General features: G+C 48.7%; 1 protein-coding gene across 1 annotated transcript; it reads right to left on the bottom strand.

Moving 5' to 3' along the window:
• Positions 1 to 20266: 20266 nt before the first annotated feature.
• Positions 20267 to 49924, bottom strand: LOC112239796 (TBC1 domain family member 30; the record flags this gene model as incomplete). The annotated part of the gene is given in 12 exon segments (XM_042314856.1): positions 20267 to 21339; positions 22509 to 23930; positions 25615 to 25818; positions 31656 to 31795; positions 33840 to 33937; positions 41046 to 41151; positions 42598 to 42766; positions 43031 to 43199; positions 43478 to 43663; positions 44437 to 44562; positions 49682 to 49747; positions 49863 to 49924. Coding segments are annotated over 12 exon segments (3059 nt in total), but the record flags the coding sequence as incomplete, so codon positions are not given.
• Positions 49925 to 57219: the final 7295 nt, after the last annotated feature.

The raw sequence follows: 57219 nt of genomic DNA, 5'->3' as shown, positions 1-57219 counted from the left end.
TCAGTTCCAGGTTTTTCTTCTCTCCCAAGGAAGCATTTTGTGTTTTTTGAAAATAGTTTGTTTTGTTCACAATGAAGTGTTAATTGAATCCAAGAGGTTTCTGTTGACTCTCTCTCCGTGCAACAGCAAGATTATCTCTGTCTAACGCTGGAAACAGTTTTAATAGAACATAATGAATTCCTGGCTTCAACAACTAGTCTAGAAACCCCCAGGCCCTCTCCCTGCCTCTAAAATATACTATAGAAACCCCCAGGCCCTCTCCCTGCCTCTAAAATATACTATAGAAACCCCCAGCCCCTCTCCCTGCCTCTAAAATATACTATAGTCTGTAGAAACCCCCAGCCCCTCTCCCTGCCTCTAATATATACTATAGTCTGTAGAAACCCCCAGCCCCTCTCCCTGCCTCTAATATATACTATAGTCTGTAGAAACCCCCAGCCCCTCTCCCTGCCTCTAATATATACTATAGAAACCCCCAGCCCCTCTCCCTGCCTCTAAAATATACTATAGAAACCCCCAGCCCTTCTCCCTGCCTCTAATATATACTATAGAAACCCCCAGCCCCTCTCCCTGCCTCTAATATATACTATAGTCTGTAGAAACCCCCAGCCCCTCCCCTGCCTCTAAAATATACGCTAGAAACCCCGAGCCCCTCTCCCTGCCTCTAATATATACTATAGAAACCCCCAGCCCCTCCCCCTGCCTCTAATATATACTATAGAAACCCCCAGCCCCTCCCCCCTGCCTCTAATATATACTATAGAAACCCCCAGCCCCTCCCCCCCCAGCCTCTAATATATACTATAGAAACCCCCAGCCCCTCCCCTGCCTCTAATATATACTATAGAAACCCCCAGCCCCTCCCCTGCCTCTAATATATCCTATAGTCTGTAGAAACCCCCAGCTCCTCTCCCTGCCTCTAATATATACTATAGTCTAGAAACCCTCAGCCCCTCTCCCTGCCTCTAATATATACTATAGTCTAGAAACCCTCAGCCCCTCTCCCTGCCTCTAATATATACTATAGTCTAGAAACCCCCAGCCCCTCCCCCTGCCTCTAATATATACTATAGAAACCCCCAGCCCCTCCCCTGCCTCTAATATATACTATAGAAACCCCCAGCCCCTCCCCCTGCCTCTAATATATACTATAGAAACCCCCAGCCCCTCCCCCCTGCCTCTAATATATACTATAGTCTAGAAACCCCCAGCCCCTCCCCTGCCTCTAATATATACTATAGTCTAGAAACCCCCAGCCCCTCTCCCTGCCTCTAATATATACTATAGTCTAGAAACCCCCAGCCCCTCCCCTGCCTCTAATATATACTATAGTCTAGAAACCCTCAGCCCCTCTCCCTGCCTCTAATATATACTATAGAAACCCTCAGCCCCTCTCCCTGCCTCTAATATATACTATAGTCTAGAAACCCCCAGCCCCTCTCCCTGCCTCTAATATATACTATAGTCTAGAAACCCTCAGCCCCTCTCCCTGCCTCTAAAATATACTATAGTCTAGAAACCCCAGCCCCTCTCCCTGCCTCTAATATATACTATAGTCTAGAAACCCCCAGCCCCTCCCCCTGCCTCTAATATATACTATAGTCTAGAAACCCCCAGCCCCTCTCCCTGCCTCTAATATATACTATAGTCTAGAAACCCCCAGCCCCTCTCCCTGCCTCTAATATATACTATAGTCTAGAAACCCCCAGCCCCTCTCCCTGCCTCTAAAATATACTACTATAGTCTGTAGAACCCCCAGGCCCTCTCCCTGCCTCTAAAATATACTATAGTCTGTAGAACCCCCCTCAGGCCCTCTCCCTGCCTCTAAAATATACTATAGTCTGGAAACCCCCAGCCCCTCTCCCTGCATCTAATATATACTATAGTCTAGAAACCCCAGCCCCTCTCCCTGCCTCTAAAATATATACTATAGTCTGAAACCCCTAGCCCCTCTCCCTGCCTCTAATATATACTATAGTCTAGAAACCCCAGCCCCTCTCCCTGCCTCTAATATATACTATAGTCTGTAGAAACCCCAGCCCTCTCCCTGCCTCTAATATATGCTATAGAAACCCCAGCCCCTCTCCCTGCTTCTAATATATACTATAGTCTAGAAACCCCCAGCCCCTCTCCCTGCCTCTAATATATACTATAGTCTAGAAACCCCAGCCCCTCTCCCTTCCTCTAATATATACTATAGTCTGTAGAAACCCCACTGCCTCTAATATATACTATAGCCCCTCTCCCTCTCCCTTCCTCTAATATATACTATAGTCTGTAGAAACCCCAGCCCCTCTCCCTGCCTCTAATATATAGTCTGTAGAAACCCTCAGCCCCTCTCCCTGCCTCTAATATATACTATAGTCTGTAGAAACCCCAGCCCCTCTCCCTGCCTCTAATATATACTATAGTCTGTAGAAACCCCAGCCCCTCTCCCTGCCTCTAATATATACTATAGTCTGTAGAAACCCCCAGCCCCTCTCCCTGCCTCTAATATATACTATAGAAAACCCTCAGCCCCTCTCCCTGCCTCTAATATATACTATAGTCTAGAAACCCCCAGCCCCTCTCCCTGCCTCTAATATATACTATAGTCTGTAGAAACCCCAGCCCCTCTCCCTGCATCTAATATATACTATAGACTGTAGAAACCCCAGGCCCTCTCCCTGCCTCTAATATATACTATAGTCTGTAGAAACCCTCAGCCCCTCTCCCTGCCTCTAATAGATGCTATAGTCTGTAGAAACCCTCAGCCCCTCTCCCTGCCTCTAATATATACTATAGTCTGTAGAAACCCCCAGGCCCTCTCCCTGCCTCTAATATATACTATAGACTGTGGAAACCCTCAGCCCCTCTCCCTGCCTCTAATAGATGCTATAGTCTGTAGAAACCCTCAGCCCCTCTCCCTGCCTCTAATATATACTATAGTCTGTAGAAACCCCCAGGCCCTTTCCCTGCCTCTAATATATACTATAGACTGTAGAAACCCTCAGCCCCTCTCCCTGCCTCAAATAGATGCTATAGTCTGTAGAAACCCCCAGCTCCTCTCCCTGGCTCTAATAAATACTATAGTCTGTAGAAACCCTCAGCTCCTCTCCCTGTCCCTTACTAGACACTACATTCTGTAGAAACCCCCAGCCCCTCTCCCTGCCTCTTACTAGACACTACAGTCTGTAGAAACCCTCAGCTCCTCTCCCTGTCCCTTACTAGACACTACAGTCTGTAGAAACCCTCAGCCCCTCTCCCTGCCTCTTACTAGACACTACAGTCTGTAGAAACCCCCAGCCCCTCTCCCTGCCTCTTACTAGACACTACAGTCTGTAGAAACCCCCAGCCCCTCTCCCTGCCTCTTACTAGACACTACAGTCTGTAGAAACCCCCAGCCCCTCTCCCTGTCTCTAATAGACGCTATTTAAAAGCATATAATACAGGGAAAAATAATCAGACATGATTATATCAAATGGAGAAATATACTCATTAATCTAATGGTTGCATGTTGTATTTATTACAATGTAATAATGTTCTCCCATAGTGTCCATACTATTCTGTTGATGTAGCCTGGTTTAACAGGCCCCTGCTGTCCCACTGGGGAAACATGATTACAGTCTAGTGAAATTCACTGTTGATTTAGCCTTTAACCTTTGACTAAAAGATGTAGCCTGGTTTAACAGGCCTATGGAGCCCTGCTGTCCCACTGGGGAAACATGATTACAGTCTAGTGAAAATGACTGTTGTTTTACCTTTACCTTTGACTAAAAGATGTAGCCTGGTTTAACAGGCCTATGGAGCCCTGCTGTCCCACTGGGGAAACATGATTACAGTCTAGTGAAAATGACTGTTGTTTTACCTTTACCTTTGACTAAAAGATGTAGCCTGGTTTAACAGGCCTATGGAGCCCTGCTGTCCCACTGGGGAAACATGATTACAGTCTAGTGAAATTCACTGTTGTTTTAGCCTTAACCTTTGACTAAAAGATGCAGCCTGGTCCTTTTCTCTCCTCTTGTACCTGGCTACTGGGGGAATATGGGAAGTTCATCATGAAAAACAGATTGTTTCTGAGTACCTATAGTGAATTGTATGTAGGCCAAATCTAATTGTAGCAGACTGGTTCTCGAGACCCAGCCAAACAAATGTATAATAGCATTTTACACACACATTTAGGCTACAGGCAATGAAAAATAATCTGGTAGGCCTAACCTTGCAAACAAAAGAACAAACAAGTCATTTTTATAGGCCACACCTGTTTAACTCCCATTTTTCCTGCATTGACTCATAAAAAGCACAATGCTTCAGTGCTTCCCAGACTCTGATCTTCCTCACAAATTGGCCACTTTTGACCTCCCACAGAGGGGGCCTGGACTCAGGCAGTTTCTGATCTTCCTCACAAATTGGCCACTCTCCGCCTCCCACAGAGGGGGCCTGAACTCGGGCAGTTTCTGATCTTCCTCACAAATTGGCCACTCTCAGGCTCCCACAGAGAGGGCCTGAACTCGGGCAGTTTCTGATCTTCCTCACAAATTGGCCACTCTCAGGCTCCCACAGAGGGGGCCTGAACTCGGGCAGTTTCTGATTTTCCTCACAAATTGGCCACTGTCTGTCTCTTACGAAGGGGGCCTGGACTCAGGCAGTTTCTGATCTTCCTCACAAATTGGCCACTGTCTGTCTCTTACGAAGGGGGCCTGGATTGTGGCGAGAACCTCAAACAGGGGCTGCATGTATTTTGGTCTAATTGTTGCTTCAGGCTGAATTTTGAAGGTTGAGGGTTCGCCGACCACCACAGACGAGGTCCCACTTCCTGCTTGTTTCATTACACTATGATCAATGATCAGCTAGGGGAAAATCTGATTTCCAACATTGATGCCATATTTATAATTAAATTAAATATATGCAAAGAATTTCCCCACCAACAGGTTTCTGTGCCAATGCACCACACAACCAATAAACAAGCACGATGTCTACGCAAACTTTAATATCATGGTTTGTATTTGTACCTTGTAGGCCCATCGAAGGCTTGGCAATCTCCAACAACAGGTAAAAGGCTGTGATGACAGTCTGTAGGTAAAAGGCTGTGATGACAGTCTGGAGATAAAAGGCTGTGATGACAGTCTGCAGATAAAAGGCTGTGATGACAGTCTGCAGATAAAAGGCTGTGAATGACAGTCTGTAGGTAAAAGGCTGTGATGACATGATGACAGTCTGCAGGTAAAAGGCTGTGATGACAGTCTGTAGATAAAAGGCTGTGATGACAGTCAGCAGGTAAAAGGCTGTGATGACGTGATGACAGTCTGCAGGTAAAAGGCTGTGATGACAGTCTGCAGGTAAAAGGCTGTGATGACAGTCTGCAGGTAAAAGGCTGTGGTGACAGTCTGCAGGTAAAAGGCTGTGGTGACAGTCTGCAGGTAAAAGGCTGTGGTGACAGTCTGCAGGTAAAAGGCTGTGATGACAGTCTGCAGGTAAAAGGCTGTGATGACAGTCTACAGGTAAAAGGCTGTGATGACAGTCTGCAGGTAAAAGGCTGTGATGACAGTCTGCAGGTAAAAGGCTGTGATGACAGTCAGCAGGTAAAAGGCTGTGATGACATGATGACAGTCTGCAGGTAAAAGGCTGTGATGACATGATGACAGTCTGTAGGTAAAAGGCTGTGATGACAGTCTGTAGATAAAAGGCTGTGATGACATGATGACAGTCTGTAGGTAAAAGGCTGTGATGACAGTCTGTAGATAAAAGGCTGTGATGACAGTCAGCAGGTAAAAGGCTGTGATGACATGATGACAGTCAGCAGGTAAAAGGCTGTGATGACAGTCTGTAGGTAAAAGGCTGTGATGACAGTCTGCAGGTAAAAGGCTGTGATGACAGTCTGCAGGTAAAAGGCTGTGATGACATGATGACAGTCTGTAGGTAAAAGGCTGTGATGACAGTCTGCAGGTAAAAGGCTGTGATGACAGTCTGTAGGTAAAAGGCTGTGATGACAGTCTGTAGGTAAAAGGCTGTGATGACAGTCTGTAGGTAAAAGGCTGTGATGACAGTCTGTAGGTAAAAGGCTGTGATGACAGTCTGTAGATAAAAGGCTGTGATGACATGATGACAGTCTGTAGGTAAAAGGCTGTGATGACAGTCTGCAGGTAAAAGGCTGTGATGACAGTCTGTAGGTAAAATGCTGTGATGACAGTCTGTAGATAAAAGGCTGTGATGACAGTCAGCAGGTAAAAGGCTGTGATGACGTGATGACAGTCTGCAGGTAAAAGGCTGTGATGACGTGATGACAGTCTGCAGGTAAAAGGCTGTGATGACAGTCTGCAGGTAAAAGGCTGTGATGAAATCAAATCAAATCAAATTTTATTTGTCACATACACATGGTTAGCAGATGTTAATGCGAGTGTAGCGAAATGCTTGTCAGTCTGCAGGTAAAAGGCTGTGGTGACAGTCTGCAGGTAAAAGGCTGTGATGACAGTCTGCAGGTAAAAGGCTGTGATGACAGTCTACAGGTAAAAGGCTGTGATGACAGTCTGCAGGTAAAAGGCTGTGATGACAGTCTGCAGGTAAAAGGCTGTGATGACAGTCTGTAGGTAAAAGGCTGTGATGACAGTCTGTAGATAAAAGGCTGTGATGACATGATGACAGTCTGTAGGTAAAAGGCTGTGATGACAGTCTGCAGGTAAAAGGCTGTGATGACAGTCTGCAGGTAAAAGGCTGTGATGTGTTAATTGGGTCCATGTGGTCTGTTAGGGTTGTTTCTCCTGGACCAGACAGAGAGGCTGTCGTTAGTGTCTGTAGGGTCTGTTGTTTCTCCTGGACCAGACAGAGAGGCTGTAGTGTTCATTGGGTCCATGTGGTCTGTTAGGGTTGTTTCTCCTGGACCAGACAGAGAGGCTGTCGTTAGTGTCTGTAGGGTCTGTTGTTTCTCCTGGTCCAGACAGAGAGGCTGTAGTGTTAATTGGGTCCATGTGGTCTGTTGGGGTTGTTTCTCCTGGTCCAGACAGAGAGGCTGTAGTGTTCATTGGGTCCATGTGGTCTGTTAGGGTTGTTTCTCCTGGTCCAGACAGAGGCTGTAGTGTTAATTGGGTCCATGTGGTCTGTTAGGGTTGTTTCTCCTGGACCAGACAGAGAGGCTGTCGTTAGTGTCTGTAGGGTCTGTTGTTTCTCCTGGTCCAGACAGAGAGGCTGTAGTGTTAATTGGGTCCATGTGGTCTGTTAGGGTTGTTTCTCCTGGTCCAGACAGAGAGGCTGTAGTGTTAATTGGGTCCATGTGGTCTGTTAGGGTTGTTTCTCCTGGTCCAGACAGAGAGGCTGTAGTGTTAATTGGGTCCATGTGGTCTGTTAGGGTTGTTTCTCCTGGTCCAGACAGAGAGGCTGTAGTGTTAATTGGGTCCATGTGGTCTGTTAGGGTTGTTTCTCCTGGTCCAGACAGAGAGGCTGTAGTGTTAATTGGGTCCATGTGGTCTGTTAGGGTTGTTTCTCCTGGTCCAGACAGAGAGGCTGTAGTGTTAATTGGGTCCATGTGGTCTGTTAGGGTTAGGGTTAACCTGGTCTGTTATAAGAGCTGTGATGTCATCACTCTCCGTCCCGTCAGCAGCCAGCCCCTGCTACAAATAGCATCCTATTCCCTATGGGCGATGGTCAAAAGTAGTGCACTACATAGAGAATAGTTTGCCTTTTGGGACCAGCCCCAATACACATCCAGCCCCTGTATAACAATTCTTCCATTGTCCACCAGCCTCCCCTGATAGACTGGCGGTGGTGGTGGTACGCAAACTGAGGAACACTGATGTAAAACACCACAAGACGCTCTGAGGGGACACCAGTCCCTTCCTCCTCACTTTCACCCCACCTCAAAATGGCACCCTATTCCCTTAGTAGTGCACAACTTTTAATCAGGGCCCATAGGGATCTATATATGGTAGTGTAGAACACAGTAATGTATGGAGACAGTAGAGTAGAACACAGTAATGTACAGAGACAGTAGTGTAGAACACAGTAATGTACGGAGACAGTAGTGTAGAACACAGTAATGTATGGAGACAGTAGTGTAGAACACAGTAATGTACGGAGACAGTAGTGTAGAACACAGTAATGCATGGAGACAGTAGTGTAGAACACAGTAATGCATGGAGACAGTAGTGTAGAACACAGTAATGCATGGAGACAGTAGAGTAGAACACAGCAATGTATGGAGACAGTAGTGTAGAACACAGTGATGTACAGAGACAGTAGTGTTGAACACAGCAATGTACAGAGACAGTAGTGTAGAACACAGCAATGTATGGAGACAGTAGTGTAGAACACAGTAATGTATGGAGACAGTAGTGTAGAACACAGCAATGTATGGAGACAGTAGTGTAGAACACAGTAATATATGGAGACAGTAGTGTAGAACACAGTAATGTACGGAGACAGTAGTGTAGAACACAGTGATGTACAGAGACAGTAGTGTAGAACACAGCAATGTACGGAGACAGTAATATATGGAGACAGTAGTGTAGAACACAGTAATGTACGGAGACAGTAATGTAGAACACAGTAATGCATGGAGACAGTAGTGTAGAACACAGCAATGTACGGAGACAGTAGTGTAGAACACAGTAATGCATGGAGACAGTAGTGTAGAACACAGCAATGTATGGAGACAGTAGTGTAGAACACAGCAATGTATGGAGACAGTAGTGTAGAACACAGTAATGTATGGAGACAGTAGTGTAGAACACAGTAATGTATGGAGACAGTAGTGTAGAACACAGTAATGTACGGAGACAGTAGTGTAGAACACAGCAATATGCGGAGACAGTAGTGTAGAACACAGTGATGTACAGAGACAGTAGTGTAGAACACAGTAATGTATGGAGACAGTAGTGTAGAACACAGTAATGCATGGAGACCGTAGTGTAGAACACAGCAATGTACAGAGACAGTAGAGTAGAACACAGTAATGTATGTCTGGTCTGGGTGTAGTCTCTCTTCCCTGTAGATATCTGCATCCCTCAGTGCCACTATGTCTCTCTATGTGAGAGTGTCTAGGAGTCTTGTTAAATGTTTGAGAAACAGCTGGAGACAGCTCTCCCATGAGACTCCTGATGCCTCTCTGTTACCATCTCCTCTCCAGAGTCAGGTCTTTACGTGATATTTACTGGATGGGACTGGCTAGGGGCCACTCAGGGTTGTGGGAATATGTAAGGGTGTGTGTGTTTGTGTGACTAGCTAGAAGCTGTCTCTGGGAGTCTGACTGGCTAGGAGCTCTGTAGAGCTGTGTGTGACTGGCTAGGAGCTCTGTAGGGCTGTGTGTGACTGGCTAGGAGCTCTGTAGGGCTGTGCGTGACTGGCTAGGAGCTCTGTAGGGCTGTGTGGGACTGGCTAGGAGCTCTGTAGGGCTGTGTGGGACTGGCTAGGAGCTCTGTAGGGCTGTGTGTGACTGGCTAGGAGCTCTGTAGGGCTGTGTGTGACTGGCTAGGAGCTCTGTAGGGCTGTGTCTGACTGGCTAGGAGCTCTGTAGGGCTGTGTGTGACTGGCTAGGAGCTCTGTAGGGCTGTGTGACTGGCTAGGGGCTCTGTAGGGCTGTGTGGGACTGGCTAGGAGCTCTGTAGGGCTGTGCGTGACTGGCTAGGAGCTATCTAGAGCTGTGCGGGACTGGCTAGGAGCTATCTAGAGCTGTGCGGGACTGGCTAGGAGGTAGTTCTACCCATCAGTCAGACAGGGTGGTAGTAGTTCTACCCATCAGTCAGACAGGGTGGTAGTAGTTCTACCCATCAGTCAGACAGGGTGGTAGTAGTTCTACCCAGTCAGACAGGGTGGTAGTAGTTCTACCCATCAGTCAGACAGGGTGGTAGTAGTTCTACCCATCAGTCAGACAGGGTGGTAGTAGTTCTACCCATCAGTCAGACAGGGTGGTAGTAGTTCTACCCATCAGACAGACAGGGTGGTAGTACTTCTACCCATCAGTCAGACAGGGTGGAGGTAGTTCTACCATCAGTCAGACAGGGTGGTAGTAGTTATACCCATCAGTCAGATAGGGTGGTAGTAGTTCTACCCATCAGTCAGACAGGGTGGTAGTAGTTCTACCCATCAGTCAGACAGGGTGGTAGTAGTTCTACCCATGTTTACATGCTGCTGTGAGGTTTGTTGCTAACATTACTTTGCTAACTGCCAACTTTACGGTTTTTACTTTATAATTACTGTTTTATATTTTTATTTTTTCCACTCGCTCAACTTTTTTTTTCATTCAACTTTTTCACTCCGGACACTTTATCTGGACGTGGTTCGTCAGGACCTCCAACAGCCGAAGCTAAGTAGTAACATTAACATGATGCCTTCTAATTGCAGTCGCTGTACTCATAATATACAGGAGAACGATCGCCTTACGACGAGGATAGCTGTGCTGCAAGCCCAGCTTCAGACGCAATCGTTAGGCAAGGGTAATTTCAGTGTAGGAAAGGATGAAACAGCGTCTGTGCCACCAGTAAGTACAGATAGTTGTAGAAATCTTCTCGCAGCCGGACAACTTTCTCATGGTTTCTGGAGGGAAATGCTGTAGGAACGCTCAATCGGTGTTGCTCATTCAGCAGACAGAAACTTTCAACCGGTTCTCCTCATTAAGCAACGGGTCGGTGTCAGAGGCCGAGCCTTCTCTGGTCTCTACTCCTCCCATTATGGGGTCTGAGACCTCGAAGCTTCCCACCACTAGCTCTGACAAATTGAAAACCCTAGTCATTGGCGGCTCCATTACTCTCAATATTAGACTTAAAACAAATCATCCAGCGATCATACACTTTACCAGGGGGCAGGGCTACCGACGTTAAGGCTAATCAGAAGATGGTGCTGGCTAAAGCTAAAACTGGCGAGTGTAGAGAGTATTGAGATGTTATCCTCATCGGCACCAACAATGTTAGGATGAAACAGTCAGAGGTCACCAAGCGCAACATAGCTTCAGCGTGTAAATCAGCTAGAAAGATGTGTCGGCATCGAGTAATTGTCTCTGGCCCCCTCCCAGTTATAGGGAGTGATGAGCTCTACAGCAGTCTCACAACTCAATCGCTGATGGAAAACTGTTTTCTACCCCTCCCAAAAGATAGCATTTGTAGATAATTGGCCCTCTTTCTGGGACTCACCCACAAACAGGACCAAGCCTGACTTGCTTGAGGAGTGCTGGGCTCCATCCTAGCTGAAGGGGTGCTCTCATCTTATCTACCAACATAGACAGGGCTCTAACTCCTCTAGCTCCACAATGAGATAGGGTGCAGGCCAGGCAGCAGGCTGTTAGCCAGCCTGCCAGCTTAGTGGAGTCTGCCACTAGCACAGTCAGTGTACAGTAGTCAGCTCAGCAATCCTCATTGAGACCATGTCCGTGCCTCGACCTGGGTTGGGCAAAACTAAACATGGCGGTGTTCGCCTCAGCAATCTCACTAGGATAAAGACCTCCTCCATTCCTGTCATTACTGAAAGAGATCATGATACCTCACATCTCAAAATAGGGCTACTTAATGTTAGATCCCTCACTTCCAAGGCAGTTATAGTCAATGAACTAATCACTGATCATAATCTTGATGTGATTGGCCTGACTGAAACATGGCTTAAGCCTGATGAATTTGCTGTGTTAAATGAGGCCTCACCTCCTGGTTACACTAGTGACCATACCCCCACGCATCCCACAAAGGCGGAGGTGTTGCTAACATTTATGATAGCAAATTTCAATTTACAAAAAAAAAAGACTGTTTTCGTCTTTTGAGCTTCTAATCATGAAATCTATGCAGCCTACTCAATCACTTTTTATAGCTACTGTTTACAGGCCTCCTGGGCCATATACAGCGTTCCTCATTGAGTTCCCTGAATTCCTATCGGACCTTGTAGTCATAGCAGATAATATTCACATTTTTGGTGAGTTTAATATTCACATAGAAAAGTCCACAGACCCACTCCAAAAGGCTTTGGGAGCCATCGTCGACTCAGTGGGTTTTGTCCAACATGTCTCTGGACCTACTCACTGTCCTGTGGAATAAATGTTGTGGATCTTAATGTTTTTCCTCATAATCCTGGACTATCGGACCACCATTTTATTACGTTTGCAATTGCAACAAGTAATCTGCTCAGACCCCAACCAAGGAACATCAAAAGCTATGCTACAAAAATTCTCAAACAACCCAAAGATTCCTTGATGCCCTTCAAGACTCCCTCCACCTACAAGGATGTCAGAGGACAAAAATCAGTTAACCACCTAACTGAGGAATTCAATTTAACCTTGCGCAATACCCTAGATGCAGTCGCACCCCTAAAAACAAAAAACATTTGTCAGAAGAAACTAGCTCCCTGGTACACAGAAAATACCCGAGCTCTGAAGCAAGCTTCCAGAAAATTGGAATGTATTAAATTATGGTCTCTAAACCTTCAAACTGCATACTGGACCCTATTCCAACTAAACTACTGAAAGAGCTGCTTCCTGTGCTTGGCCCTCCTATGTTGAACATAATAAACGGCTCTCTATCCACCGGATGTGTACCAAACTCACTAAAAGTGGCAGTAATAAAGCCTCTCTTGAAAAAGCCAAACCTTGACCCAGAAAACATAAAAAACTAATCAGCCTATATCGAATCTCCCATTCCTCTTAAAAATGTTAGGAAAAGCTGTTGCGCAACTCATTGCCTTCCTGAAGACAAACAATGTATACGAGGGGGTTTTAGACCCCATCATAGCACTGTTTTAGGACCACTATTGTTTTCACTATATATTTTACCTCTTGGTGATGTCATTCAGAAACATAATGTTAACTTTCACTGATATTCGGATGACACACAGCTGTACATTTCGATGAAACATGGTGAAGCCCCAAAATTACCCTCACTAGAAGCCTGTGTTTCAGACATAAGGAAGTGGATGGCTGCAAACTTTCTACTTTATAACTCTGACAAAACAGAGATGCTTGTTCTAGGTCCCAAGAAACAAAGAGATCTTCTGTTGAACCTGACAATTAATATTGATGGTTGTACAGTCGTCTCAAATAAAACTGTGAAAACTGTAACCTCGGCGTTACTCTGGACCCTGATCTATCTTTTGACGAACATATCAAGACTGTTTCAAGGACAGCTTTTTTCATCTATGTAACATTGCAAAAATCAAAAACTTTCTGTCCAAAAATGATGCAGAAAAATTAATCCATGCTTTTGTTACTTCTAGGTTAGACTACTGCAATGCTCTACTTTCCGGATACCTGGATAAAGCACTAAATAAACTTCAGTTAGTGCTAAATACGGCTGCTAGAATCTTGATTAGAACCAAAACATTTGATCATATTACTCCAGTGCGAGCCCCCCTACACTGGCTTCCTGTCAAGGCAAGGGCTGATTTCAAGGTTTTACTGCTAACCTACAAAGCATTACATGGGCTTGCTCCTACCTATCTCTCTGATTTGGTCCTGCCGTACATACCTACACGTACGCTACGGTCACAAGACGCTACTAGGCCTCCCTAGAATTTCTAAGCAAACAGCTGGAGGCAGGTCTTTCTTCTATAGAGCTCCATTTTTATGGAATGGTCTGCCTACCCATGTGAGAGACACAGACTCAGTCTCAACCTTTAAGTCTTTATTGAAGACTCATCTCTTCAGTGGGTCATATGATTGAGTTTGGTCTGGCCCAGGAGTGTGAAGGTGAACGGAAAGGCACTAGAGCAACGAACCGCCCTTGCTGTCTCTGCCTGGCCGGTTCCCCTCTCTCCACTGGGATTCTCTGCCTCTAACCCTATTACAGGGGCTGAGTCACTGGCTTACTGGTGCTCTTCCATGCCGTCCCTAGGAGGGGTGTGTCACTTGAGTGGGTTGAGTCACTGACGTGATCTTCCTGTCTGGGTTGGCGCCCCCCTTGGGTTTGTGCCGTGGGGGAGATCTTCGTGGGCTATACTCGATCTCAGGATGGTAAGTTGGTGGTTGAAGATATCCCTCTAGTGGTGTGGGGGCTGTGCTTTGGCAAAGTGGGTGGGGTCATATCCTGCCTGGCCCTGTCCGGGGGTATCGTTGGATGGGGCCACAGTGTCTCCTGACCCCTCCTGTCTCAGCCTCCAGTATTTATGCTGCGGTAGTTTATGTGTCGTGGGGCTAGGGTCAGTCTGTTATATCTGGAGTATTTCTCCGGTCTTATCCGGTGTCCTGTGTGAATTTAAGTATGCTCTCTCTAGTTCTCTCTTTTTCTCTCTGTCTTTCTTTCTCTCGGAGGACCTGAGCCCTAGGACCATTCGTCAGGACTACCTGGCATGATGACTTCTTGTTGTCCCCAGTCCACCTGGCCGTGCTGCTGCTCCAGTTTCAACTGTTCTGCCTGCGGCTATGGAATCCTGACCTGTTCACCGAATGTGCTACCTTGTCCAGGACCTGCTGTTTTCAACTCTCTAGAGACAGCAGGAGCGGTAGAGATACTATCGATGCTCAGCTATGAAATGCCAAATGACATTTACTCAAGGTGCTGACCCGTTGCACCCTCTACAACCACTAAGATTATTATTATTTGACCCTGCTGGTCATCTATGAACATTTGAACATCTTGGCCATGTTCTGTTATAATCTCCACCCGGCACAGCCAGAAGAGGACTGGCCACCCCTCATAGCCTGGTTCCTCTCTAGGTTTCTTCCTAGGTTCTGGCCTTTCTAGGGAGTAGTCAGTTTTACGAGGGTATGTTTGGCAGCATGAGTGAAGGATGCTTTGTTTCAAATTAGGAAGCCGATTCTAGATTTAATTTTGGATTGGAGATGCTTAATGTGAGTCTCGAAGGAGAGTTTACAGTCTAACCAGACACCTAGGTATTTGTAGTTGTCCACATATTCAGAACCGAGTCAGAACCGTCCAGAGTAGTGATGCTAGACGGGCGGCAGTGAAAACTATAATAACCATGTAGAGTACAGCAGTAATACCCATTATAGCCATGTAGAGTACAGCAGTAATACCCATTATAACCATGTAGAGTACAGCAGTAATACCCATTATAACCATGTAGAGTACAGCAGTAATATCCATTATAACCATGAGGAGTACAGCAGTAATACCCAAATAACCATGATGAGGACAGCAGTAATATCGAATATAACCATGAGGACAGAAGTAATACCCATTATAACCATGATGAGGACAGCAGTAATATCCATAATAACCATGTAGAGTACAGCAGTAATACCCATTATAACCATGAGGAGTACAGCAGTAATACCCAAATAACCATGATGAGGACAGCAGTAATATCCATTATAACCATGAGGAGGACAGCAGTAATACCCATTATAACCATGAGGAGGACAGCAGTAATACCCATTATAACCATGAGGAGGACAGCAGTAATCCCCATTATAACCAGTATGTGGACAGAAGAGCTTAATGACTTTCCATGTTCTTAATGACTTTACCTCATCATCTAGATGGGACATTCCTTTAGTTTATGAAATGCTACACACACTGGCACACACTCTTTACCCTGTGAAGTTCCTCTTGCTAATGTTTCTCCTGTCCCCATCTGGCTCCCTCCCTAGACCACCCTGGTTCCCCCATTATAACCATGAGACCACCCTTTTCCTCCCAGTAGACCAGATAACCTGGCTCCCTCCCTATAACCCTGGAAGGACAGCCCATCCCATGAGACCACCTGGTATCCATTATAACCATGAGACCACCCAGGCTATCCATATAACCAGTATGTGGACCACCCTGGTTCCTTTACCTCATCATCTAGACCACCCTGGAAATGCTCCCTCCACTAGACCCTGTGACCTTGCTGGTGGCTCCCTCCCTGACCACCCTGGCTCCCTCCCTAGACCACCCTGGCTCCCTCCCCCCTAGACCACCCTGGCTCCCTCCCTAGACCACCCTGGTTCCTCCCTAGACCACCCTGGCTCCCTCCCTAGACCACCCTGGCTCCCTCCCTAGACCACCCTGGCTCCTCCCCTAGACCACCCTGGTTCCCTCCCTAGACCACCCTGGCTCCCTCCCCTAGACCACCCTGGCTCCCTCCCTAGACCACCCTGGCTCCTCCCTAGACCACCCTGGCTCCCTCCCTAGACCACCCTGGCTCCCTCCCTAGACCACCCTGGTTCCTCCCTAGACCACCCTGGCTCCCTCCCTAGACCACCCTGGTTCCTCCCTAGACCACCCTGGCTCCCTCCCTAGACCACCCTGGTTCCCTCCCCCTAGACCACCCTGGCTCCCTCCCTAGACCACCCTGGCTCCCTCCCTAGACCACCCTGGCTCCCTCCCTAGACCACCCTGGCTCCCCCCTAGACCACCCTGGCTCCCTCCCTAGACCACCCTGGCTCCCTCCCCTAGACCACCCTGGCTCCCTCCCTAGACCACCCTGGCTCCCTCCCTAGACCACCCTGGCCCTCCCCCCCCCTAGACCACCCTGGCTCCCTCCCCAGACCACCCTGGCTCCCTCCCCAGACCACCCTGGCTCCCCCCCTAGACCACCCTGGTTCCCTCCCTAGACCACCCTGGCTCCCTCCCCTAGACCACCCTGGCCCCCCCTAGACCACCCTGGCTCCCTCCCTAGACCACCCTGGCTCCCTCCCTAGACCACCCTGGCTCCTCCCTAGACCACCCTGGCTCCCTCCCCTAGACCACCCTGGCTCCTCCCTAGACCACCCTGGCTCCCTCCCTAGACCACCCTGGCTCCTCCCTAGACCACCCTGGCTCCCTCCCTAGACCACCCTGGTTCCCTCCCCTAGACCACCCTGGCTCCCTCCCTAGACCACCCTGGCTCCCTCCCTAGACCACCCTGGCCCTCCCTCCACCCTGGCTCCCTCCCTAGACCACCCTGGCTCCTCCCTAGACCACCCTGGCTCCCTCCCTAGACCACCCTGGCTCCCTCCCTAGACCACCCTGGCTCCCTCCCTAGACCACCCTGGCTCCCTCCCTAGACCACCCTGGCTCCCTCCCTAGACCACCCTGGCTCCCTCCCTAGACCACCCTGGCTCCCTCCCTAGACCACCCTGGCTCCCTCCCCTAGACCACCCTGGCTCCCTCCCCAGACCACCCTGGCTCCCTCCCCTAGACCACCCTGGCTCCCCCCTAGACCACCCTGGCTCCCTCCCTAGACCACCCTGGCTCCCTCCCCTAGACCACCCTGGCTCCCCCTAGACCACCCTGGCTCCCTCCCTAGACCACCCTGGCTCCCTCCCCTAGACCACCCTGGCTCCCTCCCTAGACCACCCTGGCTCCCTCCCTAGACCACCCTGGCTCCCTCCCCTAGACCACCCTGGCTCCCTCCCTAGACCACCCTGGCTCCCCCCCCTAGACCACCCTGGCTCCCTCCTCCTCCCTAGACCACCCTGGCTCCCTCCCCTAGACCACCCTGGCTCCCTCCCTAGACCACCCTGGCTCCCTCCCTAGACCACCCTGGCTCCCTCCTAGACCACCCTGGCTCCCTCCCCCTAGACCACCCTGGCTCCTCCCCTAGACCACCCTGGCTCCTCCCTAGACCACCCTGGCTCCCCCCTAGACCACCCTGGCTCCTCCCCTAGACCACCCTGGCTCCTCCCCTAGACCACCCTGGCTCCTCCCTAGACCACCCTGGCTCCTCCCCTAGACCACCCTGGCTCCTCCCTAGACCACCCTGGCTCCCTCCCTAGACCACCCTGGCTCCCTCCCTAGACCACCCTGGCTCCCTCCCTAGACCACCCTGGCTCCCTCCCCTAGACCACCCTGGCTCCCTCCCTAGACCACCCTGGCTCCCTCCCCTAGACCACCCTGGCTCCCTCCCCTAGACCACCCTGGCTCCTCCCCTAGACCACCCTGGCTCCTCCCCTAGACCACCCTGGCTCCCTCCCTAGACCACCCTGGCTCCCCCCTAGACCACCCTGGCTCCCTCCCCTAGACCACCCTGGCTCCTCCCCTAGACCACCCTGGCTCCCTCCCTAGACCACCCTGGCTCCCTCCCCTAGACCACCCTGGCTCCCTCCCTAGACCACCCTGGCTCCCTCCCCTAGACCACCCTGGCTCCTCCCCTAGACCACCCTGGCTCCCTCCCCTAGACCACCCTGGCTCCTCCCTAGACCACCCTGGCTCCCTCCCCTAGACCACCCTGGCTCCCTCCCCTAGACCACCCTGGCTCCTCCCCTAGACCACCCTGGCTCCTCCCTAGACCACCCTGGCTCCCTCCCTAGACCACCCTGGCTCCCTCCCTAGACCACCCTGGCTCCCTCCCCTAGACCACCCTGGCTCCCTCCCCTAGACCACCCTGGCTCCCTCCCTAGACCACCCTGGCTCCCTCCCCTAGACCACCCTGGCTCCCTCCCTAGACCACCCTGGTTCCCTCCCCTAGACCACCCTGGCTCCTCCCCTAGACCACCCTGGCTCCTCCCCTAGACCACCCTGGCTCCCTCCCCTAGACCACCCTGGTTCCCTCCCCTAGACCACCCTGGTTCCCTCCCCCAGACCACCCTGGCTCCTCCCCTAGACCACCCTGGCTCCCTCCCCTAGACCACCCTGGCTCCCCTCCCCCCCTAGACCACCCTGGCTCCTCCCCTAGACCACCCTGGCTCCCTCCCCTAGACCACCCTGGCTCCCTCCCCTAGACCACCCTGGCTCCCTCCCCTAGACCACCCTGGCCACCCTCCCCCCCCTAGACCACCCTGGCTCCTCCCTAGACCACCCTGGCTCCTCCCCTAGACCACCCTGGCTCCTCCCTAGACCACCCTGGCTCCCTCCCCTAGACCACCCTGGCTCCCTCCCCTAGACCACCCTGGCTCCTCCCCTAGAACACCCTGGCTCCTCCCCTAGACCACCCTGGCTCCCTCCCCTAGACCACCCTGGCTCCTCCCCTAGACCACCCTGGCTCCTCCCCTAGACCACCCTGGCTCCTCCCCTAGACCACCCTGGCTCCTCCCCTAGACCACCCTGGCTCCCTCCCCTAGACCACCCTGGCTCCTCCCCTAGACCACCCTGGCTCCCTCCCCTAGACCACCCTGGCTCCTCCCCTAGACCACCCTGGCTCCCTCCCCTAGACCACCCTGGCTCCTCCCCTAGACCTAGTTGTGGTGTTCCGTCCTAAACACCAGTGTTTTCAAACAGCAGCGACGTATCATTCTGGGGTTGGAAACAGTTACCAGGGTCCTGTTTCAATACATCACAAATTAAATGCATCCTACCTTCTCGGAGGTAATCACAGAGCCTTACACCTATCCAATCACTGGTAAATCTGTACCTTCCTTTTGGCCTGAACCTTTTTATAGTCGCCCAGGTTGAGGCACATGATGCACTCTGGAAAAATAGATCTCAAGGAGACGGAGGGCTCGATTCAATCCATACGGCCTGAGATCAGAGCTACAGTGTTATACGGTCTGAGATCAGAGCTACAGTGTTATATGAAAAGATCAGAGCTACAGTGTTATACGGTCTGAGATCAGAGCTACAGTGTTATATGGTCTGAGATCAGAGCTACAGTGTTATATGGTCTGAGATCAGAGCTACAGTGTTATATGGTCTGAGTTCAGAGCTACAGTGTTATATGGCCTGAGATCAGAGCTACAGTGTTATATGGTCTGAGATCAGAGCTACAGTGTTATATGGTCTGAGATCAGAGCTACAGTGTTATATGGTCTGAGATCAGAGCTACAGTGTTATATGGTCTGAGATCAGAGCTACAGTGTTATATGGTCTGAGATCAGAGCTACAGTGTTATATGGTCTGAGATCAGAGCTACAGTGTTATATGGTCTGAGATCAGAGCTACAGTGTTATATGGTCTGAGATCAGAGCTACAGTGTTATATGGTCTGAGATCAGAGCTACAGTGTTATATGGTCTGAGATCAGAGCTACAGTGTTATATGGTCTGAGATCAGAGCTACAGTGTTATATGGTCTGAGATCAGAGCTACAGTGTTATATGGTCTGAGATCAGAGCTACAGTGTTATATGGTCTGAGTTCAGGCCTACAGTGTTATATGGTCTGAGTTCAGGCCTACAGTGTTATATGGTCTCAGTTCAGAGCTACAGTGTTATATGGTCTGAGATCAGAGCTACAGTGTTATATGGTCTGAGATCAGAGCTACAGTGTTATATGGTCTGAGATCAGAGCTACAGTGTTATATGGTCTGAGATCAGAGCTACAGTGTTTAAAGGCAACGTTAGTGGAGACGCTGCATATATCTGCTCAATGGGAAAGTACTTGTACATTTCAAGCTCGCTAAAGCACTGAAACCGGGCGAGACGGTCAACCTGTAGCATGGAAGGTCTGCGTTATCGTCTCAGAACATTGACATTTTAGAGGCAGATTGAATGGAGCTCTTACCAAGATAAAATGAAACAGCCGACAGCATCCTTTCACCTTCTTTATTAGGAGTGCAGTGACCTCTGACACCAGGATGGTGGGGGTTCATTTACCAACAATACAATCAGATCATTGGCAGACTGTAGAGAACAATACAATCAGATCATTGGCAGACTGTAGAGAACAATACAATCAGATCAATGGCAGACTGTAGAGAACAATACAATCAGATCAATGGCAGACTGTAGAGAACAATACAATCAGATCATTGGCAGACTGTAGAGAACAATACAATCAGATCAATGGCAGACTGTAGAGAACAATACAATCAGATCAATGGCATGATATGGTCTATGGATCTTTCAGTATGGAGTCTTACTGTGGAGAGACATTGACAGGAAGTAACGGGCAGACAGGAAGTGGAAACAGAAATCAGCTGAGAGGAGGAAGGAGCTTTAAGGGTTCAACATTGTGTTATGGTGAAGAGAACTGGAAGAGAAGGTGAGTGGACAGAGATGTCCCATGATGACATTCAGCCAGACAGACCCAGTTTACAGCTTCCTGCAGGGAGATGACTACAACATAGTGGGTTTCATAGCAGCTCTTCCTCTCCCAGTGGTTGAGAGGGGAGTGACCTACACTGTGAAGAGTTAAGGGCCTAACTACAGCAGTGGATCAGACCATAGCTGATACTGTCCCTGCCTGTTCCTCTCAGGTACAGTCCCCTGTCCCAATGCCACAGATCCAGACCATCAGAGAGAATCTGGCTGTATATTTTCCAGAGCCAGTCAGTCAGTGAAGCGTGGCCTCTAGCGCTTCCTGGTGGAGAGAGTGGAGGGACGGTTCAGGCTGAGCTGAGGGAAGTGAACTGTGGGGGTTCTGGCTGTGGGACCGTAGAGACCCAGGTTACGGGCTGCAGCTGACCTCCTGTGCTGTTTGACACTCGGGAAGGGAGAGAACACCTGCTGGGGCGTGGAGGGGCAGGAGAGAGGGAGGGAGGGAGAGAACACCTGCTGGGGGGTGGCCCCGGGTTGGTCCTGGGGCGTGGAGGGGCAGGAGAGAGGGAGGGAGGGGGATAGCGGTGTACCAGGAGTATGGGGGTTAGAGAGGGGAGTAGGGGGTTAGTGAGGGTAACAGGAGTAGGGGGTTAGAGAAGGTAACAGGAGTAGGGGGTTAGAGAGGGGAGGAGGGGGTTAGTGAGGGTAACAGGAGTAGGGGGTTAGAGAGGGGAGTAGTGGGGTTAGAGAGGGGAGGAGGGGGTTAGAGAGGGTAACAGGAGTAGGGGGTTAGAGAGGGGAGTAGGGGGTTAGAGAGGGTACCAGGAGGAGGGGGTTAGAGAGGGGAGTAGGGGGTTAGTGAGGGTACCAGGAGGAGGGGGTTAGAGAGGGGAGTAGGAGGGGGGGGTTAGAGAAGGGAGTAGGGGGAGGGGGTTAGTGAGGGTAACAGGAGGAGGGGGTTAGTGAGGGTAACAGGAGGAGGGTTAGTTAGGGTAGTAGGGGGTTAGTGAGGGTAGTAGGGGGTTAGTGAGGGTAGTAGGGGGTTAGAGAGTGTACCAGGAGGGATAGAGAGGGGAGGAGGGATAGAGAGGGGACGAGGGGGTTAGTGAGGGGAGTACGAGGGGGTTAGAGACGGGAGGGGGGGGTTAGAGAGGGGAGTAGGGGGTTAGAGAGGGGAGTAGGGGGTTAGAGAGGGTAACAGGAGGGGGGGTTAGAGAGGGGAGTAGGGGGTTAGTGAGGGTAACAGGAGTAGGGGGTTAGTGAGGGTAACAGGAGTAGGGGGTTAGTGAGGGTACCAGGAGGAGGGGGTTAGTGAGGGGAGTAGGGGGTTAGAGAGGGTAACAGGAGTAGGGGGTTAGAGAGGGGAGTAGGGGGGGGTTAGAGAGGGTACCAGGAGGGGGGTTAGTGAGGGGAGGGGGGGGTTAGAGAGGGGAGGGATAGAGAGGGGTAGGGGGTTAGAGAGGGTAACAGGGGAGGGGGGATAGAGAGGGTAACAGGAGGAGGGGGTTAGAGAGGGTAACAGGAGGAGGGGGTTAGAGAGGGTAACAGGAGGAGGGGGTTAGAGAGGGTAACAGGAGGAGGGGGTTAGAGAGGGTAACAGGAGGAGGGGGTTAGAGAGGGTAACAGGAGGAGGGGGTTAGAGAGGGTAACAGGGGGAGGGGGTTAGAGAGGGTAACAGGGGGGGGGGTTAGAGAGGGTAACAGGAGGAGGGGGTTAGAGAGGGTAACAGGAGGAGGGGGTTAGAGAGGGTAACAGGGGGAGGGGGTTAGAGAGGGTAACAGGGGGGGGGGTTAGTGAGGGTAACAGGGGGGGGGGTTAGTAATGGTAACAGGGGGTGGGGGGTTAGTGAGGGTAACAGGAGTAGGGGGGTTAGAGAGGGTAACAGGGGGAGGTGGGTTAGTGAGGGTAACAGGGGGAGGGGGGTTAGTGAGGGTAACAGGGCTACCAGGAGAGAGTCTCATACAGTAGATGTTCTGAGAGGAGATTGAAGGGTCAGACTGTTGATGGTGGTGGTGTGATGAGGGTGGTCGAGGAAGAGGAGGCAGGACAGGCAGCTCTGGGATGGTGGGAGAGGAGGGTAGTGTATCTGGGTCAGTCCCTCTAGGAGAGGAGGGTAGTGTGTCTGGGTCAGTCTCTCTAGGAGAGGAGGGTAGTGTGTCTGGTTCAGTCTCTCTAGGAGAGGAGGGTAGTGTGTCTGGGTCAGTCTCTCTAGGAGAGGAGGGTAGTGTGTCTGGGTCAGTCTCTCTAGGAGAGGAGGGTAGTGTGTCTGGGTCAGTCTCTCTAGGAGAGGAGGGTAGTGTGTCTGGGTCAGTCTCTCTAGGAGAGGAGGGTAGTGTGTCTGGTTCAGTCTCTCTAGGAGAGGAGGGTAGTGTGTCTGGGTCAGTCTCTCTAGGAGAGGAGGGTAGTGTGTCTGGGTCAGTCTCTCTAGGAGAGGAGGGTAGTGTGTCTGGGTCAGTCTCTCTAGGAGAGGAGGGTAGTGGAGGTGGGGTCTGGTTTAGTTCTGATCCAGAGTCCAGCTCTAGAGACAACAGGTGCTCCTCTTCCACCACAGCTGGCACCTCCTTACTGGAGGCCTGGGCAGGAGACACAGGGAGGTGACTACCCTCATCATCATCAGCCTTTCCCTCACCCACTCCATCTCTCTCCTCCGCCTGATGAGGGTGTCTGTCCTCCTCCGCCTGATGAGGGTGTCTGTCCTCCTCCGCCTGATGAGGGTGTCTGTCCTCCTCCGCCTGATGAGGGTGTCTGTCCTCCTCCGCCTGATGAGGGTGTCTGTCCTCCTCCGCCTGATGAGGGTGTCTGTCCTCCTCCGCCTGATGAGGGTGTCTGTCCTCCTCCGCCTGATGAGGGTGTCTGTCCTCCTCCGCCTGATGAGGGTGTCTGTCCTCCATGTCTCCAAACCCTAGCTGTACCCGTGCCCGGGATATGTTCCTGCGGTGGGCACGTACGTGGGCACGCCAGGGGGACCCCACCCTGCTCTGACAGTCTTCAGCCTGAGATACCAGTCTGTTCCTCCCCCTCTCCCCGCTAGGGGTGGGGTTAGGGGCGGGGCCAGGGGTGGCAGGGCTGGACTGTGCCTGAGGCAGGGGGACACCTCGCAGGCTGGAGGGAGGGTGTTTCAGGCTGTTCCTGGGCTTCCTGCCTAGCAACAGGTGGTTGACGACAGGAGAAGGATGTAGCTGAGATGCTAACACGCTGGTGGCTGGACATCTATCTACAGAGAGAACACACACAGGTCAATGTTCTGTCTGCCTACTGCAGCAGCAGGACAATAATAACACCATAGCATGACGTGAATATAAAGAGGATTCCACATGCAGCAATAAGAAACATCTAGCATTAAGACAACAATCTGGCTCTGCCCCAACCTCAGACCTCAGACCAGAGCTTACATTTATCATGGGGACAAGATGAAGAAGCTTACAGAGTTACATAAAGTACTGCTTTGGGTTATAAGGAGCTTTGAGTCCTGATTACTGAAGACAGACACATCTGGGAGTTAGAAAAATAGTTTGGGGAATAGAAGCTCGGGAGCCAAATCCAATGGAAGTCTGTTACACAAGTAGTAGATCGCTATTAAGTGATGCCGTGTTCAGATGGGGAGCCAACAGGAAAGACAGACTGACACTCTCCTGTCAGTCACAGATAAGAGCCAGCACCATCCAACCCCAGGACCAGCTAACAGCAGATCAGGACCAGCTAACAGCAGATCAGGACCCCAGGACCAGCTAACAGCAGCCCAGAAACCCCCCTCCGTTCCAGAGCCTGCTGCTTCCTGACAGAGAGACGGTCACAAACACCTCCTCAATCTATCCATCTACAGTTGGCGTGACCATTGGTCTGTATAGATGCATACAGACGTGTCGCTGGTTACCATTGGTCTGTATAGATGCATACAGACGTGTCGCTGGTGACCATTGGTCTGTATAGATGCATACAGACGTGTCGCTGGTTACCATTGGTCTGTATAGATGCATACAGACGTGTCGCTGGTTACCATTGGTCTGTATAGATGCATACAGACGTGTCGCTGGTTACCATTGGTCTGTATAGATGCATACAGACGTGTCGCTGGTTACCATTGGTCTGTATAGATGCATACAGACGTGTCGCTGGTTACCATTGGTCTGTATAGATGCATACAGACGTGTCGCTGGTTACCATTGGTCTGTATAGATGCATACAGACGTGTCGCTGGTTACCAACGTAATTATAACAGTATAAATAAATGCTTTGTAATACCCGTGGTATACGGATCAATGTGTGTGTGTGTGTAGAGTTGACAGTGTGTTACCTGTGTGTGTGTGCAGCTGCCTGGCCCGTTGTTATGTAGAGTTGACAGTGTGTGTGTGTAGAGTTGACAGTGTGTGTGTGTAGAGTTGACAGTGTGGTACCTGTGTGTATGTACAGCTGCCTGGTCTGTTGTTGTGTAGAGTTGACAGTGTGGTACCTGTGTGTATGTACAGCTGCCTGGCCTGTTGTTGTGTAGAGTTGACAGTGTGGTACCTGTGTGTATGTACAGCTGCCTGGTCTGTTGTTGTGTAGAGTTGACAGTGTGGTACCTGTGTGTATGTACAGCTGCCTGGCCTGTTGTTGTGTAGAGTTGACAGTGTGGTACCTGTGTGTATGTACAGCTGCCTGGTCTGTTGTTGTGTAGAGTTGACAGTGTGGTACCTGTGTGTATGTACAGCTGCCTGGCCTGTTGTTGTGTAGAGTTGACAGTGTGGTACCTGTGTGTATGTACAGCTGCCTGGCCTGTTGTTGTGTAGAGTTGACAGTGTGGTACCTGTGTGTATGTACAGCTGCCTGGCCTGTTGTTGTGTAGAGTTGACAGTGTGGTACCTGTGTGTATGTACAGCTGCCTGGCCTGTTGTTGTGTAGAGTTGACAGTGTGGTACCTGTGTGTATGTACAGCTGCCTGGCCTGTTGTTGCTGATGTCTCTTGATACGTGAGTATTGTTTCTTCAGAGCGCTGATGTCAGTACTCATCCTCTCCTGCAGCATGCTGTTGATGGCCGCTTGATGCTCCGCTCTGCCGCCACCATCCACCGCCCCGGGACTCAGGTCTGCCATGTTACCGCCCTGCTCCCCCCCACGCTGGTCTGGAGAGGAGAGATTCAATTATCACCTCGGAAATTACCTCAGTGTTGACACCATGTAGAGAGACACAGCTGTTCCTGTGTTTTCAGGTCTGACATCAACAGCAGCTGACATGACACCTTCCCAGATAACCCCATCTACCACTACATTAAACTAATGGACCTGGCTGGAGTCCTGTCTACCACTACATTAAACTAATGGACCTGGCTGGAGTCCTGTCTACCACTACATTAAACTAATGGACCTGGCTGGAGTCCTGTCTACCACTACATTAAACTAATGGACCTGGCTGGAGTCCTGTCTACCACATTAAACTAATGGACCTGGCTGGAGTCCTGTCTACTGGACCTGGCTGGAGTCCTGTCTACCACTACATTAAACTAATGGACCTGGCTGGAGTCCTGTCTACCACTACATTAAACTAATGGACCTGGCTGGAGTCCTGTCTACCACTACATTAAACTAATGGACCTGGCTGGAGTCCTGTCTACCACTACATTAAACTAATGGACCTGGCTGGAGTCCTGTCTACTACATTAAACTAATGGACCTGGCTGGAGTCCTGTCTACCACTAAAACTAATGGACCTGGCTGGAGTCCTGTCTACCACTACATTAAACTAATGGACCTGGCTGGAGTCCTGTCTACCACTACATTAAACTAATGGACCTGGCTGGAGTCCTGTCTACCACTACATTAAACTAATGGACCTGGCTGGAGTCCTGTCTACCACTACATTAAACTAATGGACCTGGCTGGAGTCCTGTCTACCACTACATTAAACTAATGGACCTGGCTGGAGTCCTGTCTACCACTACATTAAACTAATGGACCTGGCTGGAGTCCTGTCTACCACTACATTAAACTAATGGACCTGGCTGGAGTCCTGTCTACCACTACATTAAACTAATGGACCTGGCTGGAGTCCTGTCTACCAAACTAATGGACCTGGCTGGAGTCCTGTCTAAACTAATGGACCTGGCTGGAGTCCTGTCTACCACTACATTAAACTAATGGACCTGGCTGGAGTCCTGTCTTAAACTAATGGACCTGGCTGGAGTCCTACATTAAACTAATGGACCTGGCTGGAGTCCTGTCTACCACTACATTAAACTAATGGACCTGGCTGGAGTCCTGTCTACCACTACATTAAACTAATGGACCTGGCTGGAGTCCTGTCTACCACTACATTAAACTAATGGACCTGGCTGGAGTCCTGTCTACCACTACATTAAACTAATGGACCTGGCTGGAGTCCTGTCTACCACTACATTAAACTAATGGACCTGGCTGGAGTCCTGTCTACCACTACATTAAACTAATGGACCTGGCTGGAGTCCTGTCTACCACTACATTAAACTAATGGACCTGGCTGGACCTGTCTGGCATTAAACTAATGGACCTGGCTGGAGTCCTGTCTACCTACATTAAACTAATGGACCTGGCTGGAGTCCTGTCTACCACTACATTAAACTAATGGACCTGGCTGGAGTCCTGTCTACCACTACATTAAACTAATGGACCTGGCTGGAGTCCTGTCTACCACTACATTAAACTAATGGACCTGGCTGGAGTCCTGTCTACCACTACATTAAACTAATGGACCTGGCTGGAGTCCTGTCTACCACTACATTAAACTAATGGACCTGGCTGGAGTCCTGTCTACCACTACATTAAACTAATGGACCTGGCTGGAGTCCTGTCTACCACTACATTAAACTAATGGACCTGGCTGGAGTCCTGTCTACCACTACATTAAACTAATGGACCTGGCTGGAGTCCTGTCTACCACTACATTAAACTAATGGACCTGGCTGGAGTCCTGTCTACCACTACATTAAACTAATGGACCTGGCTGGAGTCCTGTCTACCACTACATTAAACTAATGGACCTGGCTGGAGTCCTGTCTACATTAAACTAATGGACCTGGCTGGAGTCCTGTCTACCACTACATTAAACTAATGGACCTGGCTGGAGTCCTGTCTACCACTACATTAAACTAATGGACCTGGCTGGAGTCCTGTCTTAAACTAATGGACCTGGCTGGAGTCCTACATTAAACTAATGGACCTGGCTGGTCCTGTCTAGTCCTGTCTACCACTACATTAAACTAATGGACCTGGCTGGAGTCCTGTCTACCACTACATTAAACTAATGGACCTGGCTGGAGTCCTGTCTACCACTACATTAAACTAATGGACCTGGCTGGAGTCCTGTCTACCACTACATTAAACTAATGGACCTGGCTGGAGTCCTGTCTACACTACATTAAACTAATGGACCTGGCTGGAGTCCTGTCTACCACATTAAACTAATGGACCTGGCTGGAGTCCTGTCTACCACTACATTAAACTAATGGACCTGGCTGGAGTCCTGTCTACCTAATGGACCTGGCTGGAGTCCTGTCTTAATTAAACTAATGGACCTGGCTGGAGTCCTGTCTACATTAAACTAATGGACTACATTAAACTAATGGACCTGGCTGGAGTCCTGTCTACCACTACATTAAACTAATGGACCTGGCTGGAGTCCTGTCTACCACTACATTAAACTAATGGACCTGGCTGGAGTCCTGTCTACCACTACATTAAACTAATGGACCTGGCTGGAGTCCTGTCTTAAACTAATGGACCTGGCTGGAGTCCTGTCTATTAAACTAATGGACCTGGCTGGAGTCCTGTCTACTACATTAAACTAATGGACCTGGCTGGAGTCCTAAAAACTAATGGACCTGGCTGGAGTCCTGTCTACATTAAACTAATGGACCTGGCTGGAGTCCTGTCTACCACTACATTAAACTAATGGACCTGGCTGGAGTCCTGTCTACCACTACATTAAACTAATGGACCTGGCTGGAGTCCTGTCTACCACTACATTAAACTAATGGACCTGGCTGGAGTCCTGTCTACCACTACATTAAACTAATGGACCTGGGACTGGCTGGAGTCCTGTCTAAACTAATGGACCTGGCTGGAGTCCTGTCTACATTAAACTAATGGACCTGGCTGGAGTCCTGTCTACCACTAAACTAATGGACATTAAACTAATGGACCTGGCTGGAGTCCTGTCTACCACTACATTAAACTAATGGACCTGGCTGGAGTCCTGTCTACTACATTAAACTAATTAAACTAATGGACCTGGCTGGAGTCCTGTCTACCACTACATTAAACTAATGGACCTGGCTGGAGTCCTGTCTACCACTACATTAAACTAATGGACCTGGCTGGAGTCCTGTCCTACATTAAACTAATGGACCTGGCTGGAGTCCTGTCTACCACTACATTAAACTAATGGACCTGGCTGGAGTCCTGTCTACCACTACATTAAACTAATGGACCTGGCTGGAGTCCTGTCTACCACTACATTAAACTAATGGACCTGGCTGGAGTCCTGTCTACCACTACATTAAACTAATGGACCTGGCTGGAGTCCTGTCTACCAAACTAATGGACTGGCTGGACATTAAACTAATGGACCTGGCTGGAGTCCTGTCTACCACTACATTAAACTAATGGACCTGGCTGGAGTCCTGTCTACCACTACATTAAACTAATGGACCTGGCTGGAGTCCTGTCTACCACTACATTAAACTAATGGACCTGGCTGGAGTCCTGTCTACCACTACATTAAACTAATGGACCTGGCTGGAGTCCTGTCTACATTAAACTAATGGACCTGGCTGGAGTCCTGTCTACCACTACATTAAACTAATGGACCTGGCTGGAGTCCTGTCTACATTAAACTAATGGACCTGGCTGGAGTCCTGTCTACCACTACATTAAACTAATGGACCTGGCTGGAGTCCTGTCTACCACTACATTAAACTAATGGACCTGGCTGGAGTCCTGTCTACCACTACATTAAACTAATGGACCTGGCTGGAGTCCTGTCTACCACTACATTAAACTAATGGACCTGGCTGGAGTCCTGTCTAAACCACTACATTAAACTAATGGACCTGGCTGGAGTCCTGTCTACCACTACATTAAACTAATGGACCTGGCTGGAGTCCTGTCTACCACTACATTAAACTAATGGACCTGGCTGGAGTCCTGTCTACCACTACATTAAACTAATGGACCTGGCTGGAGTCCTGTCTACCACTACATTAAACTAATGGACCTGGCTGGAGTCCTGTCTCCTGTCTACTACATTAAACTAATGGACCTGGCTGGAGTCCTGTCTACCACTAAACATTGGCTGGAGTCCTGTCTAACTAATGGACCTGGCTGGCTGGAGTCCTGTCTACCACTACATTAAACTAATGGACCTGGCTGGAGTCCTGTCTACCACTACATTAAACTAATGGACCTGGCTGGAGTCCTGTCTACCACTACATTAAACTAATGGACCTGGCTGGAGTCCTGTCTAAAAACTAATGGACCTGGCTGGAGTCCTGTCTACCACTACATTAAACTAATGGACCTGGCTGGAGTCCTGTCTACCACTACATTAAACTAATGGACCTGGCTGGAGTCCTGTCTACCACTACATTAAACTAATGGACCTGGGACCTGGCTGGAGTCCTGTCTACCACTACATTAAACTAATGGACCTGGCTGGAGTCCTGTCTACCACTACATTAAACTAATGGACCTGGCTGGAGTCCTGTCTACCACTACATTAAACTAATGGACCTGGCTGGAGTCCTGTCTACCACTACATTAAACTAATGGACCTGGCTGGAGTCCTGTCTACCACTACATTAAACTAATGGACCTGGTTGGAGTCCTGTCTACCACTACATTAAACTAATGGACCTGGCTGGAGTCCTGTCTACCACTACATTAAACTAATGGACCTGGCTGGAGTCCTGTCTACCACTACATTAAACTAATGGACCTGGCTGGAGTCCTGTCTACCACTACATTAAACTAATGGACCTGGCTGGAGTCCTGTCTACTACATTAAACTAATGGACCTGGCTGGAGTCCTGTCTACCACTACATTAAACTAATGGACCTGGCTGGAGTCCTGTCTACCACTACATTAAACTAATGGACCTGGCTGGAGTCCTGTCTACAGAAACAGGACTCTAGGTCTACATAAACTGCACTGGAGTAAAATTAAACTGTGGACCTGACCTGCTACAGGACCTGGCTGGATCCTCTCATTACAAAATCATGGGCAGTTAACTATGGACCTGGCTGGTCCTGTCTACCACTACTTAAACTATAACAGCCTCCACTCTTCTGGGAAGGCTTTCCATTAAACTAATGGACCTGGCTGGAGTCCTGTCTAATTAAACATGGACCTGCTGTCTATAATTAAACTAATGGACCTGGCTGGAGTCCTGTCTACTCTTCTGGGAAGGCTTTCCACTAGATGTTGGAACATTGCTGCTATAACAGCCTCCACTCTTCTGGGAAGGCTTTCCACTAGATGTTGGAACATTGCTGCTACAACAGCCTCCACTCTTCTGGGAAGGCTTTCCACTAGATGTTGGAACATTGCTGCTACAACAGCCTCCTCTCTTCTGGGAAGGTTTTCCACTAGATGTTGGAACATTGCTGTTACAACAGCCTCCACTCTTCTGGGAAGGTTTTCCACTAGATGTTGGAACATTGCTGTGGGGACTTGCTCCCATTCAGCAACAAGAGCATTAGTGAGGTGGGACACTGATGTTGGGCGATTCATCCCAAACGTGTTCGATGGGTTGAGGTCAGGGCTCTGTGCAGGCCAGCGGGGGTAGAGAGACACTGGTACAAACATTAACCCTTGATGAGAATTAAATCACATGTTATGTGTCACATTGGTAAACAACAGGTGTAGACTAACAGTGAGATGCTGACGTATGGGTCCTGTACATGATAATAGGTAAGAGGTCAGACCAACCTTTAATGTGTCTCTGGTACCGTTGTAGTTCTGGAGCTAACAGCCCCCCCAGTGGACCCAAACATCCCAACGCTGCTGTCACCACTGCATCTTCATCTTCATCCTCGTCTTCATCACCCTCCCAGCCACCTAGACCACCACTGGAATACATCATCACTTTACCAGCCCCAGAGACCTCCTCTGGGATACTACAACATCATCACTTTACCAGCCCCAGAGACCTCCTCTGGGATACTACAACATCATCACTTTACCAGCCCCAGAGACCTCCTCTGGGATACAACAACATCATCACTTTACCAGCCCCAGAGACCTCCTCTGGGATACATTGCTGCTATAACATCATCTTCTTTTCCACCAGCCCCAGAGACCTCCTCTGGGATACTGCTATAACATCACTCTTCTTTACCAGCCCCAGAGACTCTTCTGGGAAGGCTCTGGGAACATTGCAACATCATCCACTCTTCTGGGAAGGCTTTACCAGCCCCACTAGATGTTGGAGACCTCCTCTTCTGGGATTTCAACATCATCATTGCTTTACCAGCCCCAGGGAGACCTCCTCTGGGACAAGATACAACATCATCATCCTGGCAGGCTTTACTGGTACAGCCCCAGAGACCTCCTCTGGGTCACAACATCATCATCTTCAGTGAGATGCTTTACCAGCCCCAGAGACCTCCTCTGGGATACAAACATCATCATCACTTTACCAGCCCCAGAGACCTCCTCTGGGATACAACATCATCATCACTTTACCAGCCCCAGAGACCTCCTCTGGGATACAACAACATCATCACTTTACCAGCCCCAGAGACCTCCTCTGGGATACAAACATCATCATCAGCCCCAGAGACCTTTACCAGCCCCAGAGACCTCCTCTGGGATACAAATCATCATCACTTTACCAGCCCCAGAGACCTCCTCTGGGATACAACATCATCATCACTTTACCAGCCCCAGAGACCTCCTCTGGGATACAACATCATCATCACTTTACCAGCCCCAGAGACCTCCTCTGGGATACAACATCATCATCACTTTACCAGCCCCAGAGACCTCCTCTGGGATACATCATCATCACTTTACCAGCCCCAGAGACCTCCTCTGGGATACAACATCATCATCACTTTACCAGCCCCAGAGACCTCCTCTGGGATACAACATCATCATCACTTTACCAGCCCCAGAGACCTCCTCTGGGATACAACATCATCACTTTACCAGCCCCAGAGACCTCCTCTGGGATACAACATCATCATCACTTTACCAGCCCCAGAGACCTCCTCTGGGATACAACATCATCATCACTTTACCAGCCCCAGAGACCTCCTCTGGGATACAACATCATCATCACTTTACCAGCCCCAGAGACCTCCTCTGGGATACAACATCATCATCACTTTCCCAGCCCCAGAGACCTCCTCTGGGATACAACATCATCATCACTATACCAGCCCCAGAGACCTCCTCTGGGATACAACATCATCATCACTATACCAGCCCCAGAGACCTCCTCTGGGATACATCATCATCACTATACCAGCCCCAGAGACCTCCTCTGGGATACATCATCATCACTTTACCAGCCCCAGAGACCTCCTCTGGGATACATCATCATCACTTTACCAGCCCCAGAGACCTCCTCTGGGATACATCATCATCACTTTACCAGCCCCAGAGACCTCCTCCGGGATACATCGTCATCACTTTACCAGCCCCAAAGACTTCCTCTGGGATACAACATCACTTTACCAGCCCCAAAGACTTCCTCTGGGATACAACATCACTTTACCAGCCCCATAGACCTCCTCTGGTTTACAACAACATCACTTTACCAGCCCCAGAGACCTCCTCTGGGATACAACAACATCACTTTACCAGGCCCAGAGACCTCCTCTGGGATACAACAACATCACTTTACCAGGCCCAGAGACCTCCTCTGGGATACATCATCATCACTTTACCAGGCCCAGAGACCTCCTCTGGGATACATCATCACTTTACCAGGCCCAGAGACATCCTCTGGGATACATCATCATCATCATCACTTTACCAGCCCCAGAGATATAACATCACTTTACCAGCCTGTAGATATCAGCTGATAGACATGATAGGGACATTGACCAACCTGCCGTTGGGATTGGAGGTGGGGAAGGGGGTGATGCTGTAGGGACATTGACCAACCTGGGGTTGGAGGTGGGGAAGGGGGTGATGTTGTAGGTGTATTTCTCTCGGAGTTCAGCCAGCTGAGGGAATGGAAACACAGCCATGGAGTACACAGTCTGGAGAGAAAAGAGGGATCAGGGTGGCAGCTTAAACAGCTGGGAAACACAGAGGAGGAGAAAGGGCTTTTTCCTCCGATATTATATCCATGCATTCTGATTGGTCCCGTGTGGCTCAGTTGGCAGTTGCAGCGGCAGGGTTGTGGGTTCGATTCCCACGAGGGACCAGTACCAACAAATTTGAAAATGTCTCTCTGGATCAGAGAATCTGCTAAATGACTCACTACTGTAGTGGCTCTGGATCAGAGTGTCTGCTAAATGATTCACTACTAAGTCTTTCTGGATAAGAGTCTGCTAAATGACTCACTACTGTAGTGGCTATGAAGCAAAGAGTCTGCTAAATGACTCACTACTATAGTGGCTCTGGATCAGTGAGTCTGTTAAATGATTCACTCCTAAGTCTCCCTGGATAAGAGTCTGCCCAAATAGGTCCACAGACGATGCAATCTCAACCACACTGCCCTAACCCATCTGGACAAGAGGAATACCTATGTGAGAATGCTGTTCATCGACTACAGCTCGGCATTCAACACCATAGTACCCTCCAAGCTCGTCATCAAGCTCGAGACCCTGGGTCTCGACCCCGCCCTGTGCAACTGGGTACTGGACTTCCTGACGGGCCGCCCCCAGGCGGTGAGGGTAGGCAACAACATCTCCTCCCCCCTGATCCTCAACACTGGGGCCCCACAAGGGTGCGTTCTGAGCCCTCTCCTGTACTCCCTGTTCACCCACGACTGCGTGGCCATGCACGCCTCCAACTCAATCATCAAGTTTGCGGACGACACAACAGTGGTAGGCTTGATTACCAACAACGACGAGACGGCCTACAGGGAGGAGGTGAGGGCCCTCGGAGTGTGGTGTCAGGAAAATAACCTCACACTCAACGTCAACAAAACTAAGGAGATGATTGTGGACTTCAGGAAACAGCAGAGGAACACCCCCCCCCATCCACATCGATGGAACAGTAGTGGAGAGGGTAGCAAGTTTTAAGTTCCTCGGCATACACATCACAGACAAACTGAATTGGTCCACTCACACAGACAGCATCGTGAGGAAGGCGCAGCAGCGCCTCTTCAACCTCAGGAGGCTGAAGAAATTTGGCTTGTCACCAAAAGCACACAAACTTCTACAGATGCACAATCGAGAGCATCCTGGCGGGCTGTATCACCGCCTGGTACGGCAACTGCACTGCCCTCAACCGTAAGGCTCTCCAGAGGGTAGTGAGGTCTGGCAGTAGCCACATCAGATAGGGGCTTTGCAAACTACCTGCCCTCCAGGACACCTACACCACCCGATGCTACTGGAAGGCCATAAAGATCATCAAGGACATCAACCACGAGCCACTGCCTGTTCACCCCGCCATCCAAATCAAATCAAATTTTTATTTGTCACATCACATTTAGCAGATGTTAATGCGAGTGTAGCTGTCATACACAGTGTAAGGGGATAAAGAATATGTACATAAGGATATATGAATGAGTGATGGTACAGAGTTCACCCCTGGGATGCCATCAGTTTGTCAGAAGGCGAGGTCAGTACAGGTGCATCAATCAGCTGGGACCGAGAGACTGAAAAACAGCTTCTATCTCAAGGCCATCAGACTGTTAAACAGCCACCACTAACATTGAGTGGCTACTGCCAACACACTGTCAATGACACTGACTCTATCAAAGCTGGGACCAGCCACTTTAATCATGGGAATTGATGGGAAATGATGTAAATATATCACTAGCCACTTTAAACAATGCTACCTTATATAATGTTACTTACCCTACATTATTCATCTCATATGCATACGTAGATACTGTACTCTATATCATTGACTGCATCCTTATGTAATACATGTATCACTAGCCACTTTAACTATGCCACTTGGTTTACATACTCATCTCATATGTATATACTGTACTCGATATCATCTACTGTATCTTGCCTATGCTGCTCTGTACCATCACTCATTCATATATCCTTATGTACATATTCTTTATCCCCTTACACTGTGTATGACAGTAGTTTTTTTTGGAATTGTTAGTTAGATTACTTGCTCGTTATTACTGCATTGTCGGAACTAGAAGCACAAGCATTTCGCTACACTCGCATTAACATCTGCTAACCATGTGTATGTGACAAATAAAATTTGATTTGATTTGATTTGCTAAATGACTCACTACTGGAGTGGCTCTGGATAAGAGAGTCTGCTAAATGACTCACTACTATAGTGGCTCTGGATAAGAGAGTCTGCTAAATGACTCATGTAACATTTGTGGATGTAAATAAAGGCTTTGCGTTAGAGTGGATACACAGTGGGTTCAGAATAGATAGATGACTACTGAATTTACAATGGATGACATAAAGGTTTTGTTACTGGCCTACAGACAAAAAGTCAGACAAATTATATATTTTGAAATGTTTACAAATTACGTTAAAATATATATAAAAGCTGAAATGTCTTCAGTAAATAAGTATTCACTCCCTGTGTTATGCCTAAATAAGTTCAGGAGTCAAAATGTGCTCAACAAGTCACAAGTTGCCTGGACTCTGTGTTCAATAATAGTGTTCAACATGATTTCTGAACGACTACCTCATGTCTGTTTTCCACACATACAATTATCTGTCAGGTCCCTCAGTCAAGCACAGAATTTCAAAACACAAAGACCAGGGAGGTTTTCCAATGCCTCGCAAAGGGCACCTATTGTTAGATGGGTAAAAAAATCAAATAAAAAGCAGACATTGAATATCTGTTAGAGCATGGTGTAGTTACTACACTATGGATGGTGTATCAATACACCCAGTTACTACAACGATACAGGCTTCCTTAACTCAGTTGCCAAAGAGGAAGGAAACCGCTCAGGGATTTCACCACGAGGCCAATGGTGACTTTAAAACAGATAGAGTTTAATGGCTGTGATTGTTAATCCATCCTCAGTTTACTTTGTAGTTACTCCACAATAGTAATCTATAAAACAAAGTGGAAAGAACATGCATCCTGTTTCCAACAAGCCACGGAAGTAAAATGACCTAAAACACAAGGCCAGATATACACTGGCGTTGCTGACCAAGAAGACATTGTGAATGTTCCTGAGCAACCCTAGTTACAGTTTTCACTTAAAATAAAAAATATATATATATTTTATTGTCTTGAAAATCTATGGCAAGACTTGAAAATTGCTGTCTAGCAATGATCAACAACCAACTTGACAGAGCTTGAAGAATAATGTGCAAATATTGTACAATCCAGGTGTGCAAAGCTCTTAGAATCTCCCTCAGAAAGACTCACAGCTGTAAACGCTGCCACAGGTGCTTCTACCAAGTATTTGTATTTGGCGGAAGCGTAGTCTAGTGGTTAGAGCTTTGGACTAGTAACTGAAAGGTTGAAAGATCAAATCCCCGAGCTGACAAGGTACAACTCTGTCATTCTGCCCCTGAACAAGGGAGTTAGCCAACGGTTCCAAAGCAATCATTGAAAATAAGAATTTGTTCTTCACTGACTTGCCTAGCTAAGGTAAAAAAATAAAAATAATAAAGTTTAAATAAAGGTGTGGTTGAATTATAGTTCCCCATTAGTTCCTGCCAAGACAGCAGCTACTCTTCCTGGGGTTTATTATGGATCCCCATTAGTTCCTGCCAAGGCAGCAGCTACTCTTCCTGGGGTTTATTATGGATCCCCATTACTTCCTGCCAAAGCAGCAGCTACTCTTCCTGGGGTTTATTATGGATCCCCATTAGTTCCTGCCAAAGCAGCAGCTACTCTTCTGGGGTCCAGCAAAGTTAATGCAGTTTATACAATTTTTAAAACATTACAATACATTCATAGATTTCACAAGACACTGTTTGCCCTCAGGCCCCTCCTCCACCACTACCACATATCTACAGTACTAAATCCATGTGTGTGTGTGTATAGTGCGTATGCTAGCGTGTGTGTGTGTGTGTGTGTGTGTGTGTGTGTATGCTAGCATTTGTGCGTATGCTAGCATGTGTGTGTGTGTGTGTGTGTGTGTATAGTGCGTATGCTAGCATGTGTGTGTGTGTGTGTGTGTGTGTATATAGTGCGTATGCTAGCATGTGTGTGTGTGTGTGTGTATAGTGCGTATGCTAGCATGTGTGTGTGTGTGTGTGTGTGTGTGTATAGTGCATATGCTAGCATGTGTGTGTGTGTGTGTGTATAGTGCATATGCTAGCATGTGTGTGTGTGTGCATAGTGCGTATGCTAGCGTGTGTGTGTGTGTGCGTATAGTGCGTATGCTAGCATGTGTGTGTGTGTGTGTGTATAGTGCGTATGCTAGCATGTGTGTGTGTGTGCGTATAGTGCGTATGCTAGCATGTGTGTGTGTGTGCGTATAGTGCGTATGCTAGCATGTGTGTGTGTGCGTATAGTGCGTATGCTAGCATGTGTGTGTGTGTGTGTATAGTGCGTATGCTAGCATGTGTGTGTGTGTGCGTATAGTGCGTATGCTGTGCATGTGTGTGTGTGTGCGTATATGCTAGTGCGTATGCTAGTGCATGTGTGTGTGTGTGTGCGTATAGTGCGTATGCTAGCATGTGTGTGTGTGTGTATAGTGCGTATGCTAGCATGTGTGTGTGTGTGTATAGTGTGTATAGTGCGTAGCATGTGTGTGTGTATGTGTGTGTGTATAGTGCGTATGCTAGCATGTGTGTATAGTGCGTATGCTAGCATGTGTGTATAGTGCGTATGCTAGCATGTGTGTATAGTGCGTATGCTAGCGTGTGTGTATAGTGCGTATGCTAGCATGTGTGTATAGTGCGTATGCTAGCATGTGTGTGTGTGTGTATAGTGCGTATGCTAGCATGTGTGTGTTTGCATGTGTCTGTGCCAATGTTTGTGTTGCTTCAAAGTCCCCGCTGTTCCATAAGGTGTTTTTTTATCTGGTTTTTAAATCTAAATTTACTGCTGCATCAGTTAACTGATGTGGAATAGAGTTCCATGTAGTCATGGCTCTATGTAGTACTGTGGAATAGAGTTCCATGTAGTCATGGCTCTATGTAGTACTGTGGAATAGAGTTCCATGTAGTCATGGCTCTATGTAGTACTGTGGAATAGAGTTCCATGTAGTCATGGCTCTATGTAGTACTGTGGAATATAGTTCCATGTAGTCATGGCTCTATGTAGTACTGTGTGCCTCCCATAGTCTGTTCTGGACTTGGGGACTGTGAAGAGACTTCTGGTGGCATGTCTTGTGGGGTCTGCATGGGTGTCTGAGCTGTGTGCCAGTAGTTCGGACAGACAGCTCGGTACATTCAACATGTCAATACCTCTCATAAATACAAGTAGTGATGAAGTCAATCTCTCCTCCACTTTGAGCCAGGAGAAATGGACATGCATGTTATTAATATTAGCGCTCTGTGTACATCCAAGGGCTAGCCGTGTTGTCCTGTCCTGAGACAATTGCAATTTTTTAAGTCATTTTTTGTGTCACCTGACCACACGACTGAACAGTAGTCCAGGTGTGACAAAACTAGGGCCTGTAGGACCTGCCTTGTTGATAGTGTTGTTAAGAAGGTAGAAACTAGGGCCTGTAGGACCTGCCTTGTTGATAGTGCTGTTAAGAAGGTAGAAACTAGGGCCTGTAGGACCTGCCTTGTTGATAGTGTTGTTAAGAAGGTAGAAACTAGGGCCTGTAGGACCTGCCTTGTTGATAGTGTTGTTAAGAACCTGCCTTGTTGATAGTGTAGAGGACCTGCTTTGTTGAGTGTTGTTAAGCTTTTATCATGGACAGACTTCTCCCCATCTTAGCTACTACTGCATCAACATGTTTTGACCATGACAGTTTACAATCTAGTGTTACTCCAAGAAGTTTAGTCACCTCAACTTGCTCAATTTCCACATTATCTATTACAAGATTTAGTTGAGGTTTAGTGAGTGTTTTGTTCCAAATACAATGCTTTTAGTTTTAGACATATTTAGGGCTAACTTATTCCTTGCCACCCACTCTGAAACTAACTGCAGCTCTTTGTTGAGTGTTGCAGTCATTTCAGTCTCTGTAGTAGCTGACATGTATAGTGTTGAGTCAACCGAAAACAGAGACACTGGCTTTACTCAAAGTCAATGACGTGTCGTTAGTAAACATTGAAAACAGTAAGGGTCCTAAACAGCTGCCCTGGAGAATGCCTGATTCTACCTGGATTATGTTGGAGAGGCTTCCATTAAAGAACACCCTCTGTGTTCTGTTAGAGTGTTTTGTTCCAAATGAGTGCTTTTAGTTTTAGAAATATTTAAGGCTAACTTATTCCTTGCCACCCACTCTGAAACTTGCAGCTCTTTGTTGAGTGTTGCAGTCATTTCAGTCTCTGTAGTAGCTGATGTGTATAATGAGTCATCCGCATACATAGAAACTCTGGCTTTACTCAGGGGGTGTAAAACCATAACACATATGTCTTTCCAGCAGCAGACTATGATCAATCATGTCCAAATCTGCACTGAAGTCTAACAAGACAACGTATTGACTCAGGGGTGTGAATACTTGTGTAAATGAGATATTTCGGCTTTTCATTTTCAAAGATTTTTCTAAAATGTTTAGACATGTTTTCACCTTATTCATTACAGGATATTGTGTGTAGATGAGTGAGAAGGAAATCTATTTAACACTTTTTAAAATAAGGCCGCTCTCCAACCCGCGTTAGGTGGCTACAGTCTGCGAGGCCGCTCTCCAACCCGCGTGAGGTGGCTACAGTCTACGAGGCCGCTCTCCAACCCGCGTGAGGTGGCTACAGTCTACGAGGCCGCTCTCAAACCCGCGTGAGGTGGCTACAGTCTACGAGGCCGCTCTCCAACATCTCTCACCTGCATGAGGTGGCTACAGTCTACGAGGCCGCTCTCCAACATCTCTCACCTGCATGAGGTGGCTACAGTCTACGAGGCCGCTCTCCAACATCTCTCACCTGCATGAGGTGGCTACAGTGAGGTGGCTCTCTCACAGTCTACAGAGGCCGCTCTCCAACATCTCTCACCTGCATGAGGTGGCTACAGTCTACGAGGCCGCTCTCCAACATCTCTCACCTGCATGAGGTGGCTACAGCTCTCCGCTCTCCAACATCTCTCACCTGCATGAGGTGGCTACAGTCTACGAGGCCGCTCTCCAACATCTCTCACCTGCATGAGGTGGCTACAGTCTATGAGGCTGTTCTCCAACATCTCCTGAGTGATCCATCCCATGGTGCTGTAGAACTCATCTGCTGTCTGACAGTACTCTATATGCCTGGGGGTTACAGTGTATAGGGGTTAGGGATACAGTGTGTAGGGGTTAGGGATACAGTGTGTAGGGGTTAGGGTTACAGTGTGTAGGAGTTAGGGATACAGTGTGTAGGGGTTAGGGTTACAGTGTGTAGGGGTTAGGGTTACAGTGTGTAGGGGTTAGGGATACAGTGTGTAGGGGTTAGGGTTCCAGTGTGTAGGGGTTAGGGTTCCAGTGTGTAGGGGTTAGGGTTCCAGTGTGTAGGGGTTAGGGTTCCAGTGTGTAGGGGTTAGGGTTCCAGTGTGTAGGGGTTAGGGTTCCAGTGTGTAGGGGTTAGGGATCCAGTGTGTAGGGGTTAGGGTTACAGTGTGTAGGGGTTAGGGTTACAGTGTGTAGGGGTTAGGGATCCAGTGTGTAGGGGTTAGGGATCCAGTGTGTAGGGGTTAGGGATCCAGTGTGTAGGGGTTAGGGATCCAGTGTGTAGGGGTTAGGGATCCAGTGTGTAGGGGTTAGGTGTAGGGGTTAGGGATTCAGTGTGTAGGGGTTAGGGATACAGTGTGTAGGGGTTAGGGATACAGTGTGTAGGGGTACAGTGTGTAGGGGTTAGGGATACAGTGTGTAGGGGTTAGGGTTACAGTGTGTAGGGGTTAGGGATACAGTGTGTAGGGGTTAGGGATACAGCGTGTAGGGGTTAGGGGTACAGTGTGTAGGGGTTAGGGATACAGTGTGTAGGGGTTAGGGATACAGCGTGTAGGGGTTAGGGATACAGCGTGTAGGGGTTAGGGATCCAGTGTGTAGGGGTTAGGGATCCAGTGTGTAGGGGTTAGGGATCCAGTGTGTAGGGGTTAGGGATACAGTGTGTAGGGGTTAGGGATACAGTGTGTAGGGGTTAGGGATACAGTGTGTAGGGGTTAGGGATACAGTGTGTAGGGGTTAGGGATACAGTGTAGTGGTTAGGGATACAGTGTGTAGGGGTTAGGGTTACAGTGTGTAGGGGTTAGGGGGGATACAGTGTATAGGGGATACAGTGTGTAGGGGTTAGGGGATACAGTGTGTAGGGGTTAGGGGTACAGTGTGTAGGGATTAGGGGTACAGTGTGTAGGGGTTAGGGTTACAGTGTGTAGGGGTTAGGGATACAGTGTGTAGGGGTTAGGGATACAGTGTGTAGGGGTTAGGGTTACAGTGTGTAGGGGTTAGGGTTACAGTGTGTAGGGGTTAGGGATACAGTGTGTAGGGGTTAGGGATACAGTGTGTAGGGGTTAGGGTTACAGTGTGTAGGGGTTAGGGATACAGTGTGTAGGGGTTAGGGTTACAGTGTGTAGGGGTTAGGGATACAGTGTGTAGGGGTTAGGGATACAGTGTGTAGGGGTGAGGGATACAGTGTGTAGGGGTGAGGGTTACAGTGTGTAGGGGTTAGGGATGCAGTGTGTAGGGGTTAGGGATACAGCGTGTAGGGGTTAGGGTACTCACTCCCCCAGGTGAGACCAGATGGCCAGAGCCACCCTCAGCAGAACCTCAGAACCTTCGAAGAACACAGAGTCCCAAATCTTCAGCACGGTGTTGGGGGGCAGGCACGTAGCAAACATGGTCAGAAACCACTGCATCGTGAATACGTTGGTTAGGGGAGGCTCGTAGCTGCCTGTAAGACACACACTGGCGTTAGTCAGGGGAGTTGTAGTGGTCCGTATCACACTCTGGCGTTAGTCTGGTCCGTATCACACTCTGGCGTTAGTCTGGTCCGTATCACACTCTGGCGTTAGTCTGGGGAGTTGTAGAGGTCCGTATCACACTCTGGCGTTAGTCTGGTCCGTATCACACTCTGGCGTTAGTCTGGTCCGTATCACACTCTGGCGTTAGTCTGGGGAGTTGTAGAGGTCCGTATGACAGAGACAGACAGACCCACCTCCAGCCTCTCTATCAGCAGTCTTCTGCAGGAGGTGTAGGTGCTGTGAGAGATGAGGCAGCTTCATCCTCAGGAGATCTCTAAACACAGCCATGTCCACAGACAGAGAACGCAGGTTGTTGGCAAAATAACTCTCTGGTAGCACCTTGTCTATCAGGTAGATCATCACCTGGAGGAGAGACGGAGGATCAGTTAGAATGAGTACAACAGATAAATCATCCCCTTTCAGAGCAGTGTTGGAGTGTAATAAATCATCCCCTTTCACAGCAGTGTTGGAGTGTAATAAATCATCCCCTTTCAGAGCAGTGTTGGAGTGTAATAAATCATCCCCTTTCAGAGCAGTGTTGGAGTGTAATAAATCAACCCCTTTCACAGCAGTGTAATAAATCATCCCCTTTCACAGCAGTGTAATAAATCATCCCCTTTCACAGCAGTGTTGGAGTGTACCTTGAGTGCGTGGCTCTCATTGCCCTCTGTAACCTCCAGTATGAGCGCCGCCAGTACGTTGAAGCCCTGACAGTATCCTACAGCCTTATTCCAGCGAGCGTACGCCAGGAGCACCCTCTTCAGCACCACCCGGTCCTGCTCCCCCTCCTGGCCGGAGTATGAACTACAACCTGTCCTGTGTAGGTCCTAATGAACAACAAGACTTAATTCAGCCATACCAGGAGACCGCATGAAATAACAAGACTGTATTCAGCCAAACCAGAGGACTGCATTTAATGATATAACACAACAGTTTTACAGGGAGAGAGAGAGAAAGGAAGGAGAGAGAGAGAAAGGAAGGAGAGAGAGAGAAAGGAAGGAGAGAGAAAGAGAGAGAGAGAGAGGAGAAAGAGAGAGAGGAGAAAGAGAGAGAGAGAGAAAGAGAGAGAGAGAGAAAGAGAGAGAGAGAGGAGAAAGAGAGAGAGGAGAAAGAGAGAGAGAGAGAGAGAGAGAGAGAGAGAGAGAGAAAGAAAGGAAGGAGAGAGAAAGAGAGAGGAGAAAGAGAGAGAGGAGAAAGAGAGAGAGAGAGAGAGAGAGAGAGAGAGAGAAAGGAAGAGAGAGAAAGAGGGAGAGAGAGAGAAAGAGGGAGAGAGAGAGAAAGAAGAGGGAGAGAGAAAGAGGGAGAGAGAGAGAGAGAGAGAGAGAGAGAGAGAGAGAGAGAGAAAGAGGGAGAGAGAGAGAGAGAGAGAGAGAGAGAGAGAGAGAGAGAGAGAGAGAGAGAGAGAGAGAGAGAGAGAGAAAGAGAGAGAAAAAGAGAGAGAGAGAGAGAGAGAAAGAGAGAGAGAAAGGAGAGAGGTATGGACCTTGTCCTGATAATTCATGGTTCTCTCTGAACAAGGGACGGAGGGAACAGCTGTTGTTTTCCATGATGCATTCCATGTACAAATATCCTGCTACACAAACATCAGTCTGGGTGTTACCTTAACAATCTGGATGCCCAGTGAGTCATCGTCAGGGTTACTGCGTTCGTTGAAAGCGAAGCGCAGAGTTTTGTCCCAGTCGATAGAGATACTGTGGAGGTACTGATCAGCTAGAGTCAGCCATACCTGGAGAACACAGAGTATTCATATATAGTTATACTGTACACACTAGTGCTTAGACGACACATAGTAAACAGTCCTGTCCTGACAGAGGAGACCCACAGCAAAGAGTCCTGACAGAGGAGACCCACAGCAAAGAGTCCTGACAGAGGAGACCCACAGCAAAGAGTCCTGACAGAGGAGACCCACAGCAAAGAGTCCTGACAGAGGAGACCCACAGCAAAGAGTCCTGACAGAGGAGACCCACAGCAAAGAGTCCTGACAGAGGAGACCCACAGCAAAGAGTCCTGACAGAGGAGACCCACAGTAAAGAGTCCTGACAGAGGAGACCCAGTAAAGTGCCATTGAAAGGGGTATGGTAGTAGGTGCCAGGAGCACCGGTTTGTGTCAGGAACTGGGCAAAAGGGGGTGCAACTCAATATTAGGAAGGTGCTCTTAATGTTCGGTACACTCAGTGTATGTGTATGGTTACCTGTTAGATATGTGGTGGTAAATATACATTAAAATACAACAAGTTATAGTTCCCAGAAGGAAATCAGTCAACTGAAATAAATAAATGATTAATCTATGGATTTCACATGACTGGGCAGGCGCACAGCAATGGGTGGGCCTGGGAGGTCATTGGGCCACCTCAGGGGAGCCAGGCCCAGCCAATCAGAATTACTCTGTTCCCACAATGGGGCTTTATTACAGACAGAAATACTCCTCCGTTTCATCAGTTGTTTGGCTGGTCTCAGACGATCCAGCAGGTGAAGAAGCCAGGGGTCATCTCTGAAGGAGAGAGATGGTGCTTCAGGCAAGGTGACCAGAGACACTAGTTTGGTTAACCAGAACAAATACGACCTACGCAGATTGATCAAGATGGCAAAGTAGAAGTATAGGACAAAGAGGAGCAATTGAGCGGGTCGGACACGAGGCGCTTGTGGCTCCTAACTTTCACGGATTAAAAAAAAAGCCAGCCATGTCGCGGACGCCAATGCCGCCCTACCGGATGAGCTAAACCCCTCGTTCTCCCGCTTTGAGCAAAACAACTGCAGAGGACAACGAGGGCAACGTACAGCTGAAGTGGGAAGTTTACATACACTTTGGAGTCATTAAAACTCATTTTTCAAACACTCCAAAAATGTCTTGTTAACAAACTCAAGTTTTGGCAAGTCGGTTAGGACATCTACTTTGTACATGACACAAGTAATTTTTCCAACTATTGTTTCCAGACAGATAATTTAACTTATAACTCACTGTATCACAATTCCAGTGGGTCAGAAGTTTACATTCACTAAGTTGACTGTGCCTTTAAACAGCTTGGAACATTCCAGAAAATTAAGTAATGTCTTTAGAAGCTTCTGATAGGCTAATTGACATCATTTGAGTCAATTGGAGGTGTACCTGTGGATGTATTTCAAGGCATATCTTCAAACTCAGTGCCTCTGCTTGACATCATGTCGAAAATCAAAAGAAATCAGCCAAGACCTCAGAAAAAAATGTGTAGACCTCCACAAGTCTGGTTCATCCTTGGGAGCAATTTCCAAACACCTGAAGGTACCACGTTCATCTGTACAAACAATAGTATGCAAGTATAAACACCATGGGACCATGCAGCCGTCATACCGCTCAGGAAGGAGATGCGTTCTGTCTCCTAGAAAAAAGTGCAAATCAATTCCAGAACAACAGCAAAGGACCTTGAAGATGCTGGAGGAAACAGGTACAAAAGTATCTATATCCACAGTAAAACGAGTCCTATACCGACATAACCTGAAAGGTCAGCAAGGAAGAATCCACTGCTCCAATACCGCCATTAAAAAGCCAGACTACGGTTTGCAACGGCACATGGGGACAAAGATGGTACTTTTGGAGAAATGTCCTCTGGTCTGATGAAACAAAACTAGAACCGTTTGGCCATAATGACCAACATTATGTTTGGAGGAAAAAGCTTGCAAGCCGAAGAACACCATCCAAACCGTGAAGCATGGGGGTGGCAACATCATGTTGTGGGGTGCTTTGCTGCAGGAGGGACTGGTGCACTTCACAAAATAGATGTGATAGTGTCAAGGGAAGTTTAAAAAATCCCCACTGTCTCTCTGCCACTTTAGGTCTGGGCTAAGCCATTTCTTTTCACCTCTCTGCCTACTGTATGTCGTGGGCGGCGTTTCCTGTCGGACAGAGTGGTGAATGAACGAGCTGCTAACAAGGCAAATCCAGGGGAACATAACGAGCACGAATTATTCATGATTCAGAGGGAGCAGTCGAACATAACGAGCACGAATTATTCATGATTCAGAGGGAGCAGTCGAACATAACGAGCACGAATTATTCATGATTCAGAGGGAGCAGTCGAACATAACGAGCACGAATTATTCATGATTCAGAGGGAGCAGTCGAACATAACGAGCACGAATTATTCATGATTCAGAGGGAGCAGTCGAACATAACAAGCACGAATTATTCATGATTCAGAGGGAGCAGTCGAACATAACGAGCACGAATTATTCATGATTCAGAGGGAGCAGTCGAACATAACGAGCACGAATTATTCATGATTCAGAGGGAGCAGTCGAACATAACGAGCACGAATTATTCATGATTCAGAGGGAGCAGTCGAACATAACGAGCACGAATTATTCATGATTCAGAGGGAGCAGTCGAACATAACGAGCACGAATTATTCATGATTCAGAGGGAGCAGTCGAACATAACAAGCACGAATTATTCATGATTCAGAGGGAGCAGTCGAACATAACGAGCACGAATTATTCATGATTCAGAGGGAGCAGTCGAACATAACGAGCACGAATTATTCATGATTCAGAGGGAGGAGTCGAACATAACGAGCACATATTATTCATGATTCAGAGGGAGCAGTCCAACATAATGAGCACGCATGAATCATTCATGATTCCACTCAGAGGTAGGCACGATTAGAAATCAGGTCAAGAAGCCTTCTGGGCGTTGATCAACGATTAGAAGTCAGGTCAAGAAGCCTTCTGGGCGTTGATCAACGATTAGAAGTCAGGTCAAGAAGCCTTCTGGGCGTTGATCAACGATTAGAAGTCAGGTCAAGAAGCCTTCTGAGCGTTGATCAACGATTAGAACTCAGGTCAAGAAGTCTTCTGAGTATTGATCAATGCAATAAATGGGTAAACGATAATTAACTAAACTGGTTAATTAACAGGTCTGGCAAAACCCATTCATAAAAATCAACATCCTGCCAGGCAAGATTGAATCTACATTTGCCTATCGATGTGACGTTTGCCAGCAACCACGTCAGTCAGTTCTGTACCTACCTGGCTGAGTGGCAGTGTGGGCAGAATGAGCGAGCTCGCCTGGCAACCAGAGCGCGAAACACGTGAGGAAATAAAACTCTAGTCTGCCTGGAGATGAATTCACAACCCCAATACATTTCTCATATTAACATTTGATAATATTCTGTTCTCTTCATTTTAATTCAAGTACATTTCATGTACCAACTGGAGAAAATGTCAGATTTTCAAGATATTCCAGTACTTGAACTTCAGAGCACAACATTTAAGCACATCAAGCACCTTCTGTACTCCCTGTACACACACACACACACACACACGACTGGCCTCACACAGTTCCATCATCAAGTTCACTGACGACGAGACAGTAGACCTGATTACCAACGAGACAACCTACAGAGAGGAGGTAGGCAGTCTAACGGTGTGGTGTCAGGTAAACAACCTCTCCTTGAACAACGACCAGACGGCCTACAGAGAGGAGGTAGGCAGTCTAACGGTGTGGTGTCAGGTAAACAACCTCTCCTTGAACAACGACCAGACGGCCTACAGAGAGGAGGTAGGCACTCTGACAGTGTGGTGTCAGGTAAACAACCTCTCCCTGAACAACGAGACAACCTACAGAGAGGAGGTAGGCAGTCTGACGGTGTGGTGTCAGGTAAACAACCTCTCCCTGAACAACGACCAGACGGCCTACAGAGAGGAGGTAGGCAGTCTGACGGTGTGGTGTCAGGTAAACAACCTCTCCCTGAACAACGACCAGACGGCCTACAGAGAGGAGGTAGGCAGTCTAACGGTGTGGTGTCAGGTAAACAACCTCCCCCTGAACAACGACCAGATGGCCTACAGAGAGGAGGTAGGCACTCTGACAGTGTGGCGTCAGGTTAACAACCTCTCCCTGAACATCAGCAAAGCAAAGAAGCTGATTGTGGACTTCAGGAGGAATCAGGCTGGGCATGTCCCCGTCCTCATCAATCGGGCAGCCGTGGAGACTGTCAAAAACCTCAAGTTCCTCTGCGTACCCATCTCAGAGGAGCTGAAATGGTCAAACCACACTAACACCGTAGCGAAGAAGGCATGACGGCGACTCTTCAACCTCAGGAAGCTGAAGAAATTTCAGCCTGTCCCAGTGGGCCCTCACAGTGTTCTACAGGAGAGTTAGCTAGCATGCTCTAGTTGTAATGGCTGCATTACCACCTGGCTAATGCACATTTATTTCCATGGTAACAGACAAATCTACAGCCATCAAAATACTGCTTGTCCTGCACATCTGATTTGTTTCCTTCTGCCTATAGTCATTATAAACACCAATCAACTGGGACCGCTGGCTGGCCAGTCAGAATAACCACCAATCAACTGGGACCGCTGGCTGGCCAGTCAGAATAACCACCAATCAACCACCAATCAACTGGGACCGCTGGCTGGCCAGACAGAATAAACACCAATCAACTGGGACCGCTGGCTGGCCAGACAGAATAAACACCAATCAACTGGGACCGCTGGCTGGCCAGACAGAATAAACACCAATCAACTGGGACCGCTGGCTGGCCAGACAGAATAAACACCAATCAACTGGGACCGCTGGCTGGCCAGACAGAATAAACACCAATCAACTGGGACCGCTGGCTGGCCAGACAGAATAAACACCAATCAACTGGGACCGCTGGCTGGCCAGTCAGAATAAACACCAATCAACTGGGACCGCTGGCTGGCCAGACAGAATAAACACCAATCAACTGGGACCGCTGGCTGGCCAGTCATTATAAACACCAATCAACTGGGACCGCTGGCTGGCCAGTCAGAATAAACACCACTAGAGAGATGGGAAGAACCATCACATCTGTTATATCAGTAGCACTACTATGACGTACCCTCTTCCTCCACTCTTTAGGGATGCCTGTAGGAAGTCTGACCACAGCCTTCAGAGCATCATACCACTGGGGGGAGAGAGAGAACACACAGATCAGATTCACACAGATCAGATCCACATAAATATGATACACAGACACCTGAAACGGAGCTAAAGATGTGATGGGACACAACCATACTGACCTGTTGGAAGCCGTTCTTGCCCAGAGAAGGTTCGATGGTGAACTTTAACCTGGTGTCCACTCCTACAGAGAACAATGTACAGACTGAAGAACTCCACTGTAGCAGAACGGTCAGTCACCACACACACAGAATGCTCTCTAACGAGGCCTACTGACTAATCAGGTACATAATATTAGTCTAAGTACAGTGACATGCGGGGAGGAAAATAAGCACGTCCATTACTAATGACGTCACTGCTATCCGTGTGCACCTGGGCTAAACAAATCACATGTAATGAAGTCACTGCTATCCGTGTGCACCTGGGCTAAACAAATCACATGTAATGACGTCACTGCTATCCGTGTGCACCTGGGCTAAACACATCACATGTATCATAGTACTGAAACATGGCGATGTGGAAATATATTAGTGACAATGACTTTGCGTTCTTCCAATGATTTACTCTTAATCTATTTTCACCTCCACCGAACAGCTGTGAGGTGCTAGGCTCTCTGGGGCTATTCATTAAGCCAATTCGGTTGCAAAACGTTTCTTAAAACGGGAGCAAACAGAACTAAAACAGGGTGGCATCTAGCCGGATTTGTCCAATAAAAACTATCATTTTGCTCTGTTTGCCTCCGTTTGGTTCTTAAACGGTAAACGTTTCCATGACGAATTCGCCCCAGGTTGTGTTTTATTAGATGTTGCTGTCCGCCACTGTGGTGCTGAATCCTTTCCGGCTTCGCTCTCGAGTTACACTACAACAGGTCTTAACTACCACAACCTGACGCTCTGAAACTCACACAACGGAAGTAACGAAACTATAACCCAGATCAGAGCATCCTTAAATGAAACAAACGGGAAAGAGAATGATTCAGACTGAACCCGTTCCTCCAGCCCTAACCTGTCTGGCGGCCAGCCAGCGACCACACAGCCGCCATTTGCCCCGCTCTGCACGGCTTCATGCTACCAGCTCACACCGGTCTCTCTAACTCTCCCCACCTACACTAACCTTTTATACAGTTGAGTATAGCTCCAACCTGGGTCTCTCTGAGCGCTGTCTGTCTCCTCCAAGTTGAGATCTGGTCAGATCTTCTATAGCTGGTCAGCTGCTGGCCACCAGAGTCGCCCCCGACACTGTTTACATTACAGCGACCATGACACCCTCCTCCTAGAGATAGATATGACTAGACCTATGGGCTAGGCTACATGTAGCTAGGCTACATCGGACAGCTGCATCCAATACAAGACGACATGAAGGAATTCAACTACAGGGCTTTAGTTATATCAGTCCTATCAGCCCTAACACAAGGTTGACGGGGAATCACATGAATGAAACGCCTTGTAAACTATCGCCATGATTTCAGAACCACAATGAATGAACAACCTCCATGACGCCACCACAACTAGCAGTGACATGTTATTCTGTACAGACAAGACCACAGCGCTCCCTCCCCTGAGACAAAAACAAACAGAGTATCAATCAGGCCGGAGCTGAACCGGCTCCGTTCGATCACCTGGCTCGAGCGTGCAGAGCAGACGGGGCGCTCTCCGGGAGATTCCGTTCCTTTTCTTCAGGACGTTACTGATGATGTTACCGACACCGCTCGAACCCTGCCGCAACACACACGGCCCAGACCGAGCCCTCCTCCCCGCGTTAAACCGGGCCTGCTTCATTTCCCAATCAAACCGAAACAAGCACCATGTAGCCTAAAAGTAATTGTCGGTAGACTACATTGATGTTTATTCCCCTTTGTGCGCAGCTTCAATCTAAAAATGTCCGTTATTCCCTCCGTCCCACGCGAATCCCGTCGCCCAGCTGCTCCACGACAGCCCGATGTCTTCCAGGGAGCAGGGAGGTTGATCAATCACATTGATCTTTCCGTCTCCGGTCCAACCCAAGAACTGTCAACAGTCTCGCGCACACAGGAAATGGCCTTGATGTCCGATCCAACCAGGAGGAAATCGCGCGCAATTATGTCTTTAAAACATTGATTCAAGAGTTGCTAGGAGATATAGATCTGTCTTAATCGATGATCAGTTGTCCCTCTAACCATACGGAGGAGATGCGGCTCTGCAGCGGTCTCAGGAGCTGCTGCCCGGGTATACACCCCTACCCAGCGTCACAGGGAGGGAGGGATGGATGGATGCGGTATGGTGGCAGGAGGAGAAGAAAGCCGTGATGAAGTAATGTGAAGGGAGGGGTGGAGAGGGGAAGCTCGGCAGAGCAACAACCCCAAAAAGAGAGCCATTGTGAATGGAGAGAGTCATCGCTGCTACATCACTAGATAACAAGGCATGTCTCAGCCAGATGACTTCAGGTAGAGGTACTGTAACATGCTGCTGGTCCTGTGAGAAGACAAGTCCCACTTTACACACTGTTACTACATACACTATACCTCCATGGTAGGTGCCATGTTGATCCCTGTTACTACATACTATACCTCCATGGTAGGTGCCATGTTGATCCCTGTTACTACATACTATACCTCCATGGTAGGTGCCATGCTGATCCCTGTTACTACATACTATACCTCCATGGTAGGTGCCATGCTGATCCCTGTTACTACATACTATACCTCCATGGTAGGTGCCATGCTGATCCCTGTTACTACATACTATACCTCCATGGTAGGTGCCATGTTGATCCCTGTTACTACATACTATACCTCCATGGTAGGTGCCATGTTGATCCCTGTTACTACATACTATACCTCCATGGTAGGTGCCATGTTGATCCCTGTTACTACATAGACTATACCTCCATGGTAGGTGCCATGCTGATCCCTGTTACTACATACTATACCTCCATGGTAGGTGCCATGCTGATCCCTGTTACTACATAGACTATACCTCCATGGTAGGTGCCATGCTGATCCCTGTTACTACATACTATACCTCCATGGTAGGTGCCATGCTGATCCCTGTTACTACATACTATACCTCCATGGTAGGTGCCATGTTGATCCCTGTTACTACATACTATACCTCCATGGTAGGTGCCATGCTGATCCCTGTTACTACATAGACTATACCTCCATGGTAGGTGCCATGCTGATCCCTGTTACTACATACTATACCTCCATGGTAGGTGCCATGTTGATCCCTGTTACTACATACTATACCTCCATGGTAGGTGCCATGTTGATCCCTGTTACTACATACTATACCTCCATGGTAGGTGCCATGTTGATCCCTGTTACTACATACTATACCTCCATGGTAGGTGCCATGCTGATCCCTGTTACTACATACTATACCTCCATGGTAGGTGCCATGTTGATCCCTGTTACTGTTACCTCCATGGTAGGTGCATCCCTGTTACTACATAGACTATACCTCCATGGTACCATGTTGATCCCTGTTACTATACTATACCTCCTCCATGGTAGGTGCCATGTTGATCCCTGTTACTACATAGACTATACCTCCATGGTAGGTGCCATGCTGATCCCTGTTACTACATACTATACCTCCATGGTAGGTGCCATGTTGATCCCTGTTACTACATACTATACCTCCATGGTAGGTGCCATGCTGATCCCTGTTACTACATACTATACCTCCATGGTAGGTGCCATGTTGATCCCTGTTACTACATACTTTACCTCCATGGTGCCATGGATCCCTGCCATGCTGGTAGGTGCATGGTGATTGAACATGAGAAGGACCCTGTTATAAAGAAATGGTAGGTGCCATGTTGATCCCTGTTACTAGAATGGGGTAACCAGATCCCTGTTACAGATCCTGCACTAGGTGCCATGTCTATCCCTGTTACACATCTAATGTAGATCATGGAGCCCTGCTGGAAAGTACTGTGTGAAAACAACCTATCCAAGCAGACATAGATCACCGTCTGGGTGGGCACTGGGCAGGATATTGAGGAATGGTGTTGGTAGGTTATAATATGGTGCTGAGACGTGGAACATGCTAGGCTACTCAGCTCTCTGGGGGAAACACCCATACCAGTTCCTGGTTAATAAGAGCAAACCTGCACAGCCAGCATCCATCCACCCTGAAGACAATGACATCACCAACTGAAGGGGGGGGGGAAGAACATCCATCCACCCTGAAGACAATGACATCACCAACACTGGGCAAGGGGGTGTTGGTAGGTTATAATATGGTGCTGAGACGGGGGCAAACATCCATCCAATGACCCATCAGCCTGAAGACAAACCTGACATCACATCCATCCACCCTGAAGACAATGACATCACCAACTGAAGGGGGGGCAAACATCCATCCTCCCTGAAGACAATGACATCACCAACTAAGGGGGGGGGGCAAACATCCATCCTCCCTGAAGACAATGACATCACCAACTGAAGGGGGGCAAACATCCATCCTCCCTGAAGACAATGACATCACCAACTAAGGGGGGGCAAACATCCAGCCTCCCTGAAGACAATGACATCACCAACTGAAGGGGGGCAAACATCCATCGTCCCTGAAGACAATGACATTACCAACTGAAGGGGGGGGGGAGGCAAACATCCACCACCCTGAAGACACCCTGAAGACAATGACATCACCAACTGAAGGGGGGGGCAAACATCCATCCTCCCTGAAGACAATGACATCACCAACTGAAGGGGGGGAAAACATCCATCCACCCCCTGAAGACAATGACATCACCAACTGAAGGGGGGCAAACATCCATCCTCCCTGAAGACAATGACATCACCAACTGAAGGGGGGGGCAAACATCCATCCACCCTGAAGACAATGACATCACCAACTGAAGGGGGGAAGACAATGACATCACCAACTGAAGGGGGGGGCAAACATCCATCCACCCTGAAGACAATGACATCACCAACTGAAGGGGGGCAAACATCCATCCACCCTGAAGACAATGACATCACCAACTGAAGGGGGGCAAACATCCATCCACCCTGAAGACAATGACATCACCAACTGAAGGGGGGCAAACATCCATCCACCCTGAAGACAATGACATCACCAACTGAAGGGGGGCAAACATCCATCCTCCCTGAAGACAATGACATCACCAACTGAAGAAGGGGGGCAACATCCAGGGGGGGGGGCAAACATCCATCCACCCTGAAGACAATGACATCACCAACTGAAGGGGGGCAAACATCCATCCTCCCTGAAGACAATGACATCACCAACTGAAGGGGGGCAAACATCCAGCCTCCCTGAAGACAATGACATCACCAACTGAAGGGGGGGGGCAAAAATCCATCCTCCCTGAAGACAATGACATTACCAACTGAAGGGGGGAGGCAAACATCCATCCACCCTGAAGACAATGACATCACCAACTGAAGGGGGGGGCAGGACAATGAGGCAAACATCCATCCACCCTGAAGACAATGACATCACCAACTGAAGGGGGGCAAACATCCATCCTCCCTGAAGACAATGACATCACCAACTGAAGGGGGGGACAAACATCCATCCACCCTGAAGACAATGACATCACCAACTGAAGGGGGGCAAACATCCATCCTCCCTGAAGACAATGACATCACCAACTGAAGGGGGGCAAACATCCATCCACCCTGAAGACAATGACATCACCAACTGAAGGAGGGGGGCAAACATCCATCCTCCCTGAAGACAATGACATCACCAACTGAAGGGGGGGCAAACATCCATCCTCCCTGAAGACAATGACATCACCAACTGAAGGGGGGGGGGCAAACATCCATCCACCCTGAAGACAATGACATCACCAACTGAAGGGGGGGTCAAACATCCATCCACCCTGAAGACAATGACATCACCAACTGAAGGGGGGTCAAACATCCATCCTCCCTGAAGACAATGACATCACCAACTGAAGGGGGGGGCAAACATCCATCCACCCTGAAGACAATGACATCACCAACTGAAGGGGGAAGACAATGACATCACCAACAAACATCCATCCTCCCTGAAGACAATGACATCACCAACTGAAGGGGGGCAAACATCCATCCACCCTGAAGACAATGACATCACCAACTGAAGGGGGGGCAAACATCCATCCTCCCTGAAGACAATGACATCACCAACTGAAGGGGGGCAAACATCCATCCACCCTGAAGACAATGACATCACCAACTGAAGGGGGGGGGAAGACAAACATCCATCCACCCTGAAGACAATGACATCACCAACTGAAGGGGGGGACAATGACATCACCAACTGAAGGGGGGCAAACATCCATCCTCCCTGAAGACAATGACATCACCAACTGAAGGGGGGGGGAAGAAAACATCCATCCACCCTGAAGACAATGACATCACCAACTGAAGGGGGGCAAACATCCATCCACCCTGAAGACAATGACATCACCAACTGAAGGGGGGCAAACATCCATCCACCCTGAAGACAATGACATCACCAACTGAAGGGGGGCAAACATCCATCCACCCTGTAGACAATGACATCACATACTGAAGGGGGGGGCAAACATCCATCCACCCTGTAGACAATGACATCACCAACTGAAGGGGGGCAAACATCCATCCTCCCTGAAGACAATGACATCACCAACTGAAGGGGGGCAAACAGCCATCCACCCTGAAGACAATGACATCACCAACTGAAGGGGGGTCAAACATCCATCCACCCTGAAGACAATGACATCACCAACTGAAGGGGGGTTAAACATCCATCCTCCCTGAAACAATGACATCACCAACTGAAGGGGGGGTGGGGCAAACATCCATTCACCCTGAAGACAATGACATCACCAACTGAAGGGGGGGTCAACTGGGTGGGTGGGGGCAGAGAACAGACAGCAGAACATATTCATACCCCTTGACTTAATCCACATTTTGTTGTGTTACAGCATTAATCCCCCCATTTACCCACAAAACCCCATAATGACAAAGTGAAAACATGTTTTTAGAAATGTTAGCACATAAGCATTCCCTCCCCCGACTCAATGCATAAGCATTCCCTCCCCCGACTCAATGCATAAGCATTCCCTCCCCCTGACTCAATGCATAAGCATTCCCATCCCCCCTGACTCAATGCATAAGCATTCCCTCCCCCTCACATAAGCATTCAATGCATAAGCATTCCTCCCCCGACTCAATGGGGACTCAATGACAGCCATCCCTCCCTGATTCCCCCCCTGAAGACAATGCATAAGAAGTGGGGGACATCCATCCTCCCTCCCACCACTCAATGCATAAGCATTCCCCCCCGACTCCATAAGACATTCCCATCCCCCGACTCAATGCATAAGCATTCCATCCCCCTGACTCAATGCATAAGCATTCCCCCCCGACTCAATGCATAAGCATTCCCTCCCCCAATGACATCACCAATGCATAAGCATTCCCCCCCAATGCATAATGACTCACTCAATGCATAAGCATTCCAATGACATCCCCCCCCGACTCAATGCATAAGC

This window comes from Oncorhynchus tshawytscha, unplaced genomic scaffold, assembly GCF_018296145.1.
Source record: "Oncorhynchus tshawytscha isolate Ot180627B unplaced genomic scaffold, Otsh_v2.0 Un_contig_5231_pilon_pilon, whole genome shotgun sequence".
In the NCBI taxonomy this organism is placed as follows: Eukaryota; Metazoa; Chordata; class Actinopteri; order Salmoniformes; family Salmonidae; genus Oncorhynchus; species Oncorhynchus tshawytscha.
Note: the sequence above shows the minus strand (reverse complement) of the source record. Positions and strands in the feature narration are given on the sequence as shown.